The sequence below is a fragment of the Oryx dammah genome, unplaced genomic scaffold (genome assembly GCF_014754425.2).
Source record: "Oryx dammah isolate SB20612 unplaced genomic scaffold, SCBI_Odam_1.1 HiC_scaffold_12, whole genome shotgun sequence".
Taxonomy (NCBI): Eukaryota; Metazoa; Chordata; class Mammalia; order Artiodactyla; family Bovidae; genus Oryx; species Oryx dammah.
In genome coordinates, this window is record NW_024070196.1 from 68,281,003 (window position 1) to 68,353,091 (window position 72,089).

Consider the following 72,089-nt stretch of genomic DNA (forward strand, 5'->3'; position numbering starts at 1 on the left):
TATACTGTATTTAAAAGCCCATTCAGCTGTTCCTGGACCTTTGGGTTGTCTCTGCCTTTTGGCTATTATGAATAATACTGCTCTGAACATTGGTGTGTGTCTGTTTGAATCCCTCCTTTCAATACTTTGTGGGCTTCCCTGGTGGCTCAGATGGTAAAGAATCTGCCTGCCATACAGGAGACATGGGTTTGATCCCTGGGTGGGGAAGACCCCCTGGAGAAGGAAATGGCAACCCACTCCAGTGTTCTTGCCTGGGAAATCCAGTGGACAGGAGCCTGGTGGGCTGCAGTTCATGGGATCACAAAGAGTTGGATACAACTGAGCAACTGACACTTTTTGATACTTCTGAGTTTAGAAGTGGAAGTGCTGGTAGTATGCTAAACCTATTGACCCTTTTGAGGAGCTGCCATCCTGCTTTCTACAGCAGCTGCACCACTTTACATTCCTACCAGCAGTGTACAAGGGTTCCAATTTTGCCCCGTCTTCACCTACATTTGTTATTTTCCATCTTTTTGAATAGCCATCCTAATGGGTATGAAACTCTAATTTTTGAGTTGATTTTTAAAATCAATTATACATGAAGTTAATTCAAGAAATACTTTTTAAGCCCCTGTTATAAAGAGAGCACTGTTAACACTCCGAGGGAATAACAAAGATGAGTAAAATACATTGTTTAACCTTTAGGGGATTTGTAATTTATTCTCCAAATGTATTTGGGAACGAGTAAGTCAACTTATATTTTCCTTGGGTGGTTGGAAAAACTAATCCAGAGATCTTACTCTAATTTATAGAAAATTGGTAGTGGAGATGTTTATTAAACTGATTTTCCAAAGAATACAATCAAATGCTAATTATACAGTTCTTTGGAAGATTTGCAGTAAAAGGATTGTGTTAGGCAAGGTCTCTAATTAATTTTTTTTTCTACAGGTTAGATTTGTTAAAAGAATCCTGATACATTACTGTCATGGCCACTGTTCAGCTCTCTCGCTCTATCAGAATTCACAAGACATCTAAGGTATTTATTAAGAATTAAAAGAAAATCAATGACTATTTAGTGAGTTAATTCAGAATCATGACTTTAATCTTTGGTGTTTTTTAAAACAGCAGCTTTATCAGTTAATTGGCACATAATATCCTGGCAGAGTATGTCTACATTTTAACTGGCTAATGGACTGAGGATGTTCAGGAAATTAGAATAGATTCCTACGAAGTAACTTCCTGGTTGCTTGTTTCATGTTTATACATCTAGACTTTCTAGAGTAAAAGAGTTTTGTGAAGTTATAAGTCCGGAGAACTACCAGTTGAGGGAGGAGTTCTAGATTTCAGGCTCGAAGCATCTTCAGAGGAAGGTTCATCTCATGAGACATTCAAAAAACGAAGATCATGGCATCCGGTCCCATCGTGGCAAGTAGATGAGGAAGCAATGGAAACCATGACAGGTTTTATTTTCTCAGGCAGCAAAATCACTGCAGATGGTGGCTGTAGCCACAAAATTATAGGACGCTTGCTCCTTGGAAGAAAAGCTATGACAAACCTAGACAGAATATTAAAAAGCAGAGACATTACTTTGCCAACAAAGGTCTGTATAGTCAAAGCTACCATTTTTCCAGTAGTCATGTATAGATGTGAGAGTTGGACCATAAAGAAGGCTCAGCGCCAAAGAATTGGTGCTTTTGAGCTGTGGTGTTGGAGAAGACTCCTGAGAGTCTCTTGGATTTCAAGGAGGTCAAACCAGTCAATCCTAAAGGAAATCGATCCTGAATATTCATTAGAAGGACTGATGCTGAAGCTGAAGCTCCAATGCTTTGGCCACCTGATGTGAAGAACCGACTCATTGGAAAGGACCCTGATGCTGGGAAAGATTGAAGGCAGGAGGAGAAAGGGAAGACATAGGACAAGATGGTTGGATGGTATCACTGACTCAGCGGACATGAGTTTAAGCAAGCTACAGGAGATAGTGGAGGACAGGGAAGCCTGGCATGCTGCAGTCCATGGGGTTGCAAAGAGTTAGACACTGAGTGACTGAACAACAGCAAGAGTAAAAGAAATCAGAAACCAAAAACAAAGATTTAAAGAGAAAGTTTCTTTGTTAGACATTCACTTCCTGACACAATTAGGAAGCTTCTGATACACACTGATGCAATTGTAAGAACTGAAGGAGAGGGCACTGAGAGAAGCTAGGACCCTGGGGGAGCACGCCAGGGCCAGACAGCCTTGCTGGGCTCACCTGGGTAGTTTATCTTGTCCCATGACAGCCGTTAATGAACCATTCATTTATTCACTGAGAGCTTAGTATTACGTAATATATGTGTAACACTGTTCTTTTCTGAGAGAATTGGAAAAAAAAAAATCTTCATGTTCCAGAAGTTTATAATTGGTTGGGGAAATGACTTACAGGAGGTAAGTCAATATACAATGCAGTATATGCATTAAATATTTGTGACAAGAGTAAAACAATACAAATGATAGAAATTTAGAGATTTTTGGATAGACTAGAATGGTTTGTATATTCCTCAGGAAGGAGACAAGATTTAAGGTGGGCCTTAAATAATGAAAAGCATTAGGATGGAGGAGAGAGAAGAGAATTCCATGAGGAAAAACTAGCATATGCCTTGGCTCAAATAAGTAATGAGCATGGCATGTTTCAGCGAGTAACAAAGAACCTATCCTTACTGGAGTGGAGCTTCATCATGTTGGACAGAAGTAGGAAAATTCATTGAATAGGAACTTTGGGGACAAATTAGTGTGGATTTTAAAAGCCAGGCTAAGTAAGGAACCTATGCTTTATTCTGCAGTCAATGGAAAGTCAGCAGTTTTACCAGGACAGTTGAGTAAATTACTGTTTTAAGAATATTAAGCTGTAGCAGAGGTAGGAAGGATTGAAGTTGAAGGAGAATTAGGGCAGAGAGAAAGCCGTCATCTTTCTGGCTTGAATTCAGTGTATTCAACAAGCAGACTCCTGATCTCATCGGATTTCCTAAGTGTGCTTCCTTCCTGGGATGAAAATGCTTAGCTGGGTAGATGAATTGCAATCAGTTTGGCAGTTATTTTTTGCACTGTCAATTAACAAATTGACCTTTTGATATAAACATATCTTTGTCTTTGTAGTTTGGACTGCATGAACTACTTCTCCCAGCAAATTTCAAGTGACTGTATGATTTTGTTATTTTTTTTTACTGAAAACAACAATAATTGCTATAGGAGCTAACATTTATTCAGCACTTACATGTGCTGGGCACTGTGCCAAGGGCTTGGTATTATTATTTCAATTAAGCCTTGAAACAAGGAGAAAACTGAACCTCAGAGAAATACTATAACTTGCCATAGTGCTTCCCTAGTGGCTCAGATGGTAAAGAATCTGCCTGCAATGTGGGAGATCCGGGTTCAGTCCCTGGTTTGGGAAGATCCACTGGAGAAGGAAATGGCAACCCACTCCAGTATTCTTGCCTGGAGAATCCCATGGACAGAGGAACCTGCTGGGCTACAGTTTATGTGGTTGCAAAGAGTTGGACATAACTGAGCAACTAACACACACATGTAACTTGACAGCTGAGCTCTAGAGTCCATGGGGTCACAAAGAGTCGGACACGACTGAGCGACTCACACACAGAGCTTGACAGCTGAGCTGTCCAACATTACTTATGTCATTAGCATACTTTCTGATTAAAATAACTTATAATAGTTTCCTATTATTAAGCCACAGTATTTTCATGTATTAGACATTTATGAAAATGTGCATGATACCTCTTAAAATATTAGACCAGTTGAGCTGAGAAAAAAATACCTGGAGTATAGAAAAATAACAATTCTAGAGGCCTTTTCCACTCATTGATCTTCATTACTACAAATGGCCCTTTTGATTCCATATTTAAAATAAATGTCTTTATATTTTTAGATTATTTAATTTTACAGATGGTTATTACTTAAGTATTGTCTCTAAGTTTTGGCATGTTTTCAGTAAGTTATTATATATACATATCATGGCAGCTATTACCCAATTAACCCCAAAGAACCTTAATTTCTCAGAATCTATGGGTACAAAAAGCAATTTTCTGTAAAATTTTACATACTTACATGCAGACACGTGCACATTCCATATCAAATTCCCTTTAAACTGTGATCTTTCCTACTTCTGCTATAGCTTAATATTCCTAAAACAATTATTCTACTGACCCGATCAAACCTGCTGCCTTTCCACTGGTTACAGAATACAAATAAAAAGCCTTAGGCTGGCTTTAAGATCTCTATTAATTTTTCCCCCCAAATTCCTCTCATACATGCAAGGGTAATAATTATATCTTTTTAAAAACTGAATATAATGTGGTTTGACCAAAAGGATGAACTGATAATTCATTTTCACTATATAGTGTACCCAAGAAGCAGCTTAAATTGCAAAATCATGTCCAGAATGTCCAGAAGACATTCTAGAACCAGATCTAGATACAGAAAAGCTTTGGGGGCGTTCTCTTTCATCTAAAGGCGTATTCGTGGGTAGTACCTGCCTCCAAGTAACAGAATTACTAAAACTGAACAGTTGAAACTGCACACCATAAAGACCTCTGAATTTGAACAGGCCTGTTGGAGCTTTACCATCCTGACTTCTAGTAACGTGGATTCATCTCACCTGCTTTTGTATCTTGTGTAGGAGCAGTCATGCAGTAGTACTCATTTGTGCCAGGTTTCCTGGGCTCAGGCTTCATGTGTGAGAGTCACCTACATTGCAGAACTTTTGCTTAAGCAAAGCACAAAAGGTGAAAATACGTGGTAGCAGAATAGTCGATGAAGAGCAGTTGCGTTTGGCTGAAGAGTAGGGTGCATGGGAGAGGATGAAGGAGGGGTGCTGGGAGATGAGGCAAGAAAACTGGGCAGAGAGAAGGTTTGGACAGTTCTCAAATGCCACGCTTGAACTCTATCCTGTGTGAACGCTGGGAGTGTCATGATAAGATTTGTCTTCTTTAAAGTTAATGATGACGGCAACATGAAGGACAGATTGAAAAGAACGATTGGCAGGGAGGTCAGAGGCTACTGCAGTAGTAAAGGGGAGAAGTGAGCACGTCCTGAGCCAAGTCAGCAAGAAGAGAAAGGAGAAAACGAGTTGCTTCTAGATAGAATTAAGAGTACTGAGTGATTGGATATGGAGTATGGAGTGGGGGCGAGAAGCCAAAGGTGACTCTGCGTCTGGCTTGGATGATTCGACTGAAGTGGACACTGATTCATTTGTTTGAGATTGAAGCTTGGGATCAGGTTTAAGTCAGGGTGAGAGAGAGAAACTGAGAGGTCTACAAAGTGGTCTGGGCATAGGTGTTGGGAAAAGAGACATGGAAGTCAAGCTCAGAACAGAAATAAGGACATTTTCTCTGTACTGGCTGCAGGTAAAGCAATGAGACTAGACAAAATGACCCAAGAAGAGAGAGCTATAGAAAGAGAAAAGACTGGAGACAGAATTCTGGGGTGGGAGCAATACCCAGAAAATGCAGAAAAACTGAAGGGAAAAAAAAGAGAATGAAATAGCTATGGAGGATAGATGGGGGAAAAAACCAAGAAAATAGTGTTACGGAAGCTGAGAGCGAGTGTGGGCCAAAGTGTCAGACACTGCAGTAGAATCGCATAGTACGGGGACTGAGATGAGGCCAATGATAGGATGTGCTTGGCGACTGGAGAGGAGAGAACAGAATGGAGGGCGAAGGGCGGGTTGCAGCGCCTTCTGAGGAATGTGTGAAAGGGAAGATCACATCATCAGACTCCCAGTTTTCCCTCAAATCCACAGCTCATTGTAAAAGAAATTATATTAGTCTTGACTTACTTGAATACCTGTCTCTACCTTTCTTCTCTACCTTGTCAGTGAAGATCTAATTTAAAGCAATATTCAAAGCCTTGTTTCCTTTTGATTATCTCGAAAGGTATCAGACTTGAGGTCTTGAAAAGTCTTTCCATTTTGCTTGTGGTAATGATATGATGGGCTGAATATATTAAAGAATACTAATCTTTTTCATTTTTCCCTCCCTCCTAGAAAACAGTTTTCCCATCTCAAATCACTAATGAGCATGAGTCACTGATAATGGTGAAGAAACTTTTTGCTACTTCTATCTCATGTATAACGTATCTACGGGGCCTATTTCCAGAGAGCTCTTATGGAGAACGCCATTTGGATGGTAAAGTCTTAACTAAATGGTTACTTTGGCTGGTGCAACCCTTTCCCTCTGTTTGGCAGGAGTAAAACTTTAATTTCTCATGGAGTGTGCTAATTCCAGATCGTGGGCCTGTTTGTCAGGATCAATTTGCTAATTCATTTTCCATTTTAATTTCACTTTGTGTAGTGGTTTTACTTGTAGGAACCATTAGTTCCTGGCTAGATACCAAATGACAGGCTGAAGAAAAAAGAAATCTGTATGGACAATCCCAGTAATTCTAAACTACACCCACAAAAGCAGCGGCCAGTTGAAACCTATGTGGATGCTGTACGTTCACACCATTTTGTGTGTCAACTTTGAGACAGACTTCCACATTGAGGAACTTTAATTGAGAAGTTTTTTAAAATTCTTTCTGTTCACATGTAGAAATAAGCTGGAAAAAAATGCATACCCATCCCAAGCCCATCTATTGATTGACATGGAGATGTCAACAATGACAATTCCAATCAGTTCTGTTCTTTTCTCAATTTTCTCTCTTTTCTAGTTTTCCTCCTTTTATTTCTTATGTCCTTAAATTTATGATCTCATTTCCTTGTATTACAAGCTGTTTCTGTCTCCTTTCCTTCTCTCGTATTAAGAAGAATGTACCTAGCTAGGACTCTTCAGTTTTTCAAAAATCTTATTTTTTAAAAAAGCTAGATTGTGATAACCATTCAGAAAATCTTGCTGATTTGTCACCAGAGTGGGAAAGTATCATTTGGAAAATAAATAGAGAGGGCTTAGAGGGCTACAAGTTTCCTTGTAAGATGTTATTTTTCAAAATCTGATTTTACTTTGTTTCCCACATCTGTATTTAATGATAACTTAGGCCTCATGCCAGTTTATTTTTTCTTAAACACCATTTGCTTCTCTACATGAGCATCAGTGAAATCCATGTGTGCTGTGAACACAAAAGCACATTTGCAGTTGCAACAGCCTCATTTGTGTTGTGCTCTTCTGGCCAGGATAGAAATCTGTAATAGTGAAAATGTTTCTATGCAGCATATAATTGCCATTTCTCCTCTTGTTTGGAATATAGAATTGGAGAAAGACACGTTTGGGGTAATTAATTACGCACTTACTGTGTGCCAATCACTAACCTATGCATGGAGGGCAATACCATTGTTTACAGCTTTATTTTTTGTGATAGTTTTAATGGAAGTTATATATTTTCCTCTCAGTGTTTGTACTTAAAGTAGCACATGACATCAAAATGCTCAGTAATAATTTTCATACCCCTCAACAGCAATAGAGGCAACATCAATTTTAGAATAGGAAAACACTATGAAAAGGTGAAGTGATTTATACGAAGTCATACATGAATCAGTAATCAATTTTAGACTAATCTAAACCAAACTGTTAATGCTTTTCTAATTCTTCCTTCCTATAGTAAGGTGGTTGAATTTCAGATGGAAATTAATATCTGAGAATAACCCATGAAAACATTTTTTATCCTTTTTTTCCCCCACTGAGAGAAATACCAGATAAGTGATTTGAGATTGAAGTGTATATTTTAAATTGCTTGATATAGCTGGTCTCAGTACTACCTTATGATAACTTAAAATTCAGCAGAAGCAGAGAAGTGACACATTGATTTCACAACCACCTCAGTTGTGTACACTGTAGAAGAGGAGACTGCTAATCTATAATAAAAACGGGAACTAAGCCAGTTATCAACACACGATTTGTTTTAAAATTAGACATTTAGAGATTCAAAATGTTTTTATAAGCTATAAAACTAAGTAAGTGGTATAAATAAAATCATGAAAGGAAATACCCTTATTTAGCACGGACAATTTTAGTAGAGCAGACTATGTTTCTATTTTTGTAGACCTCAGTTTAAAAATCCTCCGAGAAGATAAAAAATGTCCTGGGTCACTGCATATTATCAAGTGGTAAGTAACTGAAATTCCACCAAAGTTGAACAGCATTATTTTTATTATGGCTGAAATTACCCATAAGACTTTATTTGGTAAGATCATTTCCTTAAAACTGTTGCCTTCTTCTTTTCTTTCTTTCCATGTATTTTTTTTTACAACTTCCTAGAAATGTGTAACAATTATCAATGTTATTTTAAGGTACTGATTTAGTTTTTTTTTTTTTTTTAAGAATACAGACTTTATACAAGGAAGAAAAATATCAATCAAAATTTGATTACTTATCAAATACATGTCAGTGCGCTAAACATTACAGGATGCAAAAAGAAAAACCTACCTCAAAATTGCTTACCTATTATTTATTATAAGTACTGTTAATACATTCAGACATACTAGTAGTTTCTAGAAAATGATTAAATGGGTGAAAGGTGAGGTGGTTATCAACTTAAAGTATTTCAAAGCAAAAAAAGTAAATTAGTTTTGTACTTGGGATTCTTTTTGACTTTGCATCTGATCCAAAATGACATCAAGCATTTATTTCTTGACAGGATTCAAGGTTGTTTTGATGCTTTGGAAAAGAGATACGTAAGAGCGTCTTTAAATTTATACCAGGATCAAAGACTCACCCTTTATCCCTTTAAAAGAAGATTTTAGCCTTTATTTTGTTGTTGTGTTTTAACAGTACACCAGTTCCTACATATGCCTTCATGAACCAGTTTCTTTTACTTTGTGTCTCTGTTGTCCTGTTGATGTCTCGTTTAGATCAGTTAGAATTGACACCCTCCGTTTTCTCTTTTACATACTCATATCTTTTTGACCACAGAATTTCCTCTGAAGTCACTGGAAGAGATCCACAGGATGTGGGACAGGGGAGACAAGAATCTGGCATTTAGCACACTGAGCTTCTTCAAAATAGTGGTGATGCAATGTGCAGATATGAAAGGAAAAAATGGAATTGAATACTTGATTTTTATTCTGTGTTAGTTATTTCATTATCTATGTTTGGCACATGTATATAACCTGTTCCCTCAAAATAGCTACTATTATAGCTTGAATTTTTAAAAATGCAGCCTGAATTTTAAGTGCATTAGATTTTCCTCACTGCCCAAGACAGCTGCGAAGGGTATAAAAATTAGAAGCTCCAGTCTAGTGGAAGAGATAATTTAATAAATGAACTTTGCACCGCTGCTTCCTCCTTTTCCCCATCTGTGTCTTTTTACCCCTTCTCAATTCCTATTCCTTTAAGAAAACTTAAGGTGAGTAAGCCTTACATTGTATTATTTAGTTGCACTGATACATTTCCTTTTTCATTGAACAGTTATTACTTGTGAGTTATTCAACACTGACCAGGAGGTTGAGGAATGCAAGGATAAAACAGATTTGAGATTGTGCACACAAAGAACTTATGACCTAGGCAGAAGATGAATGACATTCATATGCACAGCTGATGATCAGCTAGTGAACACTGGTGTGGCTGTACCTTTTGGTAAAATACTGAAGTACTCTATATCCAGTGCTAAATAAATGCTTCTCTGAGGCCCCAAACGATTCCCACCGTGTCCTCCCCCTCACCCCACCAGTCTCTGGGGAGTCTTGGATCTCCCCAGAGATCCAAGCAACTAAAGGGCTGACAGCTGGCTCAGGGGGAGCTTCCAGGAACCCAGCCTAAGGCTAAGCTGGTACCTTTTCTGATTGGTCTCTACCTGTGCCAGGTTGGGCTATTAAATTTTGAGTTTTTTCATATCAGTTTGATATTTTTATTTAAAAAATCATCTTTATCACAACTATAAATAATCATGATATTCATTAGAAAGTGATATAATGCCAAAGGCAAGATACTGATCATGTGCAAAGGAAGTATGGAAAAGGTGGGATTACAGCCAGTGAGAGGCATGAGGGAAATCTTTGGGAGAAAATGACTCCTGAGATTTGAAGGCCCTTAGTATTTAGATGGGTTGAGAGGGGTAGAAGGCCATCATCAGTACACCAAACAGCACTCATTCATTCTCCTGTCCATTCGTTGAGCAACATTTGTTGAGTGTCCATCATTGAGGGGCAGTGCAATGTAGGTAAGAGCTCAAGGCTTGGAAAAAGCCAGCCTAAACTGAATCTTAGTTCTGCCACTTAATTCCTGTGTCTTGGCATGTAACCTACCTCTTAGGGTTTCTTTACAGTAATATTAGAACCTACCTCAGGGTTGTTTGAGAATTAAATGAGTTAATAATCTAAGGCAGCAGTTTTCAAATGTTAGCTTGCGTCAGAGTCACCTGGAGGGCCTGGTAAAACACACATTGCCAGGTTCCACCCCCAAATTTCTGGTGTGAGAATTTTCATTTCAGATGAGTTCCAAGTGATGCTGAGACTGCTGGCCTAGGGATCACACTTTCTAAGGCATCACTCTCACCATTGTTCACCAACTTCAAGCCATACAAGGATTCTAGAACATGCTGAGTGCCTTTTACCTTTGTACATATTGTTACTTTTCCTGCAAAAGTTTCTTCCCTACCCCACACCCTTTATCTGGCTAATTCCAATTTATCCTTCATGTTCCAGCCTAAATATTTACTTCCTCCAAAAGGCTTTCCTTGACAAGCCCCGGCCCCCCTGCCACCCTTCTCCCAGCCTAGATTGTCCATCTGTTTAATGTTCACAACCTAACTGCTTCATAGCAATTAACACACTTGTGATGATGGACCTATGTGTGTGGTTTTTTTTTGTGTGTGTGTCCTCTCCTGCTGGTGTGCATGTTCCCTGAGATCAGGGGCCATTCTACTTTTGAATGAATGAATGAGCTGTTAATTAAATAATGTAAGTTAGAGTTTCACTGGGTAGTCTTAAAATCAACTGTATGCAGTAACCAAAATGGCCACACAGCGTCACTAAAGTTTTAGTCCTTTGGGTGAAATAGGTGAATAATTTGATACAAAGTTATGGTCCTGAAAATTTTCTCATATGTATCACAGTGTTTAAAAGTTTGTGATAGACTTGATTCTGTCTCTGTATCTATGTATTCTGTTATTCTTTCAAACAGAGAGAATCTGATTTGTAATGTATACGTAGGGAGGGCAGGGGTTTTGTAGAACTCATATCAGACTTCAGATTTTTAACTCTAGTAGATTCCTTTACAAGGGCAAAATGTTTTAGAGATGCTTATGGCATATTTAACTCTTATAATGAATTATTTTGTGTATCTTTTGCCTCCCAAACTAGAATGTATAAGTATAGTTATTTTTTTTTTTCATCCTTCCTCTCCCCAGCAGAACCTTGGGTATGTATTAGACACTCACTTGGATGAATGGATAATTAGTATCCATTTCTCTGACCTTCTGAATATTTTTTCTACCCAAATTTTTGGAACATCTCTGATGTCATAGTTTAACTAGACTTTATTGAAAAAAACAATAACCCAGGTGCAAGTGTGTAGTAACGACAGTTTTCTCTTCTCTTACAGCTACACATGGCAGTACTAACAGTAAGTACACATTTAGACTAAGCCTCTGTCTCGGCTTCACTGTCTTTTGCAAGTGAAAGGCTAAACAGCGTACTCTCCCATCCTCCTGAATTTCATTGTCTGTCCTATGACATTTTGGAATTAAAAAAGAAACTCTTATTGAAACTTTTACTAAAATGTCACAGTCTATATATTTCTTTGGCATATTATAATAACTGAGGAAATATATAGGATATACTATCTGTTCTATCTACTAGCTATCAGGATTTCATTTTCTGAGTTACTTTACAGACTCAAAGTTCCTTGTTTTTGAAGTTTTACAGACTTTTCTGAAGTTTTTTATACTGCTAGGTTTTTTATACTGACATATACCATACCATATAGCATGGTATATGTCTTTTTTTTTTTTTTTTTGGTATATGTCATTAAGAACAGAAAGAAAATGAGACAGTACTACTGAGAGTCTTAGATATATAAATTATTTAAAAAATTTAAAACCATAACCAATTATTTAGAATTTATTTGTAGCTCAGTTACAGTAATTAAAAATACCTGGCTATCAATTTCCTTATAGTCAATGTTCATGGAATACTCTAAAGCCTCTCTATGTTCACAAAATTAGAGCTTATTCCACCTCTAGCTTGAAATGTATATCTCAAGGTATATATAATCTATGCATATATGTATTTCAGTACTCAATATAGCACAAACTGAACTCTTCACATAGCAAATGTATTCTGTGAGGAGTAATCTAGTTTCAGAAATTAAATGCTGTTTATTTTTCCTTAAATAGCTTTACACAAATCCCAAGGAACCTGAGGTAAGAACACATAGAGAGATGGGCAGTGTATGTATATTTAAATATGTTTACCTGACTTGAGGCCATAGATTATGTCACTAGACTACCAGATGAGCAAAGTAACTCATAGTGAGCTGTTTCTGTGTGTTTTATTATAAATGTCACCAATTCTTTATTATGCGGTTTAAAAAAACTACCTAGCAGTACTGGGAGAAAAACATTGAGTGGAACTGAAGCCTATTCCCTTACACCTTAACGGTGAGAATCTGATTTATGAAGGCTGCATTTCGTTTTCATTTTGACTGATGCTGAATCCTTTCTATTTGTGGTCTTTGGGGCATAAAAATGCTAAACCTTTTTTTTAAAAAAGACTAACTAAATTCTCCCCTCTGACCTTCTCATAGATTTCTAAGCCTTACCTTTTTCCTTCTCTCTGTAAATTTCTTCCCTCTGCTTATTGAATCCTACTTATCCTCAATGCCAACTTGTGTCTGAAACTTCCATGAGAGCCTCTTTGATTATTTTGTTCACACTAAGTTCTTCCTTCTCTGAATTCCCTTTTCCAGCAGGACCTCACAATTCAACACTCTTGATTCCTACAGATTACTTTATCTTCCTAGCCAGACTGTGAATTCTTGAGGACAAGGGTCTTGTCTTCTTTTCATCCCCCAGAGTGACTGTCATCGTACTGAGTACACGGTGGTTACCTGTGCTGCTTTAAACAGCAGCCGAGGTCACAGCCCAGGAGTGGAGGGAGATGCCCTTCCTCCTTTCTTCTCACTCTGACCTCTATTTTCCTCTCAGCTTTCTTTCCTCTTCCCCTTTCCTTGCTTTCAGTTTTCTTTCCCTAAGCCTATGAATTCAGCCTAAATGGTGACCTTCACAACTAAGCTGAGCATTTTGTTAGCCTTTACTATTCACTCTTTGGCAAGATTATAAATAGCTGTTTGAGCAAGGCCGAGAAAGCTGGTGCATGCAGGTGGGTAACAGTTCCTCAGTGCCTAAGCTACCTCTATATGTCTCTATCTCTAGTTTAGTTTTCAGGGTTTTTTTTTCCAGTACATTTGAAAAGTTTCCCAAAGTAAGGTCTCCAGTAAATTGTTAATAAATCGGTCATTTCCTTCATGCAGTAAATTACTAAGTTTTCTTCTGCATGCCAAACTCCTGGTCTGAAATTTTTTGAGGCTTTTTGAGGTAGTACGATGCTTAGGAAATTGGGCTTATCTACAGAAAAATACTACAGAGTGGGAAGAAAACTGTTAAATGAAATTTGATGTAGGCAATATATATAATAAAGTTAGAAAGCAAAATCAGCTTATTATATGATAAGTTCTAAGCCATCATTTATGACCGAAAAAAAATATTCTAAACTCTTACATATTGTTTCCTATAGCAATGATACCTAACCTCTGTGGTCATGGAACACTTTTGATTACTAGATAATTTGGTGGCATGTTTAAGAGGATTAAAAGACTCAAAAAGACTCCACACATCTCAGCAATAATTATGGTATAACTATGGCACAGCGATGCTCATAGCCTGAGAGTATCCATGGGTTACACTGTTTCATGATTGCTCTTTAGCATCAAGACACTGAGAGAACTATTTATGTCTTTGATCTCACTCTTTTATATACTCTCAAAACAACATTCTCACATAAACAGTCTTATCTAATATGGTACCATGTTTCTTAACTCATACTGGTAGAAGCATAGCCTCCCTTAAGCAGAATTGCACAAATAATAACAACATTAATATTTACCTGAAGCAAAAAAGCATGTCGCACATGGACTAGAATTTGCAGTGCCCCTGTGAAGAGTTGCCATGGTACACAGCTGAGAACCTCTGGCTTAGACAAGTGTGCTCGTTCTGTCCAGAGACCAGCGGAGTTTGGGGCATTGCACAAAGCTGTGGTGCTTCTGTACCTGAGGTTTTGTCCTGGTTGCTCCATCTCAAGACAGATGAACTGAAAAAGTAACTAAAGCAGTGAAGACGGACAGTGTAGCTTTTCTGCAGATGCATGCTACAGAATGGGTGGAGGGTATTAATAAGATGTGTAACCTAACACATGCTAGACCCATAAAGAATTACTATATTTTAATAAAAGACGCTTGTTCCTTGGAAGAAAAGCTGTGACAAACCTAGAGAGTATAAAAAGCAGAGACATCACTTTGCCAACAAAGGTCCGTCTGGTCAAAGCTATGGTTTTTCCAGTAGTCATGTATGGATATGAGAGTTGGACCATAAAGAAGATTGAGTTCCGAAGAACTGATGCTTTAGATTGTGGTGTTGGAGAAGGCTCTTGGGAGTCCCTTGGACTGCACGGAGATCCAACCAGTCCATCTTAAAGGAAATCAACCCTGAATATCCATTAGAATGACTGATGCTTAATCTGAAGCTCCAATACTCTGGCCACCTGATGTGAAGAGCCGGCTCGTTGGAACAGACCCTGATGCTGGGAAAGATTGAGGGCAGGAGGAGAAGGGGGTTACAGAAGATGAGATGGCTGGATGGCATTACTGACTCAATGGACATGAATATGAGCGAACTCCAGGAGATGGTGAAGGATGCTGCAGTCCATGGAGTTGCAGAGTCTGACACGACTGACACCACAACACAGATCTTGCCATTTCGCCATCTGGTTTTCTTTGGGACTATTAGAGGTGGTCAACACCACTTTTAATAGATCATCCCCTGGTGGCTCAGATGGTAAAGTGTCTGCCTGCAGTGCGGGAGATCTGGGTTCGATTCCTGGGTCGGGAAGATCCCCTGGAGAAGGAAATGGCAATCCACTCCAGCACTCTTGCCTGGAAAATCCCGTGGATGGAGGAGCCTGATAGATGGAGGAGCCTGATAGGCTATAATCCATGGGGTCCCAAAGAGTTGGACATGACTGAGAGACTTCACTTTCAGGAACTGAAATACAGAGGGTCCCTGTTTCTAGCCACAATATACTTTTGGAGACTTTTTTAATTCTGTAAGATGAAATCCAACTGAGTGTGAACTCTATCCTGGCTATTTATTCATTCAGCAAGTATTAATTAGGTTCCACTTATGTGTCTGACACACAGGAATTAATGGGATAGACAAGGTCCCTGCTGTCTGGAAGCTTACATTAAGCTTATGAAGGAGGATAAACAATAAACAAGTAAACAAAAGTTAGCAACAGTTTCAGATACATCATAAAGCTATGAAAATAAAAGAAGGTGGTATGCTGGAGAGTACCAAGTGGGAATGGAGGAAAAAAGATTGGAGAGCAGTCCCTGGAAGGTCTCCCTGAGGGGCCACGTTTGAGCTGAGACTCAGTGGCCAGAAGAGCCGCCCTGTGCAAGCTTGTGAAAGGCAACAGCATGGGACTGGCATAACAATACAGGAGTTAACACTGCAGATGTCAGAGTCAGATCCCAGCTCTGCTGCTCACTAGCTTCATCTGTAATGGTGTCGTGGCTGCTCCCAGTCTGGCTATGTAAGAATGAACAGATGTAGATCCACTCCAGTGTTCTTGCCTGGAGAATCCCAGGGACGGGGGAGCCTGGTGGGCTGCCGTCTATGGGGTCACACAGAGTTGGACACGACTGACGTGACTTAGCAGCATCAGAGCATTTAGGGAAGTGCCCAAGTATCATGATTACTATCATCAACTGGAGACAACATACCCCAGAGGGCAGGCCTGAAGGCAGGAAGGCATCTTGTATGTTCATGGACAGAGAGGCTGCCCTGGGCCTGGAGCTGGGTGAGTGGGGTGGAAGGAAGAGGCAAGAGAGAAGGTCAAAGAGGTTGGCAGGGCACAGATGAGTCAGGCCAGTGGACCAAAGTAAATCGGATTTTATCCTGAGGGCAGTGGTAAACCATTAACAAAGGAGCAACACGGTCTGATTTGCATTTTCCAAACTCTTTTTGGCCATAGAACAGAGAATGAATTTGGAGGAGGAGGAATAGTTTGGAAGCAAGCAGATCAGATGGAAAGAGCTGGTCTTGGCTTGGATGGGGTGAAGAGAATGGAGGTGAAGAGAACCAGATGGCCTGGGGATGCGCTTTGGAGACAGGCCTGAAGTCTTGCCAGTGGGTTGGAACATGGAGGGAGAATGAAAGGCTGTATATGTTGCTGTTGTTCTGGTCCATGTGGATACATTCAGAATGATTAATAGGAACCATTGGTAAGCAGCTTAAAGGCTCATCTTTATTAGGCAACACATTAATCTGAAAAGCAGGAGAATGTTTTATGAGGTGTTAAGAAGAGACTAGTGCCTGCTGTAAATAAACCTTCTTTGATCAATCAGACACAGATTGAAGTTATTAAGGATGAACATCTTCTGTAAAACAATTGGACTTCCCTGGTGGCTCACGGTAGTCTGCCTGCGATGCAGGAGACCTGGGTTCAATTCCTGGGTCAGGAAGATCCTCTGGAGAAGGGAATGGCTGCCCACTCTAGTATTCTTGCCTGGAGAATTCCATGGAGCTAGAATTCCATGCAGCCTGGTGGACAGCAGTCCCTGGGGTCGCAAAGAATCAGACACAACTAACACAGTGTAAAACAATTACAAACATGACTGTTTTATCAGTTGCCCTACAGACCAAATAAGAAAGTGGCAATTTTTTTAATCAACCACTATAGGATCTACTCTTGATACAATTAAAAGATAGCTCGGAGCATCAAAAAGCTAGAGCTGGTTGGGAAGCATGGGTGGGCAGGAAGAACAGGCATTGTTTACCTAACAGGGCAACAACACCCTCCTCCACGAAGAAGGATGTTGTGTATCTAGCCTGTCTGGAGGAAACCTGTTGCCGTAGGCGCCTCCGGTTTCACACATCTCTCCTCCTGGACTCACGAAGCAGCCTTCTGATCTTGGTTTGATTTCTCACATAGATTGTTTTGCTAGAAAAATTTTTTTCTCTTAAAATTAACTCCATTACAAATTAGTCTTTTAATAATGAAAGCAGCATGAGCCAGTATCCCCAGAACCCGCTGACTGTGATTAATGAGACACCAAATCTCAGATAGAAACAGGTAACAAGAACACTGTGATTTTCCCTCATCAATCTAACATTCCCATTCCCACACTGTCAAGGAACAAAGCACTGAAACAATGAAGGAAGAGTCTATTTTGTGCTCTGACTTAAACTCACAGCCTTTGCCCGTCTGTCTTCAGCACCTTCTCCAGCTCTTTGGATAGATTGCTGTTGACTCTCTAGCAACGAAGGGGTTGGGGTGGCGGCCCCATGCAGGGGAAGGCCATGCGTAGTTCATGACAGGCCCTCCTTGCACAGAGCTCCTCTGTATCCTTGGTTCTGCGTCCTCTGGATTCAACAATCACGTGTCACATACAGCTGTAGTATTTACTATCGAAAAAAAATCCATGTTTAAGTGGGGCTGCATGCTTCAAACCTGTGTTGTTCAAGAGTCAACTGTATGTGTATCTGGGTCAAATGTTAGCTTCAACTGCTAGGCGATCATTTCATTTTAAATGGACTACATCTCTCATGAGGAAATCTGTCCCTCTCTATTTCTAGCTTATTTATTTATGTTTGTCTCTGTTTATAGCTAGCAGATAGCAGTGGTTTCTAGTTTTTAGTGCAAGATCACGAAAGTTTAAAAAAAAAAAAAAAGATCTGATACCACAGACTGGTTCTTTTTCAAATTTTTCTAGTTTACCTGCTGCCATTGTAGTCTTCCCTGAATTACTACCATCTTAATTACTCTCATGATTCCCACTTCTCTGAACTCTTAAAATAGCCAAGGTGATCTTTAAAAAAATGCAAATCACTCCCATGCTTAATACCACTCACCATTCACTTCCTGTTTACTTGGAATAAAGTCCAAGCCTCTTAGTTACAAGGCACCACAACTTCCTCTACAACCTCATCTCCTACACTCTCCCCTTTGCTCACTCATCATCAGCCACTTGGCCTCCTCTGTAATCCTGAAGGAGGCTTCCTTTCCTCCTCTAGAGCCTTAGCCTTGCTGTTTCTTCTGCCTGGGGTGCCCCACCTTCCCCCACATCTGCGCAGGACTGACCCTTGTCAAGGAGGCTCAGCTCAAACATCACCTCATTAGCGAGGGCTTCCTTGGCCCTTCCCAACCCAGTCAGCACCTCGCCCTTCCGTCCTGTGTCACAGGCTGTGCTTCATATTGTCCACAGCTCTTATTACTACCTGAAATTGTTGTTTGTTTACTTATTTACTGATTTCTCCCGCCAGTCTGTATACTCAGGAAAAACAGGGACCTTTTCTGTCGCGTTCCCCACAGTGACTCCAGTGCCTGACCCAAAGTAGACATTCAATAAATATCTGTTCCATGAATGAGTGGTTTCTTAGCTGGTTCCACTGTTACTGACCAAAGCCAGGTCAGATACTTGCCTCTGGACTTTAGTTTCTCCAGCTTTAAAGCAGTAACAATAGACTATGCCATCTAACTCATTTTTAGCTTGGAGGAGAAAAACTGTTAGCTTTTTATCTGGAGCTATCACTCCTGAATAATGTCATGCTATAAAACAAACAGGTATGTGGGAGGTATAGAAGGTAAACAATGACGTTGTATACTGTAACACCTGTAACGTAACACCTGTTACTAGATAAGAAAATCCAGAGAGTTTCTGAAAGTAATTTCTTTCTTTCTTCCCTTTGATATTTCTAGAAAGTGACTGAGATATACCAGTTCAAATTCAAATACACAAAAGAAGGAGCCACTATGGATTTTGACAGGTAGAATCTGTTTAATGAACATAAGAAATACATAGGATTGAGGTAAACATATACCTCTTGAAGCCAGAGATAGGCCTTATACTTCCTTGTAACCTCCCCAATAATCTTACAAAAAACTTGCTATTATAAAAAGGGAATATAATAATTGTTTAAATTTCTGAAATCTGTGGATGAAGGTGGTGGGAGAAGAGGCTTCCTTTACTTCTTTCCCTCTTCTTGTAGGTGATATTAGTAGGTCTAAAGGCAGTTAAGTTTAGTGGTCAGGTTAATTCTTAAGGCAGAAAGATCTAGCTTGGATCCCCAGCTCTGACATTTCTGGTCATATAATTTTGGACAGAATATTCAGCCTCCCCAGATGTTAGCATTCTCATCCGCACTGTGGAATTAATAATATCTACTTCATATGGTTGCTGTGATTGTTAAATTATAATGCATAGGTAAAGCTTTTCCCGTCCCCGGCAGGTAAGAAGTACACAGTACCTGGTACCGAGTGGTCATGGTGGTGATGGTGGTGCTCTTTATGGTGGCTGGTGGGTAGCACAGCAGTAGAAATTATATTGATGGGGCTGTGCATGTGGTGTTGATTGAAGAACTCTGTGAGGCTCTATCTAACCACTAACCCAAAGCTTCTGAATTGCTATGCCAAGGAAGCGATCCTTTTTACCCTCAGAACAGGCAGATGGGGATAGGCGAAGCTCCTGCTCTATTTACCTATAGACACAAATATTCTCATCTGCTTACCCCCGTATGTCATACGAATATAACCATCTATATTGTATCCTTGTATGGAAAAGACTGGAAAGCACTGCATTTTCTTATCAAGTCTAAATTTTTAAGTTTTAGATATACTAGTGGATTGAATAGCAAGGACAAGGACAGTTGCTTCAGCTCATATGGAGATGTTTTATTCCCCTCCCAGCTTTTGGATTCAGATAGAGCTGAGTATCCCTAATGAGATGGAATAGAAGTGGGGCGGGTGGAGGATGGAGGAAAGTCCTGGGTGGTAGAGAGCTCCACCTCAGAGGTATGAGTCTCTCTGAAAGGAATGACACTGAAGAGAAATGTGGCCTCATTCTCAGTTTTCCATACGATGAGTTCTCTCATCATTTACTACAAGTTTTACAATTTCTCTCCAAGATTCATACCCTTATAATCCTCTCCCTTGTAAAATTTCCAGACAGCACTAGGATGTGAAGAGGAAGTAGGTTCTAGGAATAAGAACTAAGGTACTAAACATCATTAGCTAACATCTGTATAATACTGTACAGAGTGTTCAGAGTTTTTCATATACATTCTCTTACATAAAACAGCTGCCTTTTGCTCTCTAAAATTCAAATCTAAGTGCCACTGACAACCAGATTAATCTCTTTTGTCGTGAAGGTGCATATATCTAGAGGTGAGCAGTATAACAGAAATGGCCAAATCTTTCTGCTGCTCAGGGGAAGAGAAGGTAATGCATACTAGACCAAAGCTGGGCCTTTGTTCGGGTGACTGTTTATACAAAATTACCTTATCACCTCTTACATAGTAAAGATGATTTTCCTTTTAAAAAACAGTACAAGGAAGTCTTGAATATGATTTTACATGAAACTATTTCATGACTATGATGTACACTGGAGGATCCCATGAACTTCATGGCTATCACCCTTCCCTCTGGTTACTTATTTCAAACTGGCTAGATCCTGGCAGACAAAACTTTAAGTTGTTCAAAACTGAAAAAGGAGCAAATGTGTTTACTTAATAATGTTTGTTTTATGAATTCACACTACCTCTAGTAGTTCAATTACTAAGGATTATTTTTCAGTATTGCGTACTTACTACGTGAAAGGCATTGTACAAATATATTGCAGTCATAGTCCTTCCTGGAAACTACTCAAATGTGAGACTAATCGGGGGGAAATTTTTGGAGAGAAATAAAAAATGTTTAGAGTTGGAAGGTAATTTAGCCCAATTTGTTCATTCACTCAATACAACAAATGTTTATTGAGTACTTACTGGGGTTGGGCACCCAACTTAGTACTGTGGAGATGAAGAATACAGCCACTTAGTCTAGAGGGCCCATCCGGTTATACATGGGGTGCGGGGTGGGCACGGCCAGAGAAGACCTCCTGAAGAGATGACACGTGAGTGTCAGGGAGACAAGCGGGAAAGCTCAGTGCAAGCAGAGTGAACAGCATACGCAAATGCATAGGCGTAGGAGGGAATCAGGGACTAGTTACAGATGGCGGTGGAGGTGCGGGTGTGGCTGGTGAAAGGCCATTGTACACACACTGTTCTCGACTTTCACTGAAAAGTAATGGATACAATATAAGAAACTTAAGAGAGTGACGTGAGCGGATTTTCCTTTCAGGAATATGTATTAGGAGTGCTGTGGAGAATGTTTTGCAGTGTGAACAAGAAGGAGAACAGGAAGAATAGCCAGTCATGGTGATAATCCATGCAGGAGTGAGAAGGGGATGCCTCTGAGAGATACCCAGATGGTACAAAGGCCAGAGATGATGACTGATTTAATTTGGACAGATATAGAAATGTGTAAGCTTATCTCACAGTGGAGTTAACTGACCTGGTGTGTCTAAGTGACTTGACCGGAGTCATTCAGCTAGTTAGCAACAGAGCCAATATTAAATGTCAAGTCCATTGTTCTCAGTATTAAATTATGTGGTCATTTATAAATGAAATTTTAAAAAAATGAGGTCACATTTAAAATGCCTTAAGGGAACTTGCTACTTAAGAACCCCTTTGAACATACATTGCAAAAAGTACAATAACTCCTTTAATTTACATTCTAAAATAGTCTCAAGAGTGTCCTGCATTTAGTTTATATTTATCTGCTCATACAGTAAAAATTTTTGTTCTTTTTGAAATAGATTTTCAATATTATATGTGATTGAAAAGTGTGCTGTTTTCTTATGTGGTTATAGCAGTAACACAAGCTTCAAAAGTGGGACAAACAGTGAAGATATTAAGAAAGCCAGTGTTCTGCTGATCCGTAAACTGTACATGCTGATGCAGAACCTTGGACCCCTTCCTAACGATGTTATACTGACTATGACTCTCCACTACTACAACGCAGGTAGGTGGAGACCTCTAGTCAAATCCCCTCTTTAGTGCTGAAGTGGTATTCTGGATAAACAGAAGGATTTTGGCAAGCCTTTGAAAGAGACGGCCGTTGTTACACATGAGAGGCTAACCTGACTTGTTCTCCTGAAACTCACAGTTTTCTTGGTTTTCTGCCCTCTCCATTTTGCAGTGACCCCAAACGATTACCAGCCCCCTGGCTTTAAAGAAGGAGTAAGCTCGCACTTTCTGCTGTTCGAAGGAGAGCCTGTAAACCTTCAAGTGGGAATGGTCTCCACTGGCTTTCACAGCATGAAAGTAAAAGTCACAGCCGAAGCCACCAGAGTGTCTGATCTGGAGAGCAGCCTCTTCCAGGAGAGCGACACGACCGAGATCGCCCACCAGGGCCTCGACTGCGATGAGGAGGAGGAGGAACGCAACACTGAAGTAAGGCAAAGCCGCAGCGCCCCTCGACTGCTTCGGCTAAACCCAGCAGATGCGTTTCAGCTCCCGCACAGCTCATATCACAGCATAACCGTCCAGTGGAGTGTGCTGGGTATAAAACCGAAAACAAAACTAGCCCCTGACCTCGAGTCTTTATTCTAAAAAAGCACTATCTTCAAGAAGGAAATATACTTTGTTAAATGAAACTGTCCATGGCTAGGAGGGGGAAATAGACCTTCTGTTGGGTTGGCCAAAGATTTTGTTTGGGTTTTTCCATAGCACCTTGTGCAAAACCCAAACCAACTTTCTGGCCAACCCAATAATATACTTCTTTTTACCAAAGGTACCCATGAAGTTAGGAAATTTGGGACTTTCTTTAACTTAAAAGAGCATATTAAACATTTAAAAATATTCTAAGTGTTTATTCATACTCACTGGAAGTATAATTAAGTTCTTGATGATCAGGGTACAAGTGTTATGGATAACCCTAAGTTAGAGTGCATTCATTTCACTGCTGTAGAATATTCTACTCTTGATAGACATTCTTTCTCTCTGTAATTGTTATAAACATTAATGTATATACCTCCTTGTACACATATGCAAGAGTGTCTCTGAGGACTATTCCAAAGAGTCCGAGGGCTGGCACATTTTCAACTTTCTTAGGTGGTAAAAAACTGTTTTCCAAAATACCAGTTTGTGCTCCGGTACCAGTGGAGGGGATGCTTGCCATCCTTGACAACACTTGGTGTTACCCACGTTCATGGTTTCTGCCTAACTGCTGGATGTAAATGGTAATGCCTCATGATTTGATTTTGATTTGCATTTCCCTGATTATTAATGAGTTCAAGCATCTTTTCATGTGTATTGGCTGTTGTGTTTTTTTATGTATATAAAGTAACTATTCAAGACTTTTATGCATTTTTCTATTGGGTTATTTATCTTTTCCTCATTGATTTAAAAAATATATCCTAAATAATAACTTGTTTCCATTATGTTACAGTATTTTTTTTTTTAGGTTTGTGCCTTGTCTCTTCACTTTCTTTAAGCTCCTTTTTGCTAAAGAGATGTTCTTAATTTTAATATAGTCAAACTTTTCCTCTTAACAGGTGCTTTTGGATATTAAGAAATCCTTCCTTATCTGAGGTCATTTATGATACTTTCCTTTATTTTGTTATAAAAGTTTAAGGTTTTTCTTTTTACAGTTAAATTTTTATTCCACTTGGAGTTAATTTTTATTTGTGGGGTAAGGTAGATCAGACTCCTTTTACATTTTAAAACCCAAGCATAATACACATACAGAAAACAACGTACATCATAATATATATCTTGCACACGTGCTCAGTCGTATCTGACTCTTTGCAGCCCCATGGACTCTAGCCCACCAGGCTCCTCTGTCCATGGGATTCTGCAGGCAAGAATACTGGAGTGGGTTGCCGTGCCCTCCTCCAGGGGATCTTCCCGACCCAGGGGTCAAACCTGCATTTCTTTATGTCTCCTGCATTGGCAGACCCATTCTTTACCACTAGTACCACCAGGGAAGCCCATATATCATGATACAGCTCAATAAATATTCACAAACTGAACCCAAGCCCTGGGATGGGAGGTAAGAGAGAGTGCCACCTTCAGTACAGCTCCCTAGCTATCTTGCTTGCCTCACCCTATTCCAGATCTACTGAACACACACGTGAAATCAGCACCCAGGTCAAGAAACACCACAGTACCAGCACTCAGAAAACTCAGTCCTGCTTTGCAGTCACTGTTCTATTCAACAGGAATCTCTCTCTCCTGGCTTCTATTAGAATAGATTAGTTTCTCTTGTTTTTTATTTTATAGATGTGGAATCATGGAGTGTGAAACATTTTTTCACTTCTTCAAGTATCCTGAACATGGTTTTTAGTAGGAGTAGAATTGCTGGGTCACAGGATATGAGTAGCTTTATTAGATGCTACAAAACAACTGCCAAAGTGCTTGTGTCAACTTACACTTCCATCAGCAGGTTTTGGTTGCTCCACATCCTCACCAGCCATTGGCATTTTCCATCTTTTTAATTTTAGCCATTCTGGTGGGTGTGTAGTGGTATGTCACTGTGGCTTTAATTTGCAGTTTCCTGATGACTAAGGAAGATGAGCACCTTTTCATATGTTTCTTGGCCATGTTGGATGTCCTCCTTTGTGAAATTTCTTAAGTCTTTTGTCATTTTTCTATTGGGTTCTGTTAGGTTTGTCTTTCATTCTTATGAATTTGTAGGAGTTCTGAACATATATTCTACATAAGTCCTTTGTCAGATACATGTATTGTGAATATCTCTTCAACTTTATGAGTTGCCTTTTTACTCTCTTAATGGTATGTTGTGATGAACAGAATATTAATTTTAGCATAGTTCAACTTATCAGTCTTTTCAGCTATCTCTGGCAGTTTTTATTTAAAAAATTTTTTCCACTCTAAAGTTTACAGAGATATACTCTATATTTTTCCTCTAACAAGGAGAAATAGCTACAGAAACAGAGGTGAATTTTAAAATTACAAGATACCTCCATGAATAACATCACACAAAAAATATAAATAACTGACCTTTCTCTCCCCTGTCTTCAAGTATTCTGGTATGATATTATTCATGGAGGTCTAATAGTTTTAAAAATTACTTCTGCTTCTGTAGTTATTTCCCTGTTTTTATATCTGGTATTTATTTGTGCCTAATTTGTTTTTCTTGGGTTATACTGGCCCAAATCAGTGCGTTTTTATTTCTTTCTTCACGGTCATCTTTTGGTTGTGCTGGTCTCTTCTGTGGCTCTGTTTTTCTATCTTGCTCATGTTTGGCTTTCATCTTTGTCTTCTTCTATTTCTCTGGTTTGGTTTTGTCTCCCTATTCCAATCAATATGTAGACATATTTATTATACGAACACCTCAAATTCAGCATTAAATGGAATTTTAACTTCTAACCAAACATGCTCTTCCTCCTCCCAGGTTCCTTATCTTTGTATTGCATTAAAGCTTTACCAAACAGCCTGATCAGGACTGTGTTCAGCTCCTATTTTCTTCTCACTTCTCACATCCTTTTGGTTACCATTTCTGTTTTGTATCTGAAATACTGCAGACCGTAATTTGGTCATGGATCAGAAATGATGAAAAGAGACAAACTTGAAATTTAAAAATTCTTAAATGATAAGAACTCGTAAAACCAAACTCCACTTCAGAAACAGGACACAGAACCCAAGTAAAGAGACCAAGGAATCCCAGGACAAAACAGGTTGATGTAGCACTGTCTGGAGACCCTGCTCTAAATGTGTCCTTACCGTTTCATCTACTTTGGCCACATCTTCAGGACAGGTCTTCCTTCCTTGTAGGGTGTTTTGAGCTTTAGGCCTTAGGTAGTGAAGTGGGGCCTGTTTTCTCTGTTGCGGTCAGCTGGGTAGGTAGCAATAGTCATGTACCCTAGAGAGAGACTCTTGGACAAGCTTCTTCTTTAAAGAACTCATCTATATGGTGACAATAACCTGTGGATATAGAATTTAAAAAAAATTTTTATGCTAAGTTTAAATCCTGAGGGAAAAGTACTTCTTTCTAATACAGGTAGTTAACCCAGGCTTCTTAAATGACTCTAGTAATTACTAACACATCCAGACAGCTATAAAAAGATGGCCAACTAATGTTGTACCATGTCAATTGTAGAGACTGATGTTCTTAGTTTATTAAGCCATTAAAGCTTTTGGGAAGAGGGTGTTTGCTATGACCAGTGCATTCTCTTGGCAAAACTCTATTAGTCTTTGCCCTGCTTCATTCTGTATTCCATGGCCAAATTTGCCTGTTACTCCAGGTGTTTCTTGACTTCCTACTTTTGCATTCCAGTCCCCTATAATGAAAAGGATATCTTTTGGGGGGGTGTCAGTTCTAAAAGGTCTTGTAGGTCTTCATAGAACCATTCAACTTCAGCTTCTTCAGCGTTACTGGTCGGGGCATAGACTTGGATTACTGTTATATTGAATGGTTTGTCTTAGAAACGAACAGAGATCATTCTGTCATTTTTGAAACTGCATCCAAGTACTGCATTTCGGACTCTTTTGTTGACCATGATGGCTACTCCATTTCTTCTAAGGGATTCCTGCCCATAGTAGTAGATATAATGGTCATCTGAGTTAAATTCACCCATTCCAGTCCATTTTAGTTCGCTGATTCCTAGAATGTCAACGTTCACTCTTCCCATCTCCTGTTTGACCACTTCCAATTTACCTTGATTCATGGACCTGTCATTCCAGGTTCCTATGCAATATTGCTCTTTACAGCATCAGACCTTTCTTCTATCACCAGTCACAACCACAACTGGGTATTGTTTTTGCTTTGGCTCCATCCCTTCATTCTTTCTGGAGTTATTTCTTCACTGATCTCCAGTAGCATTTTGGGTACCTACTGACCTGGGGAGTTCCTCTTTCAGTATCCTATCATTTTGCCTTTTCACCCTGTTCATGGGGTTCTCAAGGCAAGAATACTGAAGTGGTTTGCCATTCCCTTCTCCAAAAAGATCTTCACGACCAAGATAATCACGATGGTGTCATCACTCACCTAGAGCCAGACATCCTGGAATGTGAAGTCAAGTGGGCCTTCAGTTCAGTTCAGTTCAGTCACTCAGTCGTGTCCGACTCTTTGCAACCCCATGAATTGCAGCACGCTAGGCCTCCCTGTCCATCACCAACTCCCGGAGTTCACTCAGACTCAACGTCGATCGGGTGAGTGATGCCATCCAGCCATCTCATCCTCTGTCATTCCCTTCTCCTCCTGCCCCCAATCCCTCCCAGCATCAGAGTCTTTTCCAATGACTCAACGCTTCACATGAGGTGGCCAAAGTACTGGAGTTTCAGCTTTAGTATCATTCCTGTATATTGTCTCCCTGCTTATTTAACTTCTATGCAGAGTACATTATGAGAAACTCTGGGCTGGAAGAAACACAAGCTGGAATCAAGATTGCCGGGAGAAATATCAATAACCTCAGATATGCAGATGACACCACCCTTATGGCAGAAAGTGAAGAGGAACTAAAAAGCCTCTTGATGAAAGTGAAAGTGGAGAGTGAAAAAGTTGGCTTAAAGCTCAACATTAAAAAAAACGAAGATCATGGCATCCGGTCCCATCACTTCATGGGAAATAGATGGGGAAACAGTGGAAACAGTGTCAGACTTTATTTCTGGGGGCTCCAAAATCACTGCTGATGGTGCTTGCAGCCATGAAATTAAAAGACAGTTACTCCTTAGAAGGAAAGTTATGACCAACCTAGATAGCATGTTGAAAAGCAGAGACATTACTTTGCTGACAAAGGTCCGTCTAGTCAAGGCTATGGTTTTTCCTGTGGTCATGTATGGATGTGAGAGTTGGACTGTGAAGAAGGCTGAGCGCCGAAGAATTGATGCTTTTGAACTGTGGTGTTGGAGAAGACTCTTGAGAGTCCCTTGGACTGCAAGGAGATCCAACCAGTCCATTCTGAAGGAGATCAGCCCTGGGATTTCTTTGGAAGGAATGATGCTAAAGCTGAAGCTCCAGTACTTTGGCCACCTCATGCAAAGAGTTGACTCATTGGAAAAGACTCTGATGCTGGGAGGGATTGGGGGCAGGAGGAGAAGGGGATGACAGAGGATAGATGGCTGCATGGCATCACTGACTCGATGGACGTGAGTCTGAGTGAACTCCAGGAGTTGGTGATGGACAGGGAGGTCTGGCATGCTGCGATTCATGGGGTCACAAAGAGTCGGACACGACTGAGCAACTGAACTGAACTGAAAGCTTTTGGGGGGCTTCCCTGGTGACTCAGATGGTAAAGAATCTGCCTGAGACCTGGTTCAATTCCTAGGAAGGGAATGGCAACCCACTCCAGTAGTCTTGCCTGGAGAATCCCATGGACAAAGGAGCCTGGCGGGCTACAGTCCATGGGGTTTAAAAGAGTCAGACATGGCTGAGTGACTAACACTGGTGGCTCAGTGGTAAAGAATCCACCTGCCAATGCAGGAAACATGGGCTCCATCCCTGGTCAGGGAAGATTCCACATGCCGTGGAGCAGCTAAGCCCGTGTGCCACGACTACTGACCCTGTGCCCTAGAGCCCAGGAGATGCAACTACTGAGCCCACATACCGCAACTACTGAGCCCACTCTAGAACCTGTGCTCTGCAACGAGAGAAGTCACCGCAATGAGAAGTCTGTGCACCGCAACTAGAGAGAAGCCCCCACTCGCCTCAGCGTGAGAAAAGCCCCAGCAGCAGTGAAGACCCAGCACAGCCAAAACTAAATAATTTAAAAAAGAAAGCTCTTTGGGAATTTGTATGTTTATCAGGTTTTAAGTGGGGACCCACAGGCGGGCATTTCCTAAGTTTGTGAGCTCTGTATGAGTCTTTGTTCCCTTAGAAGGGTTGCTTTTCTTATTGATGAATTCCACAAAAGGATACACATAACAATATATGGCTTACCTGAATGCATTTTTTTCCCTGTGTGAAGGCCATTTCTTACCTTTTGTGCTAACACATTGGATTTAAGTATAAATGATTTGTTTTTGAGAAATTAGAATGTAAAGTATATTAGTGCCCAAGTAAATGGGCACTTAAGTGTGGACTAGAAAGATATTTTCTGAAATTCCTTAGAATTCCTATGTATTCTAGTCAGTGGATTAAAACAAGAGCCTTTTCACTCAAAACCCTATTTTCTCCCACTAAACTCTGAAGTTTTGAATGTTTGAGGTATAGGCTGGTGATTTTCATATCATTACATCTCATGAAGCATATATGCCTTGTCTGACACAAAGTAGTGTTGGCAAGAATATCTTAGATTCTTGGAAATGGAGTTGATTATTGAAAACGTTGGAGGAGGCTCATTATCTACAGAAAATATTCAGACTTCAAAACCACACATCATTCTCTTTATCACAGGGCTATAGTCCTTTTCACAAAGTTTCTTTTTGTCTAATAGGACATTTTTTTTTTTCAACTAAATTTTCTGATCTGCATTACAGAATATAATTGTTATCCTCTGTTAACCATGAAAAGGAATGAAAGTTGGTTGACTTTCCCATCAGTCATATAAGTCATCTTTTTTTCGTATATGAATCACTCTTTAACATATCAGAGAATTATTTCCTTCCTGTTGTGAGTAGGAATAGCCACTCTGATGAGCTGTGTATGTATCACTTTTACATAAAGAAAAAAAGAGTATATCGATAGATGTTGTTGTTTAGTCTCTAAGTCATGTCTGACTCTTTTGAGACCCCATGGACTGTTGCCCGCCAGGCTGTTTTGTCCATGGGGTTTCCTAGACAAGAATAGTAGAGTGGGTTGCCATTTTTTCTCCAGGGAATCTTCCCAACCAGGGATCGAACCAGCTCCTGCATTGGCAGGTGGATTCTTTACCACTGAGCCACCTAGGAAGTCCATATTGATATATAGGTGTGTGTGTGTGTGTGTAATAGCAGAAGAAAAGCATAGTGAGTAGTCTTAGGTAGTAACACTTTGGATTCTACTATTACTAAAGCCTAGCCTAAAAGAAGTCAGTTTTGTTGCTGTTGTTGTTTTTAAAAGAGTAAGACTGAGAGTGTTGTTTGGTTTAAAAAAAGTGCCTGTAATAACCTGAAATAATACAATGTTATCATTATACTAAAACCAGTGTAATATTAGGTTAGGAGCAATCCTCTACTGTTTGGGAAAGTTTGTGAAGAGTTGGCATTAATTTTTCTTTGAATTAAAGTAAGCCATCTGGGTCTAGGCTTTTCTTTGTGGGTAATTTTAAACTTATTAACTCAATCTCTTCAGTTGTATAGATCTATTTAGATTTTCTGTTACTTCTTGAGCCAGTTTTGGTAGTTTGTGTCTTTCTAGGAATTTATTATTTCATTTATGTTATCTCTATGGACATATACAGCAAATGACAAGGGATTTATATAGTACCTCTTTATAATGCTTTCTTACATTTTTGTAAAGTCAGTAGTAATTTTTGCTGTTCTAATTCAATGGCTTCCCTGGTGGATCAGATGGTAAAGAATCTGCCTGCAATGCAGGAGACCTAGGTTCAATCCCTGGGTCAGGAAGATTCCCTGGAGAAAGAAATGGCTACTCACTCCAATATTCTTGCCTGGAGAATCCCATAATTTGAGTCTTCTTCTTGGCTATAGGTTTGTCGATATTGTTGATCTTTCAAAGAAGCAGTTTATGGACTCATCAATTTTCTCTATATTTGTTTTTGTATTCTCCATTTCACAAATTTCCAATATAGTCTTTATCTCCTTTCTTCTGCTTGTTTTCAGGTTTATTTTGCACTTTTCTAGTGTCTTAAGTTGGAAATTTAGGTTCTTTGAGGCATTTATACCTATAAATTTCCCTCTAAGCACTGCTTTAGCAATATTTTTCTTCTGTTGTATCTTCAGCGACTAAGCATAGCACATAGTTGCTTTACAATGTTGTAGAACAAAGTGAATTCGCTCTATGTATGTATATATATACATATATATACCCTGTCTTTTTTCCTTCCTCCCACCCTACCCACATTCCACCCGTCTTGGTCACCACAGAGCGCAGACCTGAGCTCCTGTCTTACACATACAGGAGCACGTACATCAATCCCCATCTCCCAGCTCAGCCCACCTCTTCCCCTGCAGCCCCAGGCCACGCATCTGTTCTCTACCTCTGCATCTCTGTTCCTGCTGTGCACCTAGGTTTATCTGTACCATTTTTCTAGATTCCACATATTCATTAATATTTGATATTTGTTTTTCTCTTCCTGATTTCTACAGCAAGATCTTTTTTGACCCAAATCCTAGAGTAATGAAAATAAAAACAAAAGTACACAAATAGGATCTAATTAAACTTAAAAGCTTTTGCACAGCAAAGAAAACCATAAACAAGACAAAAAGACAATCTTCAGAATGGGAGAAAATATTTGCAAACGAAGCAAATGACAAGGGATTTATCTGCAAAATATACAAACAGCTCATGAAGCTCAGTATCAAAAAAACAAACAACCCAATAAAAAAAATGGGTGTATCTTCTTTTTTATTCATCTCAAATAATCTTCTGACTTCTCTTTTGATTTCTTCTTTGACCTATTGGTTACTTAGGAGTATGTTGTTTAATTTTCACATATTTGTGAGTTACCCAATTTTATTCTGTTCTTTTTTTCTAATTTTATACCACCGTGGTCAGAGCTAAAACTATAAAAATTCTAGGAGGAAACAAAATGTCCAACAAAATGTTTTTAAGCAGTTCCCTGAAAACACTAAGAATAAAAGGAAAAATACTGATATATTGAGCTTTATCAAAATTTAAAACTTCTCTTCCAGAAAGATATTGTTGAGAAAATGAAAAGGCTAAAAACTGAGTGAAAATAGTCTTCCTACATAAAAATCTGTCAAAGAACTTGTATTCAGAATGTATGACATTTATATGTACAGATTATATTTATACAGATTATTTTCAACTCAAGAAGACCAATCCCATTTAAAAACATGCCCAAGAATATGAACAGACACTTTACCAAAAAATATGTACCAATAGCCAAATAAGACATAAAAAGATACTTTATGTCATTAGTCATCCAGGAAATGCAAATTTAAAACCAAAATGTGATACTAGTCTGCATTCACTAGAAGGACTAAAATTAAAATTGAGAGTACCAAGTGTTGTCAAGGATGTGGATCTTTTGGAATTTTCATATCTTGCTCGTGGGTATGTTAAATGGTATGGCCACTTTGGAGAACATTTTGTCAGTTTCCTATAAAGTTAAATATTTGCTTACTATGTGGTACAGCAATCTCACTCCTAGTTATCCAAGAGAAACGAAGACATATAATCACAAGAATATTGGAACACACATGTTCACAGCGGCTTTATTCATAATAACTCCTAACTGGAAACAACTCAGATACCCAACAACAGGTCAAGGGATCAGTAAATTGTGGTATCTCAGTACAAAGGATTCGTAGTAGCAATAATAAGAATAAAGAATAAACAAATCTGCAAAACCGTGAACGAATTTTTAAAAGTCAGATAAGAGTACATACTATATGATTTCATTTGTGTGAAATTCTAGATGCAAAACTAATCTAAAATGAGAGGAAACAAACTGATGCTTCCCTAGGTGTGGGGGTTGGATGGGGATTTAGCGCAAAGAAGCATAAAGAAACTTTAAGGTGATGAAATGCTCTCTGCTTTGATTGTAGTGTGGTCACAAGGATATATACATTTAGCAAGGCTCCTAGAAATGTATCAGATGCTTAAAATAGATGGAGCAGTATATGTGTGCCGTGTGTACCAAGTTGTTTCAGTCGTGTCTAACTCCGTGCGACCCTAGGCACTGTATCTCTCCAGGCTCCTCTGCTCATGGGATTCTCCAGGCAAAAATACTGGAGTGGGCTGCCATTTCCTTCTCCAGGGGATCAACAGTATACATAATAGTATATAGACTTTGCCTCATTACCGTTAAATTTTAAAAAGCAGTGATCCATGGTGTTAATTATTACCATTAAAGCCCTGTTGGTAACTGTTCCACGTTGGAAAGAACCTAAGTGTCCCTCACGGAAAGACTGGCTCAGTAAGCTTTGGCAGACCAAGCAAATGAGGCTCTACGTAGCCATTAAGAACATGGTAGAGAAGGAAAGGGCTTCCCAGGCAGTGCCACCTGCCAACGCAGGAGACGTGAGAGATGCAGGTTCCATCCCTCAGTCAGGAACGTCTCCTGGAGGAGGGCATGGCAACCCACTCTAGGAGTCTTGCCTAGAGAATCCCATGGACTGAGGAGCCTGGCGGGCTGTGGTCCGCAGGGTCACAGAAAGTCAGACAGCAACTGAAGTGACTTAGCACAAATGCACAGAAATAAAATTATTGATCTGGAGAAAGTATTTGTACCTTTTTTGGTAAGTGAAAGTAAGATAAAACAAGCCACCTAATACTTTCCCAATATGTAATGTAATTTGGGTTATATCATTAATTTGCAGTAGATTCTTTCATCTATATAATTCTACAACAAGCTGAGTTATGCAGTAAGTCATGATTGCTTTTCTTGCATAAATTTTTGCTTTTCCTGCAGTTAATAATTGTTCATTTGCTTAGCTTTTTCTCTACTTATTCCTAATTCAATTCCAAACTCTCTGCAAATCATCTAGACCTGCACTGTCCAAAATGGTAGCCACTCACCACATGTGGCTACTGACATTTTAATTTAATGAGTTTAGCTACTCAGTCACCCCCTTGCCGTGCTCTGCCTAGTGACTACTGTGTTGGGCAGTACACATGCAGAACATTCCATCTTCACAGAAAGATCTGCTGACAGTGCTGCTCTAAGACCTCTCTCGGATATTCAGATGCAGTAGCTCCGTCCTCACTGAGAAATTTCTCCTGGAGCTTTTCACCGTTGACCAAATCTGCATGACTGCCATGCCTGGTGCCTGCCTCTCAGACTGAAATCTCCCTTCCATAGCTTCTGGGGAATTCTGTGCCTCTCCTGTCTTAGACCTTTCACTTCCTGATTTGTTTTTCTCCCTTGTTTCTGTGGAGCCTGTCCTTTAATAACTTCCTTAGAGAGGGGTGATCGGTGATAAGTTTTTGAGATCCTTCAAGCCCTAAAAATATTATTTTACTGTTACATTTGTTTGTCCAGAAATAAAGGTCTAGGAGGACAATTATTTTTCATGAGAATTCTGAGGCATTGTTCCTCAAAATATTATAGTTTCTGGTGTTTCTGTTAAGAATTTCCAAGTTATTCTGATTTTGAGCTTTTGTCTATTATCTGTTTGTTTTTGTTTTTTTTTCCCTGTCTGGAAGCTGTTTCCTTAGATTTCTGAAATTTTATTAATTATTTTAATTAATTATTTATGTTTGTCACTCTGGCCAGTTTGAGTCTGGTAACCTGGGTGCTCCTTCGGTTCTGGGAAATTCTCTTGAATTATTTCCTTGATGAAAATTATGTCTGCTCAAAACTCTCTACTCTTTCTTTCTGGATCTCCTAGTATGATATTCTTGTGATATTCTCCTAGTATATATTGGAGAAGGAAATGGCAACCCACTCCAGTGTTCTTGCCTGGAGAATCCCAGGGACGGGGGAGCCTGGTGGGCTGCCGTCTGTGGGTCACACAGAGTCGGACACGACTGAAGTGACTTAGCAGCAGCAGTATGATATTCAGATAGCAGACCTGCTGTATATAGTTATTCTGTTTTAAAAAGTCTTTCCTGTGCCATTTCCGCATCCCTGTGCCTTCATTCCGTGCTCTCGGGGATAACTCCCAGCATGCTAACATGACCCCGTTCCTCTGTTGAGTCTTTGTGCTACTGTGTTTCTGTTTCCAAGAGCCTTTTGTTGCTGTTCTCCGGGTGTTCCTTCTTCCGGTTATGGCGTCCTGCTCTTGCTCACGCTCACAGAATGGTCTCTTCTCTCAGGATATTGATACTCCAGATGCATTTCTTCCCTCGGCACGCCTTTGTTTCTTCTGTTTGTTTGCTGTTTCCTCCTCCACCTTTGTGCGCCTTCCCGACCTCTCTCCCCTCAGAGGCCAAAGACAGCTGGCGGTCCTTGGTTGGCTGCTCGTGCTTAGAAGTGCAAGGACTAGAAAGCTCTGAGCTCGTGGGCCTTCGCTATAGAGTGCCACAACCAGGCCTCAAGGAATGCTCAACATCTGTATTTTTAGATGCTTCCTCCTGGTCACTTTCCTCAGTCTGTGTTGGTCTCCGCTGTTTTGGGAGCCAAGCAGAGATAGAGGGCTGAGGCTCTGTACATTCACTGTGCATATTTTCACTTAATCCCCCTGTTTCTGGCGCCACGACCCTGCCTCATCTGTGATCTAGATCTCACTACCTTCTGCAACCTTCTTCAGGGAATTTCCAGTTTTATGCCTGGGTGGGCAACTGTTTGGTTTTGCAAAGTTGAAGAAGGGGTCTGAGGAATCCAACTGCTTCATAAATGTCTTTTACTAGGTCTTTAGTTAGCTGCAGGCTTCCCTCGTAGCTCAGTTGGTAAAGAATCCGCCTGCAATGCAGGAGACCCTGGTTTGATTCCTGGGTCGGGAAGATCCGCTAGAGAAGGGATAGGCCACCCACTCCAGTATTCTTGGGCTTCCCTTGTGGTTCAGCTGGTAAAGAATCCACCTGCAATGTGGGAGACCTGGGTTCGATCCCTGGATTGGGAAGATTCCCTGGAGAAGGGAAAGACTACCCACTCCAGTATTCTGGCTTGGAGAATTCCATGGACCTGTATAGTCCATGAGGTCGCAAAGTCAGACACGACTGAGCAACTTGCACTTTCTTTAGTTAGCTCCAGGTGGCGCTAGTGGTAAAGAACCCGCCTGCCAATGCAAGAGACAAAAGGGAAGCGGGTTTGATCCCTGTGTCGGGAAGATCCCCTGGAGGAGGGCATGGCAACTCATTACAGTATTTTTGCCTGGAGAACCCCCACAGACAGAGGAGCCTGGCAGGCTCCAGTCCATGGGATCTCAAAAAGTCGGACACCACTGAGCAGCTAACAGTTTCACTACCCACCATTCTCATTCCTTATTCCAAAAGCACCTGATGCTGAAACTCTTTAGACCCCTGTACATGTGGGTAGTTCTCGGTTTGCCCCACTGATAGTTTAAGTCACCAGCGACACTGCTGCTGCTGCTGCTGCTAAGTTGCTTCAGTCGTGTCCGACTCTGTGCGACCCCGTAGATGGCAGCCTACCCCCAGGCAAGAACACTGGAGTGGGTTGCCATTTCCTTCTCCAGCGCATGAAAGTGAAAAGTGAAAGGGAAGTCGCTCAGTCATGTCCGACTCTTAGCGACCCCATGGTCTGCAGCCCACCAGGCTCCTCCGTCCATGGGATTTTCCAGGCAAGAGTACTGGAGTGGGGTGCCATTGCCTTCTCCACCAGCGACACTAGTTACCTCTTATCTGTCTGCTTTCCAGATTCCAAACTCTCATTGCTGTTGTTTTCTCTCTTACTCTTCCAGTCCCTTGGGGTTTCTACTCTTAAATCTCTTACTGTCACTCTAGTGAGGTTTGGAACCCACTCCAGTGTTCTTGCCTGGAAAATCCCAGGGACAGGGAAGCCTGGTGGGCTGCCATCTATGGGGTCGCACAGAGTCGGACACGACTGAAGTGACTTAGCAGCAGCAGCAGCAGTGAGGTTTGGGGAGGAAACTAAATAAATATTGATGGAGCGTCAATGTACCATTTCACCCAGAAATCAGTAAATGTACTCCTCAAAAAATAAATATTTCAAGAATTAACTTTTAGGACCAGCAATGCATTTTTTTTCCTTTAAGCATTTTGGTTTGAAGAATAATGGTTTGGTCTAACTTGCTTTAGACAGGACTTCTCAGAATTGGTGAAATATTGCTTAACAATTTTAACATTAAAAACACTTCATAATACTATAAAGCTACTTTAAAATCACTTTTAAAGTATTTAAGTCTGAATGGTCTTAAGAAGAGAATATTAGCTCATAGTCTCCAACTTGGAAATAAATATCTCAGATGTGTAGAAGGTCACTGAATATAATAATGATATTATCTGAAAATATTTGCATGTTTTAAATTTGTCATGCATACTCTGTCTTTTTGGAGCTTCTTGCCAGGACATACATAGTCTCAATTTAGGGGAAAAAATATTAAAAGATAGTTTGAAAGTCCACCAAGATACTTTCCTATTAACTTAGGAGAACACACAGAGATAAATTCTTCCACTTGGTTTTGGGAGTTTTGTGTCACAATCTTGACTCTGTTCAAAAGCGGGACTTTGACATTCTTGTAGAAGAAGATGAGGAGGAAAATTTGGATGAAGCTGGTCAGACATTAGGTAGAAGAAAGCTTCACGCGAGCCTGCTCATCCTTCTGGTTACCTGTGCTCTTCCCATACGCAGTCTTTCACAAGATGCTGTCCATTTACTGCACCCCTTCTCACCTGCTATTTGAATCAGAAAGTGTGCTTTTTTTTTCCCTCTTCTTCACCTTCCTTCACTTTTTCTAAGAATGACTTTTCCAATAAGATCTCAGTCTTCCCTCTTTTAGTTTTCATTCTTCTTGACCTGTTTTATGATGTTGCTGAATATTCTCTTTTAACTGTTCCTTCTTACTCCTGTGACATTACACAGTTCTCAATCTCTTCCACCCTCTTGAGCTGTCATCCATTTCTCTCTGTTACTTTTGTTTCTTCTCCTGCCTCTGACTGTGGGCAAACCCCAACCTGTCCAAGGTGCTGACTCCATACTCTTCGAAGTCTACATACTTTACTCAGGAGGATTCATCCATTCTCAGGGTTTTGATCACCACATGTGTACTGCTGGCTCCCAAATGTCTCATCTTGTGCCCTGACCATGAGAACTGAACAGAGCTTCAGTTCTGTATCTTTAATCTTCTACTGGGCATTCCCACCTTGATGTCCCACTATCATGTCAAATCCAGGATGCTCGTCTTTTCATTCCTCACTGCCCTCTCCTTCCCACACCCAAAACAGATTTCTTTATCCAATTTCCCTGCCTCTCAGCATCATCTTCATCCTCGTAGGTACAGAATCTTGAGACCATTTATTTAGTCGGGTATCAAAATTTCCCCAAGCGTTCCTTTTCCAGTCTGTTCCTACTGCCAGAACTTGAGTCCAGGCCTTCATCCCCTTGCTCCTGAACTGCTGCCACAGCCTCCAAGCTCTCCCACCGCCTCCTGCTCCGTCCCACATCTTCTTTAAATGCAACTCTCATCACATCACTTCCTTAATCAAAATATCTCATGATTCCTATTTCCTACTACGTCAAGTCTAAACACCTCTACTGCTTTCAGGCTGCTCACGACCTGGCCCCACGTTACCTGTCCTATTTCCCACTATTACCGAACCCGTTCCCCCTTCCTGGAGTCAGTTTTCTCAGTGTCACGAGAACAAGCCAAGTTCGCTTCTGTCTCCTTAACAAGTAATCTTCTCTAGCTTGGAATGCCTTTCTTCTTTCCGTTGACCTAAATCATATCCACCTTGCAAGAGAGTTGCCTGCGCTTGCTGTGCCCACTTCCCTTTCTCTTCTCTTTGCATGCCACGGTAATCAGGCCTTCATCCCCACTCCTCCTCCACTGTCCAAGACACAATTATTTTCCTATCACGAATCTGTGAACTCACAGCTCTACCACCAGTTCCCATCTAATCCCATAGAAATTCTGGCTTTATCTCTTTCCATATTTGTAACTTCTTTCTCCATCAGTGAGAAACCTGGCCCCCATTATACTTAACATATTACTTATGGTATTCATCCCCTTGAATGTAACCAACCTCCCATCCTCACCATCTTCCCCACACACGTATAGGTACCCATGTCACCCTGCTCGGGCTCTGATGCCCCAAGAGTCTCCCATACCCTGCTCCATTCAGCCTCTGACTCCTCACGCCAGGCCTATCCTCCATGGGGACACCCTCCTCACCATGCCCAGGCCCTAACACCCCCCATGCACGAGCCTCTCTGGCTCTGCTACACGCGTCACAGGCGTGAGGACCGAACTGCTCATCGAGGAAGCACCACTAGGGTCAATACTTTATTTAGAAAAAGCTTCCAATTTGTTTCTATTTCCTTTCTCCTAAAAAAGCACCTATTGTCAGTATCAGTCAGCCAGAAATAGCACAGAAAGCAGTGGACAAAGAAAGCAAATCATTTCTAAAAGAATATGCAACCTACATCAATGTAGAAACAAAACACCCAGCTTTAGAAAAAAGAAATATTTCTTCACATTCTCCATCTCTTGCTCAAATAGTTTGATATTATGGCCACAGCCTCAGAATTGCTATCAAGTGCCAGGGCTTTTGGTAAATTCATGAACTTTACATTTTTTGAAGATGGTGGTTTCTGATGCCCGAGGTGCAAAATTAACTTTATCTTTTAAAACTGAGAAATGAAGATATTTCGTCATTCAGTTAGACCTCTGCAAGATCACCCTTGATAACCAGTTCACAGAGACGAAGCGCTGACGAGGAGACAGAAAGCAGTCATCAAAGAGCCTGCAGACAGTCCCTGGAGACCACAGCTTTCCCAGGACAGAAATACCCAAGTCTGCCTCCAAACCCTTTAGAGACGTAAACTAACCACTCCAAGAGGCAGCTTTCTCATTCCTACTCTTAATCCCAATTTTCTTTGTCTGAGAAAGGCAAATTTAGCCCTTCTTCTAAATCAAGATACAATATGACTGGACTTTTGTTTAATTCTAAGCCAAAACATTCCCAAACTCCCACTGCATTCTTGGGAAGCCCTGCATGCTGCTGAAGCGCTCCCTCGGCCATGTCTCATCCCTTCAGGGAGTCGGCTCGCTCCATCTGTGCCCACTCAGAGGCCATGGGAAGGGGGCGCGGCCTCCATGGGTGCCCCCACCAGGTGGGTCCAGATTAGCTCCATGGCCCACTCACGAGGAAGTGAACAAGGCTTCTCTGTGGGTGTCTGAGCACACGTTACCAAACTGCTGGTGACCTCATGAGCCGGAGAAAGCAGGTCTCACATTGTGGACTAAGCCTAAATATTAATACTACTTTATATTTATGTAGTGTCTTTTTTCCAAGGAGCTCCAACCTCTTTACAGACATTATGTCATTAATCCTCAAAGCATTGCTGTTTGGTCCATGGCAAATATGATCCCCCTCCCTTTTTTTTTTTTACTGTGATGGAAACTTGCAAGTCAGTGATGGAACCCAGCCCCCTAGTTCTCAGTCTTTGCACTATACCGTGAAAATAACCAGATGAATAATTTCTCAGGCATACTCATGGCTTCTTGGGTGGGATTTGAGCGGATGGCTCTGTTTGTATGCTTTTCAGTTTTCAGTGCCGCTGCTGCACTTACAGGAACATTACAGGCTTGCAGCTGAAATCTGAAGTGGAGGACTATTATTAAATACATGATTTCACTTATCACTCGGAGATCCTGTATACTTCTCATACCCCAGGAGAAGGTAGCTTTTTAAAAATCGGTACACCAGTTTAGGGCACATTTCACCTATAGCAACCACATATTCACCAAAATCAGGCAAAATCAGGCAACTAGACACAATCAATTTGTACTGAGTGATTAACATGTACCAGATACGGTGCCAAACGTTTTCAAATCCATGATCTTATTTTATGTATATAATATTCCATGAGAACCTGTTAGATTAAGTCTTATGTGTATGGAAACACTCTGAGTGGGGCAAGAAAATAAAAAGGCACTAATAGAAATATGGCCTCAGCTGCTATATCCCTTCCATCATCCCCCCAAGACACATACCCTAAAGAGCTCTACTAACTCGAATTCCCTTAGTGGAAATCCCCAGCGTAAATATTTCCACAAAAAGGGAAAATGTGGGTAAACTCTAAAAACCACTAGGAATTAGCTCAATACCTACCCACCAAAAACAAAAACAAAAAAACCCAGACCCAACAACTTTAAAAAGATCAGTACCTGCATATTCACCAATTAATGCAAAACACAGAGAACAGAACACAACTGTATCTAACGATGACACATATTTCTTGATTTCACTTGGCTAGACGCTTCTGAACCAGGAATATTCGAACCAGGAATTATGAACCATGCTGGCATAACTTTAAACATGCACAGAAACTTTTTCCACATTGTTGTTTTATTCTCTCACGTGACCACCGTCATATTGTTTTTCAAATGTGTAGACGTCTTTACGTCTTTACCCCGCTGGATTTGACAATGGCCGTGAAAAGAGAGGTGCTGAGGGGAAATCAGGAAAACTCTTCCTGTGAAACTTTCAACTTTGAATCATAAAACTAAAAGCCTCAGAATGACAATGTATGTGCCAGACGCTCTGCAACAATAATACCATTCCACACTGTTCTCTGGCTGACTTGATTTGAAATAGCCTTACATTTCTGAATAAATAATATTTGAGACGGAGCAGCCCTACCCCATCATGGAAAATGTTTATGCACACTATGCCATATTTTAGGTATATAATCTAGCCACATTCTGTAGCATAGCTACACTGCAATTTATGCTCAACAAACTTGCAGTTTTAAGAAAGCATATTCATATTTCTATATATCTTATTTCTTATCATAGAAAATATTAGCCCAAAAGAAAATCTTGTATCCCAAGTAAAAATGCAGTGATGGGGAAACTTAGGAAGTGGTCGCGCAAAAAGTGACGTTTGTCCTCATAGGGTTGCCACGCACGCAAGGTTATGTCGACAACGTTGCACAATTCCAGGGGCTACCGAAGTCACGGGCAGCGATGCAAATGGCGCCCCCTGGAGGCAAGCAACGCCTGGCAGCCTCGATTTTAATTAATTAGTAAAGCTTTTAAAAATGAGTGTTTTGTTTTGGTTCTGAGTCCAGTCGTAAGCTGCGGCGGGGGCGGGGGGGAGACTTATTATTAATCCCTACATTTTTGTGCGTGTGCAAGTTCTGAGTGCTTCCTCCCCATATTGGTTTTTAAAGGCTTCCCTACTGACTGAGCTTCAGCACATGGGTCTGGCATTCTCCCAGCTCTGGGTTTTCATGAGTCAGGGAAAAACGTGTGCTGTTTTGAAAAGACGCTCATCAGACATGCTCAAGCAGCCCTGGGCTGATTGATAAAGCCCCTCCCCCCATTCTCTCTCTCCCTCTGTGTACCTACAGCATCCTGCTTGCATCTTGATTTAGCTCTCACTTCATCCTACCTCTGGGAGATACTGGTGAGAGCTCATTGTCCCACATCTGTGTTCCTCACTACCGTGCAACGCTCTGCTGTCCTGGCCTCCCGCATCATCACCTGAACGCCTGGGACCTGAATCTGGTACTCAGCCTGCTACCTGAACCTCTGCTTGCCCCACCCTCATTCTTACCCTCATGCAGTCTGGTTCTCTCACTTCCTTTAGTCCATGTTTAGGAGGAAAACATGGGGTCTCCAGATGGGGAAGATAACTGATAACTGGAGGCAGCGGGAAGAAAGCCCACCTTCACGTGCTCTGAGACCAGGCATGACCCTGCAACGAGGTCGGGGACTTGGTCACAACCCTTCACTTCCTCATCAGTCCAGGCCTGATCCAGCTCTAGTGAAACAACTTGAAGAGGATGATACTGTGAACTTTTTTCTAGCAGTTTTAAGTTTTTTAGCAGTACATGCGTGCTAAGTTGCTTTAGTCGTGTCCAACTCTTAGCGACCCCATGGACTGTAGCCCATCAGGCTCCCTGTCCATGGGATTTTCCAGGCAACAGTATTGGAGTGGGTTGCCATGCCCTCCTCCAGGGGATCTTCCCAACCCAGGGATTGAACTGGCATCTCCTGTGGTTCCTGCACTGGCAGGCAGGTTCTTTACCACTAGCGCCACCTGTACAGTTAATTTCAGAATGGAAACAGAACAGTTTCTGAGAAGTTGTCCAAGAAACTGGTGGAGGTTGCCTTCTAGATAGGGCACTGAGTGGCAGGGAGAAGCTCACTGTGCGCCTTTATTTTGCATTTTGAATTTCATACCATGTGACTATACCAGTTATTGCAAGAGATAAATAAAACCAGGAAAAGGAATCAGGCAGTTAAATAACTAGATGTGAACTGAACTGATGCCATGCAAAGTTCCGTTAATTATAGGAAAGGATTCAAATATATTAGCAAATAAAAGTAGATCAGAAAGAGAGGTATGATTATTTTCATTTTCTGTTTAAAACTTGGAAAATGTTCACTGTTTGCTGAAAAAGCAAAATACAACTTAAGGTTAGGTGTCTGTCCCTCATATAAAACCTATCCACACTCTAAACACTCAACTACTTCTTTTTAGTTGTTTTTTTCCTTTGTTTCTTCAAGTGAACTTAGGGCCAGTTTAAAGTGAAAATCTGACTTCTCAGGGAAGGGATCTTTGCCATTCTGCCTCCACCTTGTATGCAAGAACTGTTTCGGGGGTGCCAGAACTCCTAAGTGTCATCAGCTTTGCCCTCTCTTTCCTGCCAGCGGGAGCAGGCAGTCATGACCCAAGGTCTGGACATCACACCAACAGGAGCTCTCCCACCTCAGATGGTCCTCATACCACAGTGGCCCTTTTCTGCCTGTTTCGCGGGGCCCGTCTCTATAGAGTCATTTCTGTACTTACGGTTATACTCTGTTTCTTTTAACACCTGCTGAAGCACTTTTCAGAGACTCAGACTCAAGCAAATGACCTACATAGCGAGTCTATGAGAAGCGGGTATCATTTCCAATTCTGTATCTATTATCTGTTCATCTCATTTTTGAAGAATCAGCAAACCTATGTCAAGTTTAGCACATCTAATAACATCATCATGTCATCGCCTGTACGTTTCCTCCTACATGCCGCAAACTGAAAACAACTGTTTCATTTTTATAATTACTTCAAGTATGTGCTTGAATGTGTTTATATGTGTTTTATATTTCTACTTTAGTTACCACAGAATTAATAATTACTCAGGCATTTGGAAGTAGGAAAGTAGCTGACATTTTTCTGTTGAAAAGTATCTAATAATAGTTTAGAATATTTTATAATTGTAAAAGGTAAACCACAAAAACTTTAAGGCTTTTAATGTTCTTTTATGACTTTCCCAGTTTACGAATTAAAATAAAGTAGTAAAACTTTCATCACATTGAAATAAAGGAAAACAAAGAGATAAAGATTGTTGATTATAAACATAGCAATTAATAAAAGATACAGTTTTAACAGAATAAACAAATACGGAACTTCAAATTTCTAATGCAACTAATTCTATTGGGTTGGCCAAGAAGTTTGTTTGGGCTTTTCTGTAAGATGTTTCAAAAAACTCAAATGAACTTTTTTGGTCAACCCAATACAATTTATACATGAATACATTCTCACAGATAATTTAAAAACCACCAATAAGGAGAGTGCATATCACTGGCTTTGAATTGAAAACACACAAGATGTGCTGTGCAGCATGGCGGCCAGGAGCCGCAGGTGGCTGTAAGCCACTAGGAATGTGGCTAACTTGAGGCGAAGTGTGCTGTACGTGGAAAATACATACCAGACTGTAAAGACATAGTATAAAAGATGCAAAATATCTCAATTTTATATTGATTACATATTGAAATAATATTTTTATATATGGATCAAATAATTATTAAAATTTAATTTCATCTGTTTCCTTTTACTTTTTTCAGTGTACCTACTAGAAAATTTTAAATTTTATATGTGGCTTGTAATGGTGTCTTGCATCTATTTCTACTGGATAGCACTATATACACATAGAGGAATGTATGCATATGTGGTACATACACACATCTACACACATATATGCATATACTGATGGATATTTTAAAAGCATAAATGGGATAATGGCATCTTTTCCTGAAACTTGCTTTCTTCACTTAACATATGTCTTAGAGATTTCTCCTTGTTAGTATGTTTAGAAAACCCATATAACACTAGTTATCCTTTTGTGACTGGCTTATCTCACTTATCGTAATGTCTTCAAGGTTCATCTGTGTTGTAGCATGTGTCAGAATTTCCATCCTTTTTAAGACTAAACAATATTCCATTGTTTGTATACACTGCATTTTGTTTACCCATTCATCCATCTCTAGACATTGAGATTGCTCCCGCTTTTTGGCTATTGTGAATTATACTGCCATTAACATGAGTGTAGAAATATCTGTTCAAGTTCACACTTTGAGTTCTTTCGGACATATACCTAGAAGTGAAACTGTTGGGTCATATGGTAATTACATTTTTGATTACATGAGGAACTGCCATACTGTTTTCCATAGCAGCTGCGCTGTTTTACATTCCCAGTGGCAATGCATAAGGGTTCCACTTTCTCCGCATTGTCCCCAATACTTGTTATTTTCTTATTTTTTTACTAATAGCCATCCTAATGAGTATGAAGTGATATTTCACTGTAGTTTTGATTTGCATTTCCCTAATGATTAGTGAGGAGAAGGCAATGGCGCCCCACTCCAGTACTCTTGCCTGGAAAATCCCATGGACAGAGGAGCCTGGTAAGCTGCAGTCCATGGGTCGCTAAGAGTCAGACACGACTGAGTGACTTCACTTTCACTTTTCACTTTCATGCATTGGAGAAGGAAATGGCAACCCACTCCAGTGTTCTTGCCTGGAGAATCCCAGGGACGGCAGAGCCTGGTGGGCTGCCATCTATGGGGTCGCACAGAGTCAGACACGACTTAGCAGCAGCAGCAGCAATGATTAGTGATGTTGAGAATCTTTTTCATTTGCTTTTGTGCCACTTGTATATTTTCTTTTTCACCCACTTTTTAATCAGATTGTTTTGTTGCAATTGTAGTTTTTTATATATTCTGGATGTTAATATAAGATATGACTTGCAAATATTTCCTCTTATTCCATGGGTTGTCTAGTCCATCTCTTGGTAGTGTCCTCTGGTGCACAAAAGTTTTTAATGTGATGAAGTTAAGTTTATCTGTTTTTTCTTTTGTTGCCTGTGTTTTTAGTGTCATGTCTAAGAAAGTCTTGCCCAATCCAATGTCACAAGACTTCCCCCTTCCTTTTCTTCTATGGGTTTTATGGTTTTAGCTCTTATGTTTAGGTCTTCAGTTCATTTTGAGTTAATATTTGTATGTGGTACAAGGGTCCAACTTCATTATATTGCACATGGATATCCAGGTCTACCAACATCATTTCTTGAAAAGACTTTCCTTTCCCCACTGGGCATCCCCTCTGTCAAAAATCAATCTCCATTGGGCATGCCCTCTGGACATCCTTGTCAAAAGTCATTTGACTATATATGTGAGGGTTTATTTCTGGACTCTATTCTATGTCTTGGTCTGAATGTCTGTCTTTGGGCCAATACAACAGTTTGATCACTTTGTAGTTGTTTTGAAATCAAAAGTGTGAGGCCTATACCTTTGTTCTTCTTTTTACAGGTTGTTTTGGCAATTCAGGGTCCTTTGAGATTTCATATGAATTCTAGAATGAAGTTTTCTATTTCTGAGAAAAAAAATCACTAGGATTTTGACAGGGATTATATTGAATCTGTAGATTATTTTGGGTAGTATTGACAGCTTAACAACATTAGGTCTTCCAATTTAGGAACACAGGATAACTTTCCATGGTTTTACCATTTTATATCTTGCTTAAAAAGGTCTTTGGAGGAACTTCCCTGGTGGTCCAGTGGCTGAGACTCTGTGCCCCCTAAGGGGCCTAGGTTCAGTCCCCCATCAGGGAACTAGATCCCACATGCTGCAACTAAGACCCGGCACAGCCAGATAAATAAACTTTTTTTTTTTTTTAAGTTTCTGCAATGCTAAAGCTATAAATGTGTTTTTCCATATTTTCTTCTAAGAAGGCTTTCTATTGATACATTTTCTTCTAAGAAACTGATTTTAGGTTTTACGTTTAGCTCCCTAAGCTAGCTGGATTTTGTTTTTCCTGGTGTGAGAGAGTCTTCCCATTGTGTTGGTGTTGAATTGCTACCCTTTCCCTGCTAATCTGAATGTTACTTCTATCATAAATTAAAAATCCTAGATAGTTTTTTTTAGACTTGCTATTGTATTTTACTGTATTGATTCATATGTCTATTCTTATTGCTATTGTGTTTTAATTACTCTGTGTTTGCAGTCCGGAAAACCAACTCTTTCCTCCCCTCATAGTTCTTTTTTAGTATTTTAAAGATTTTTCTGTATATTTTCACTTTTAGACAACCATTAGAATCATTTTCAGTTCCAAAAGACATATTAATGGGATATTGATTGGGATTGCATTGATTTGATAAAGTAATCTTGGAAAATTGTGAGTTTTTTATGATAATGGTTCTTTGCGTTTTTGAGGAAAATTTATTTATAATTTCACTACTGTCACCAAGCTCCCTAGGAAACTTGTCTGCTTGGATTAGTCACAGATTGCCTCTGTGAAGCAGTTCTGTGCAGGAGAACGTCACTGACGATGACAGTGTTCTGTATCTGTGATGTCTGATACATGGTTATTCTGCACTTGAAATGAGCACTCACAGGTGGCTTCTGAACACTTGAAATATGACTAAGGCAACTGAGGAACCGAATTCTAAATTTTAATTAATTTTGACAATTTAAGTGGTCACGCATGTTGACGGTGCAGCTTTAGGATGTGCGAATAACTATGTAATTGAATACTTTTGTAAGTAGTTCAGATAGATAGCAAAAGAATTACTGGTGTGTGTAAAAGACACCATGTAAAGCATCGCAGGGAGTCTAAAAATCATATTAATACAAACTAATTCCTAAAGAACTTAATACCCTGTTCTAGGTAAAGGACAAATTGTTTACAAATATTAATGCTGTCAGGAAAACATAATTACAAAAAATGTGCTGTGGGTATTTGCTCAAGAAAGAAAATTCATATCAGATTAAAGAAACAAGAAAGACTTTGTGGATGAAATACTTTTTAGAGATTGACCTTGAAAGAATTATTCAAAACCTAGGAGAGTAAGTATTAATAACAGAAGATTTCTGTCTTCTGAAACGTGGAAGAAATAGAGAAGAGGGGGGAGAATGAGGTGTTTTGGGGGAATAACTGTTAGATTCCTAGGGCTGCTGTGACAAATGACCACAAATCTTGTGGCTTAAAACATCAGAAATGTATTCTCTCACTAGAGGCCAGAAATCCCAGACTCAGTCACTGGGCCGAAAGCAATCCATACTCCTCGAAATGTAGGGGCCCTGGCGTTCCTTGGCTTATGGCCACACCACTCCAGTCTCTGCCTCAGGGGTCACACGGTCTCTTCCTCATCTGTCAGTGTTCCAGTCTCCCTCTTCTTCCCTCTTATAAGGATACACGTGCTCGTGGGTAGCGTCACCTGGATCATCCAGGATAACCTCTTCATCTCAAGACCCTCAGGCACCCCTGCAGGGTGTGCAATGCCTTTTTTGCCATATAAGGTATTGTTCACAGGCTCCAGGGACTAGGACTGGACATCTTTTGGTGGCCCCTCTCAGCCTCCCACAAGGATCCAGTCTGGCTGGGGCAGGAATGATGACAGCCACCAGGCGCTGAGGGACCTGCACGTGGGAGATGGACCAGGCGCTCCATCTATGCTGTTCCACGTCCTCATGACAAGAGCGCTGTGTAGGCATTAGGAAATGAGAGAGGAATCTAGGGTGACTGTGTTTTCCACCTTTGATGACTGGGAGATGGTAATTAACAGAAATTGAAAAGTCAAGAGGAAAAATTGGTTCCAAAAGAAGATTAATGAACTCAGCTTTGGTTTTTCATTTGAGGTCCCAGCAGGCTGTGCCCAACAACGGTCAGCCTCAGACAGAAACCGAGGAGCCCTACCCAGAGTTCTGATGGCTGGGTTCTCCTATCTTTGTTTCCCCTTTGGGTTGAAAGCAGATTATGAAAAGTACTGAATTTGAAGTCAGGAGACCTGTGTTCAAGACTTCCACTTACTAAATGTGTGAAGTGGACAAGTCATTTCATTTCTCTGAGCTTCAGTTTTTACATATGTAAGAGAGGAATAAAAAGCCCTTCTCTGTCCTCACATAGTTGTCGCAAGGAATAAATGAGATAACATTTGTGATGTTCTTAGCAAGTCTATTGTATGCATTCAAATGGTTGTAAAAAGAAGAGCAAAATGTTTAATATGTCAAAGTCACATTTTTTCATTTGAAGGTGCTGTATCTTAGTTACCTGGACCCTAAGCAGTAACTATTAGTTTTGAAGGTCCATCAGTGGCTCCTTCCCCCTCTCCATGCTTACACCATGTAAGTGTCTTCAGTGCCACTCAAGACAGTTGACTCCCTTGCTAAACAGATGACCTGAACTCTACTTCATAGAAATGACTAAGCCCAGCAGGAACGAATCATTCAACCTCCTGTCCCCATTTAAAGAGGTACCTGTACCTACAGCCACTTCACCCACCTTCCTGCCGGAGCTCAGGTAACAGCCCGTCTTTGATGTGAAGTGAATACACCCTCCCTGTGCTCCTGACATGGTGCCCTCCCTCCTCCTGGGCTCCAGATCACCTAGCCGGGCCCTGGGGACATCTGCATTTGGAGAGCTCACCTCCAGTGCAGAATCTTGGAACCAGAGTCAGTCACTTCTCCACCCACCCTCCCCACCTTGCTTCTACCACCCACCCCCTCAGCTTCTTATATTTCCCATCTTGATTATTTATTATTCTATATTATTATCGCTATATTATTATTATTATTACGGCATCATTGATCATTTTTGTCATTTTGTTTTCCTCCTTTCTTTCCTTTGCCATCTCTGTGCCCATCGCAATGAATGGCAATGATGTGTCAGGGTCCAGGTCCAGACCCTCACTCTCTCTCTCCTCTGCCCTCTGCCTCCATCGCCCGCCCTGGTCTAGCCTCACTGCGGCCCTTGTTCTCCCCTGGATCAGTCCTCCTGAAGTAAGCTTCTTGCTCCTCGTCTCACTGCCCCCAGCTCACCCCTATACTGCCGCCATCGGGACCTTTCCACAACACACCTGCTCTGAGAACTCTTTGGAGGCACTCCATGACAGCACAGAAAGCCCAAACTTGGGAGAACGACACTGTCTGACCCAGCCCACCACCCTGTGCCCTTCCTGTTGGTCCCGCTGAACGATTCCCAGTCCTCCAGGGGTATTCTGCTTTCTATCCCATCCCTGTGCTTCTTTTGTCTAGAATGTTCTCTCTAATGCCATCTGCCTGGTGAATGTCTGCTCATCTCGCCATTCTTAGTTCGGGTTTCACATCCTCTCTGAAGCCATGCCAGGCCTCCCCAGGAAGAGCTGACAAGATCTTTCTGGAACCTTCCCCGTGCCCTACACAGGACTCTCTCTTTCCATCTGTAGCCAGCTTGTTTCCCCACCATGATCTCTTGGAGGACATGAAGTATATCTTGATCAGCTTTGTGTCTTTTGTGCTCAGCACGATATCTGACACAGAGAAGATGCCCCAAACATTGGCTGAGTAAATGAATTAATTATGGAACTTTTAAAGCCACATGATGCATTAGAAAATGTACAGGAAGGAAGAACTGATAGAATAAAGTCCAGAGATTAATGGAAATATGTGATTTCTAAGGAGACTACATATTTACCTCCCAAAGAGAGATAAACGTGGTCCAGAACCCTAAGACAGTGGGCAAACTCTTCATCAATCCCAGGAAAATGTGAGACACTTCCCAACACATCAGAGAGCTCACAGCTCCACTGGAGCTGGAGGTCGGCATTCCCTTTAGCATTTGGTTTCTTAACCGCTCGTTCATCACAATGTTAACAACAAGCTCCATTATGCGAATAGCATTTATTGGATAATCACTGTTGATCTACCTTTCACTGTGCAAAAAAAGATACATTTTAAGGGAGAGGATTTGAAACTAACATCATGGCTATAACTTAGTTATAAGAGCACAAACCCTCTCTGAACCATAAATGTCCTTGATCTGGGAACTTCTAAGTCCAGAGATTCCATACTTCACACTTGATTATATATACATCTATGCTGGCAAGGACTGACTTTCTAAACAGAAAACATTTTGCCAGATCTGACCTGGCAGATAGTTTTGAAGTAATAAACAAATTCTCTGCAGTGTCACCCCAGGCACAAAAAGTTCTCACGGTATTTCCTGGTTGTCTGGGGCTGCCCACCCGCTCTGTTCCCCAGACAGATCAACCTCCTAATGCAAAGCATGGCGCCCTGACTGCTCTTTCTGTGCTGATACTTATCTGTCTTCTTCCCAAAGCCTGTGAGGAGACCATTTGATAAGTTGACTTACACTAATATCATACTGAGTAATAATTAGCGGGGAATTTACATTTCTAACAGGAGAGTGTTGATGTGTAGCGCCTCACCCTCAGGGCCAGTCTAATGAAGGGACATTTCTCACTGTTGCATGTCCTTTCCCTGTCTCTTCATACCTCAGTGCTTGAAACGTGCTGAATGAACCTTACACCTAGAATGACCTCTCTTACCCACTTTCCCCATCTCCAGTGCAGTGAACCCATACTTTAAGACCCATCTCAATGTTTCTCTTATGCTTAGGGGCCTTCTCTAAATTCCCCAGGTTGAGCTGGTCACTCCCTCTTGACTTTTTATAAAACTTTGCATACTTGCTGTCTCAATGTCTTTAATTTTTTATGCATTCTTCAGCTGACTTCAAGGTGATATCTACCCCCCAAACAATGCAGCTAGTAACTTCCCTGTCTAAATCAAATAGACATATCTCAGTCCTTATCATCCTTGACTTCTCAGCAACCCCTGACACTTCAGGAAAAGAAAGCCTTCATCGCTTTTATTTTCTCCATTCCCTCTTCTTAAACCTCTCTTCCCTTGGCTTTCTTTGTAGGACAATCTAGACTTCTCTGTCTCTTTCTCCCCCTTCTTTGTTGGCTCTCTTTCACCTAATCTCTAAGAGTTGAAGTTCCTTATGGCTGTATCCTGGCCTCCTTTCCCTTCTCACGCTCTGATCTCTCAATAAGCAAACTCTTCCACACCCACAGCATTAATCAGCCTCCATATGCTGATGACTCTCACATTTACATGTCCAACCCAGACTTCCATCCCAAGCTCCAGTCCGTACATAGCTGCCAATCCCCTATGTCTACTTGGGGTTTCTCAAGTACTCCAAACACAGCAGGTTCAAAACCCTCATTCTCTGCCTGAGAGAACAGTCCCTCCATCCCTGAAGTTAGCTGAACCGGAAACGGGGAGTCATTGTTGACCTCCCCACCTCTCCTTTACCACTGTGCCCAGTTGATCATCCTACTGACTCTACCTTCTCAATACTTCTCACTGTTGACGTCTCTCCGGCATTGGTACCCAGGGTTATCACGTGACTACTCCAGTAGCATGACTCACCGCCCTGCCTCCACTTGATGCCTCCACACACCTTTCTACACGGCAGGCAGTGTTGTTTGAGGATTCATTCATTCATTCATACAAAAAAAATGTATTCAGGCCCTACTGTATGCTAGTTGCAATCAAGACAGGCAAGTGCCTAATCTCCTGGGACTCTTATCAACAGCATATGATCGGGGTGCCTAACTTAACAGGAATAGGGTAGGGAAAGCTTTTTGAGGAAATAATGTTTCATCTGAAGAAAGAGTAGGAATTAATCAGGCCAAAAGAGGACTGGTGGAGGGAGAAAGAGCTTGCTGAACAGACGAAACATCGTGTGCAGAGGTCCAGAGTCAGGACAAAGCTTTTGGCATGACGATTTCCTGTGGCATCTCACCACTTTTAGGCAAAGTCCAGAGTGCCTGCCTTGTCTTTTCATATAGCATCAGTGGTTCTGGGAAAAAGAGGGGCCACAGAGGGGCTCTAAGACCCTGACGGCAGCTCTGCACTCATTCCTTGGGAAAATGCTCCTGCCCCAACTCTCTCTCACGCGCGCGCGCATGCACACACACACACACACACACACGCGTCCACTGTGATGGGCCATTTGCCAGTCGTTGGGGCTGAGAAAACTGAGCGGGCAGAGAGTGAGAAAGTAGAGGAGATGCGGTGGGTACTGCTAGGCACAGCCAGGCCCTGGCAGGTGGCGACTCCAGCTGCGGGGTGTTCAGGGGGTAGCAGCCCCCACAAATAGCAAATGGCCCATCACAGCGGATGCGTGTGTGAGTCGGGGGCAGGAGCATTTTCCTAAGGAATGAGTGCAGAGCTGCCATCAGGGTCTTAGAGCCCCTCTGTGGCCCCTCCCTTTCCCAGAACCACCGATGGTGTACAAAAAGCCAAGGTAGGCACTTTGGACTTTGCCTAAAAGTGGTGAGATGCCATAGGAAACCGTTAAGCCAAAAAGTAACATGGCCGGATTGTAAAGTCTACAGGGCAAGGATTTTTATCTTTTTTGTTCACTAATGTGCCCCAAGCACCCAGAACAATACCACGCACAGAGTTGGCACTCAACTAGTAATTGCTGAGTGAACGAATGAATGAATGTCTACTGTGTTGTACTGCCTTATTTTGCAATCATGTGCTTAATGTCTCTCCCTTACAAGATTCAATCCTTGAAAACAACTGTGTCTTATGCACTCTTGCATTACCAGGGACACGGTATTAGTGCCAGCACAGAGCACACTCATTCATTCGGCCAATAGTTCCCGGCACCCGCTGACAGAGCAGGAGCAGAGTGTGGAGCAGACCCCAGAGGCCAGGTCCAGAGTGGGGCGAGGGGGGCCACATGAGAGCTGCGATTGGCCCAGGAAGTCTAGAGCAAGGGGGAGCTGCAGAGATGGGCTGGGCCACAGAGAGTGTGGGCTTCGTCTTGAGAACAGTGGGAAGTCACTGACATGGGTGATGAATCAGGAGAGCCATGTAGTCAGATTTAACCAGAGCCTACTTAGGCTCCGGACTGGGAGAGTGGGTTGGAGAGGCAGGAAGAGTGGGAGTTTGAGATCCAGGGGTTAGGAGAGATGATACTGGCCTATGGCAAACCAGAGGCAGGGCGAGAGAGAAAAATGGATGGCTCTGAAAGATATTAAAAAGGTAGGCTCAACTGGAATTAGTGATTAGTTAGACTTCAGGGTGAGGATAATGGAGTAGCCGTGGATGAATCCCAGGTTTTTAACTTGGACACCTCCAGTGGAATGCTTGCCTGGGTGGCTTTGGCACCAACGATGCAAGCTCAGCGAGTTGGAGCACACCTGAAAAATGTTCTCAAATGTTGCTTTGTATGGGTAAAACTTGTGGGTTTATATAGTTCAGAACACGGACTATTTCTCGATGTTAGGAAGCATCCCAACTGATCACATGCCTGCTTTCGAACCCACTAGTTTCCTATGAACCATTGGACTTCCCAGACCGCACTAGTTGCCTTGTATACGTTATGAAGATGTTTCAGTGAACTCGCTGCAATAAAAGTAAAGCTCTGAAGCTTGTAACAGAACTCTGGTTGACTCGAGGAAAGAAGGAAAAGAGAACAAAACTATCAAACCATCAGGCCAACTTGTACACCCATCTTCTCTTCTTCCCAGTATAACCTGACTTGATAGAAGTGGGGATAATTTCATTTGAATGGAAAGCATACCCAAGCAGCATTTTTAGAAAAGCTAGATTTTACCAAGTGCTTTTTCTTACAGCTACAGTGAAACAAATTCAGCTCCCAGATAAAGAAGTCAGTTTTTTTGTGCTTTGGGTTTTTATGTTGCTATTTCCTTACCTTTAGAGCAGACCTTTCAAACTTTTGTATATCTAAGCAAACCAGTTACTTGATGAGCAGCTCTACTTATTTTTCTCAGAGTTTTACTGTTCCATATAGCCAATGTCTTGGTTTAAGCCAAAGGGAATTTGTGGTTTCTGAGATCAGAAATTCAACTACTTTCTAAAATGCAAAACTGGTGATGAAATTAGGTGTTTGTAGAACCAATCGTTGGTTCTAAATGGTACTTAGCTGCTTTACTGATACTTCCATTATTTTGTAGTAAAAGCATGTCAACAATAATGACCTGTACCTATAACAAAAGAAAAGAATACTGTTGGAACTTCTGCTAGGTATTCTGACAAGTCTTGCTTAAAAATATGTATCTTATTCCATTTTCCTCCAAAGAAAGAACAGAGAACATGGAAAAACCTTTCCTCCCATCTAGTGGCTGGAAAATATAAAAATGTCCTCCATGCCAGTCTTGGAATTCCAGGCATTAGGGACTGTCTGACATCGAGTTGTTCGCTCGGTTAAGCAAAAATAAATTCTAAAATCTTTAGCAAAGCTGAGCACAATGGAGAAATATCTATCCATGATGATTCAGTAACTGAATTCTCTTTAGTCAGTAACATAATTCTCATCAAGCAGAAAGAAGGTCATGGTCCCACCTTGTTAATCTGAACCTATAGTTTAAAAAAGGTAAGACTGCATGATTCTGCTCACTGGAAAGGTGACTTGAATTATATTTGCCTCTAAAGCTATCAGTGCCCTAGATCTCACCTGACCCTTAATGGCTCCTTGTTGGCCCCACCTCTTGACAGCTTTTTCTCAAGAGCTGGATGTGCTGAATTCACTAAAGAGAGCCAAGAAACTGTCCCCGAACCTGGCTGCCTCCAGGGGCCTCAGCTCCTGAAAGCTGGAATGCCAGGCTCCGCTCCTGGCAGCAGGGCCCCCGAGCAGGGCTCGCCCAGCCCGCAGGAAGGCAGGTTTGGATCCGTTATGCTGCTCAGGGGATTAACGCTTGGTCTGTGTTGTGTGCTTGAGCAGATATCAGAGTCTCTGCTGAACTGTGCCTCTCTCTGGTGATTCTCACAGATTCAAAAGATGAATTTCATGTGCAGTCAGCAAAGTTTTGAGAGATCCAGAAAGAAGAGGAAGGTCAGCGAACCAGTGAAAGTCTTCATCCCTGACAGAAAGTGAAACTTGGCTGCCTTTGCTACTTTTATTCTAAAATAAGTTCATTTTGCAACAAGTGTGTATGAAGTGTTTTAGTAGGAAAGTAAGTTTCTATCACCAAAACCCTTTACTAAATGTGTTGCTCAACTTTCTGTGTTAATTCACTAAGTGCTGAATGACCGGGTAGGACATGGGTTCACTTGGCCACAAGGAAACGAGGTCACCAGGACTGCTTTGAGGCGGAGTTAGAGATGAGACACCCTTTATAGCTGGAAAAGAACCATAGCAGCTCTTTGGAAGAGAAACAAGCTGTCCTTCTCAAAGGAAAGAGGATTTTCTTTGCATAATTCAACTCCCCAGGTACTCAGACAGCCACAGAAGGTTTTAACTTGTTGTAACCTGTGTGCTGGAATCCCTCTGCAGTTCATTAGAATTCCCACAGAATCGCATAGCGTGTGTGAGGCGGTACTGATCCAGGTGTGATTTCTGGGTTAACTTCAATCACGAGGGTAATCAGCTAAGTGTTGGACCAAAGTGTAATCTCCCTGTAGAGTTCCCCAAAGCCGGCCCTGCGCCCTCTTCTGCTGGCCAGCCCGAGACGGGAACGGGCTGCAATGCAGGCACCTGGTTCCCTCCAAGAGCCCCTGTGACACTCCTCCCACCCCAAACTTCAGCTCACCAGTCTGAAGCCTGCAGATGGTACCCCCAGCCCTCCCGTCATTCTGGAAGAACTCTGACAGACTTAGTGGTTAGCATCAGATGAATAATAAATGTCAGTGTTATTCGAATTATTTATATACCATGAAATTTAATAACAAATTTAAATGGACAGGACCAACAAGTTAAATGTTGTAAGTGTGTGTGCTTTCTAGTTAAATAAAATCAAAACACCAGGTATTTTTCGGCTCATCTAGTTTTCTTCATTCAGATCAGTGTAGTAAGGATATCAGGACCTGGAGTGCTTGTTAGAATGCAGACTATAGGCCTGCCTCATTTCTAGTCTTCAGAACCCCAGGGGGCCCCTCTGGAGAGCTCCCTGGGTTCCAATGCACATGAAAGACTCAGAACCCAGGACAGACCTCTGATCCGGGCTGAGAGGAGACTCTCAGGGGCCAGCGGCAGCCTGTGGTTGTCACACTCCCTTTGGGAGGCTCTCCAGCTTCCGATTGCCCCCAGGCAGCCCCCCACCTGGGGTCCTGAGTTGCGTTGTGGCCCTGAGGCCTGCCAGGGAGGAGCGAGTTCCCTTCCCCCAGCACGTGGAGTGTCCTCCCATGAGCTCGCCCTGCCACGAAGAGGAGGAGGAGGGGAAACCACGGACTTATTATATCCTTGATAGAGCTGGAGCCTGAGTCACCATAACTTCTCTTAAGAGAGTCCTATGGAGAGATTAGCTGTCTAGTAGAGGGATTAGGTTCGTTCTGTGTCTCCAGAGCGCAGAGTGTAGACCAGACTGGCAAAGGCTATAGGAGGCCACTCGCGCTCAGTGCCAGGAGGAGCGGAACTCCACAGGCTGGCAAAATCTGACGGGGCAGACCCTGTGAGGCCGCGAGCCTGCTCCGGAGCCTCAGGTGTCTGAACACCAAGCAGCTTCGTCAGTACCCCAAGAGGCTCTGACTCTCAGAGCAGACGCGTTACAGGCAGCAATTAGTCAATCTGGATTTCAGAGAGAACCATTTTGTTCAAAAGAGGAATTTAGCTCTCAATCTATAATTTTCATAAACCTAGCCTAGGGTGGGGGATCCTTTAAGTCAAAGTCTAGAGCCCGAATCTGTCTGCATAGTCTCTCAGTGCTTTTCTTGTCTCTATTAACACCCCTCTCCTCCTGCAGTGGATGCCAACAGGCGGGATGTGTGTGTCTGGTGGAAACAGGGAGAGAGACAGAGAGAGAGTGTGTGTGTGTGTCTCAGCAGCAGAGAGGTGCTGGACCTGTGCCCTGGCTGGGCACATCAAGGAGACGTGTTGTCAAGAGGATCCGAGAACCATGAAAACGTGAACTCGCTGATTTGACAGAGCAGAGCTCAGATGTTCAGCCAGCTATCAAAATGGGAGGGTGTTCAATTCTATTTACTGGATAATTTATTGGGATGGGGAGAGGAAAAAAATGTTTTAAAAAAACCCTTTTTGTAGCTTATTCATTTCTGTCCTTAATAATAACGGAATGAACAACCACAAGTTCATCATGAAGCTAGAAGTTCGGTGAAAAGAAGGACAACTCAGACCCCAGCTGGGGAGCCTAAACCACAGTGCTCTAGCCAGTCCCTCACCCCAACAGCGCTGGCGCTTGCAAAGATCTGCCGCAGTTTGCCTGGAAACTGGGATGTCGTTAAACTGAAATCTATGCAGGGGAAATTTGACTTGGGCTGCCTGCGGTTTTTCTGTCTTTACAGAAAATTGGTCTAGCTGGGAAGAGGGTTGGTATAGCTCACGACTGCCACCAGCCTTTGAAGCCAGGCACCAAAGCCACACCTTCATTTCCCTTCTCAAAGGTCCCTCTGGTATCAGGGTGCTTTCATTCTCCCACTCACCTCTACCAGGAAGAGACTGGAAAAATTCACCAGTGTCAAAGTGACATTCACACAAGTTCAAAGTTGTGTGTGTTTTGTTCTTTTTATTTTTAATGGGAGGATAATTGCTTCACAGCGCTGTGTTGGTTTCTGCCGTACATCACCGTGAATCAGCCACAGGTATACATATGTTCCCGCCCTCGTGAACCTCCCTCCCACCCCATCCCACCCCTCTAGCTTGCAACAGAGCACCAGGTTGAGCTCCCTCTGCTAAACAGCAACTGCCCACTAGCTAGCTATTTTCCACATGGTAATGTATATATTTCAATGCTACTCTCTCAGTTCATCCCACCTTCTTCCGTCCCTGCTGTGTCCATAAGTCTGTTCTCTATGTCTGCATCTCTACTCCTGCCCTGCAGATAGGTTTATCAGTACCATTTTTCTAGATTCCACATGTATGTGTTAATATATAATATACAAATTTAAAAAAATATATAACACTATTAGAGCCAGTTCTCAGGGGGTCTTAACATTGTCAGTTCACGGTTTCAAACCCAGCAGTACTGGATCTTTAGAGAGTCCCAGGAAGCTTCCAGATTTAAAGTAAAAATAATTCTCAGTGGTGATGATCCTCGGTGAGAAGGAAGCCCCAGATGGTAAAATGAGACCCGCACTGTACTCGTAAGAGTCAAAGCAACGAGCAGCCCTCCCTTGGCCTGAGTCCGAGATTTTGTACAAACGAGGAGATGCCTCTGTTTGTTCCAAATGTATCCCCTTCAGAAATTATTAGTACATATGTATTTTTTAAAGGTAATATTTTCAATGTGGTTGTGTGTTTGTGTAATGAGGCCCTGGCTGAGACTTGCTATGTAGTTAGCAGTTTCCGTTAGGATGAGGGCCTTAATTAGTGGGCTCTTTGGTTAGGCAATGGTAAAGCCAAAATCCTACCCAGAAATGGAAAGACCTGAGGTGCTAATCGACTCACATCACTTCCCCTGGGTGACTACATCTCTACAAACAGGGAGTGTCAAAGTCATTGAGACTGACTCTTGGAGGTGGCGGACTCACGGTTACCAGTAGCCTACTGTAGGGGAGGCAGAGGGTCTACTGACCCCTACAACCCAGCCGGAAGTTGGACGTGAGATCTGCTCAATAGGACCCCCTTGGGGACAAGTCTCCCTAAACACTTTCATCCTGTCCTAAGTGTGCCATGAGGCTCAGCTGTAAAAGGTTTCCCCGAGACAGAAGTGGTGAGGCAGCAGATTCAGAGAGCCGGGAACACCTGAGGCAGGCTGGTGGGGCATGCACTGTTCCTCAGGGACTCAGGCACTTGGGGACAGAAAGCTGGTGTCAGAGTGGGGCTCCTCACTGGGGATTGCAGGCCTCCTGAAGGCTGGAGAAGTCTGGGGCATCTGGAGTCCGTCTGAATAATTACTGATCAGCTCCAGGGTGAGCAGACACAGTTAGGTTTTCATCTTTCTTTGAGCAAGGTTGTTAAGGAAAAGGCTAGGGTGTGGCTGCCAAACCTGGCTGGCATTTTTTAGATAGGCTATTTCCCTGCTTCAGCTCAGGTTATTCAGGATAATAGTGGCACCTACCTAGTGACACACTTGTGAGGATTAAGCCAGGCAACTCAAGCTAAGTGTCCAGCATGTACACAGCTGGTGCTCAACAGGTGCTCATCACTTGCCCTATTTTTAGCTCTTGGCCTGTCCCGTTGCTTCATGTCAGGAGTAGAGGGTCCCAGAGCGGCTTTTTGCCTACCCCTGAGATCCTGCATCAACACCCGAGCCACCCTCCCCTCTCCTTTCCCAAATCGAGACTCTCTTTCCCGCAAGACAGTCTGATGGGAGGCAAGCTTCAGGTGAAGCTCAATGGGCTGCCCTCCCCACATCTGCCTTTTAAAACGGAAGCCTGTTTGTAAGAAAAGTGAATCTTACATTGGGAATGCGACACGAGAAGAGACTGAATAAACGGGGGAAAAGAATGTCTAAGGAGAACTTCACAGCTGTCTGCAAACTGGGAGGCCCAGTCAGGAGATGAGGGAACCACAGGCCCGGTCTGGGTTGTTCCAAAGACAGAACACGGACCCGGTAGGAAGAGGCTGCAGGGAGGCAGGTGTGGGCGCCACAGCGGGAAGACTTTTCTCCTTTGTGCCCCAGAGCGGCACCCGGCTCGAGGATGTGATCTTTCCATTATTAAAACTGTCAGCCCATGACGGTTTCTGGCTGTAATGAGTTCCCCTTACTAGAAGTGTGCAAGTTGAGTTGATGAGGATGTTGCTCTTTGGCTAAGAATCAAATCAAATGAGGGGCTTCCCTGGTGGTCCAGTGGCTGAGACTCTGTGCTCCCAAGGCAGGGGCCCCTGGTCAGGAAACTAGATCCCACACACTGCAACTTAAAGGTCCTGCACAGTGAAGACCCCACATGCCAAAAAAAGAAGAATCAAGTGAATACTGAATATCGAGGGCTCTCCAAGCTGTAAAATTCTATTCTATGACATTGTTATTAAAGGTAGAATTTCAACAGAGATGGAGCAAAGGAACATTTTCTAAATGCTTTTCCCAAAAGACAGTAGATTGAACTGGTTAAAGCTGAGGGTTCTGCTGCCATACGTCCCAGCAATCCCATGGCTGGGCATGCACACCAAGGAAACCAGAATTGAAAGAGACACGTGTGCCCCAGTATTCATCGCAGCACTGTTTATAATAGCCAGGACATGAAAGCAACCTACATGTCCATCGGCAGACAAATGGGTAAGAAAGTTGTGGTACATATACACGATGGAATATTACTCAGCTATTAAAAACAACGCATTTGAATCAGTTCTAATGATGTGGATGAAACTGGAGCCTATTATACAGAGTGAAATAAGTCAGAAAGAAAAACACCAATACAGCATATTAGCACATATATATGGAATTTAGAAAGATGGTAATGATGACCCTATATGTGAGACAGCAAAAGAGACACAGATGTAAAGAACGGACTTTTGGACTCTGTGGGAGAAAGTGAGAGTGGGATGATTTGAGAGAATAGCCCTGAAACATGTATATTATCATAGATGAAATAGATCACCAGTCCAAGTTCGATGCATGAGACAGGGCACTCAAAGCTGGTGTGCTGGGACAACCCAGAGGGAGGGGCGTTCGGGACAGGGGACACATGTAGACCGTGGCTGGTTCACGTCAGTGTACACCAAAACCCACCACAATAATGTAAAGGAATTAAGCTTCCTAATTAAATTAATTAACTTTAAAGAAAAAAAAAAAGCTGAGGGCTCTGGAGTTTAGACACTGCCTGGGTTCAAACCCTGGTCGTCCTATTTCCGAGCTGTGTGAACCTGGGCAAGTTGCTGTGCCTTAATTTCCCCACATGTAAAAGTGGGGGCCACGATAGTGTCTCCCTTCGGAGTTATCGTGAAAACTGAGTGAATTGATTCAAATAAAGCCCTTAGGAGAATGCCTGGCACAAAGAGAGTTAATGCTTCAGACACATTAGGGACAAGGTACTATCCCATAGCCTTGCCACGCTGCCGCTTTCTGCGTCTTTTCAGTATGTGGAAGGAAGTCCCTTATACCGTAATTGACCCTGACCTTGTTTTTTCCCTGAATCATGTGCCAGCCCCGGCCACTGTAATTAACCCGGGCCCTTTCTATCTCCTGTAAGCAGGCTTTCAGGCTGAACAAGCACACAGGGCCTGTGACGCACCGTTTGTGAAGGGTCGCATGGGAGAGACACAGCCCTGGGCACCTTCCCCTGCTGCCTGCCTGGCAAGTGGTGGCTGCCCGGTAAACATTTGCTGAACGGACGGATGAACTCGGCAGGGTTCTTGTTATTGCCTACGTTTTATTTATTTATTTTTTTGATTAGGTAATTCATTCACGGGATTGAACATTCAAAAGGAACAAAAGGCAATACAGCGAGACACATCCCTCCCGCCCTGTCCCGAGGTCCCCTCCCCACTGGTGACTAAGATAAGCACTTTCTCATATGTCCTTCTAGAGCTATTTTAAGGCATAAACAGGTAAACCAACTGGCATGTGCACGTCTTTTTCTTTCCCTCCTTTTTAAACGAACGGCCACATACGCCAGTGCAGGTGTGTGTATTGACACGGTCACAGAAGCAAGAGTGAATATGCGCACACGAAGGGGCGTTAGAGAAGAAGTCGCTCAGAGACACAAAATCAATCTGGCAAGCTCTGCATTAACGCAGACGTCAAGTGGTTACATGGCCTGGGCTGATACATGAAAGGGGGTGATCAGAGAAAGAATGGTCTGAGTTTGTTGTTTTTTTTTTTTTCTTTTTAAGTTTACACCAGGCTAACCGCCACCACAATCAAGATACAGAGCCTTTCTGTCACCCCCAGAAGTTCCTTCATGTCCCTTTGTAGCTGGGCCCCACCCTGGACCCACACACCCACTCCTCTGCTCTGTCAGAGTTTTTCAGCTTCTCTGTTTGAGGCCTGCGTGCTGCGGTGCAACCTCCACTCAGCCGAGCTAATCGCGGTATTAGTCAACTTCGGTGGGGCTCGCTCTGGGCTGGGCGTTCTGCTGAGCACCCACCCACTCATGCTCATTCATTTAATCCCCCCACAACCAAAGGAGGCAGGTCCTGCTGTCATCTCGATTTCAGACGAGATGTCTAAGACACAGAGAAGCAAAACCACTTGCCTAAGGTCATATAGGCTTTGTTGTTCAGTCATTCAGTGGCATCCCACTCTTTTGCACCCACATGGACAACAGCACGCCAGTCTTCCCTGTCCTTGATGATCTCCTCGAGTTTGCTCAAACTCATGTCCATTGAGTTGGTGATGCCATCCAACCATCTCATTCTCTGTCGCCCCCTTCACCTCCTGCCTTCAATCTTTCCCAGCATCAGGGTCTTTTCTGAACCCAAAGCAATGTGAAAATAATCAAGAAAATACTCAGACTCCAGCAGAAAGACTTCACTACTTTTTTTTTTTTTTAATATTTATGTATTTGGTTGCTCCAGGTCTTAGTTGCCCTATGTGGGATCTAGCTCCCTGACCAGGAGATTGAACCTCGGGCCCGCTGTGTTGGGAGCATGGAGTGTTAGCCACCAGACCACCAGGGAAGTCCCAAGAAAGATTTCATTACTATTTAACAAGATCAAGGCATGTGAGGGTTGGGGGGAACCCTGAATTTTACGTTACTCTAGAATGGATTTGTCCAGCAGCCTCAAGTGTATTTTAAGTGGCCCTTCTTCACAGGCATCAGTCAGCGCAGGCAGCGTGCACACTCACCACGCCGCTCTCTTCTAAGAAATTACAACATTGAGAACTCTCTCTTAATGTTAAAGAGCTAGTGTGGTCAGGATATTACTGAGAAGACAACTATCTCTGAGTATCTACAGGTCCAAGAACACGCATGTCATTCTGAAACCACAAGGAACGTGGTTAAGTCCCCCGGTCACATCTCTCAACAAAGATTGATCTGTTTCACTGCTGCCTCCAAGGGCTTTTCTCCTGGACTTAGATGTTAATTCATAATGATGTCTGCTAATGGGCCTTCCCTAGAGAGAAGCCTATTAAAGGAATTAATTACACTGCAGGTTCAGAAACTTCCTGGCACATAATGAAATGGCTCCCCAGCTGAAACAGTCTGAGAAAGAAACCACCGTCCTAAATCCTGAGGCCAGTTCCTATAAAGGGAGAGGCAAGTTTGCTCAGATAACTGCAGATCCTGGGAGAAACAGGATAGTGAAAATGTTAACAATGAAACCAATGTTCACTCACTGATGTGAGTGTGTGCTAAGTCACTTAAGTTGTGTTCAATTCTTTATGACCCCATGGACTGTAGCCTGCCAGGCTCCTCTGTCCATGGGATTCTCCAGGCAAGATTACTGGAGTGGGTAGCCATTCCCTCCTCTAGGAGATCTTCCCAAACCAGGGATCAAACTGGAGTCCCCCGTCTCCTGCACTGGCAGGCTAGTTCTTTACCACTAGTGTTACCTGGGAAGCCTTCACTCACTGATGGGGTGTCACTAAATATAGGCCATATTTTTCTAAAAATTTCTAGTTCTTTATTTACCTCCTCTTACTTGAGACCTGTGTTTGCCACTTACGAATATTGCCAATTAACCTTACAATGCAATTTTAATGTGCTTTCTTTTTAATAAGAAAATAGTTCTCAGGACTCCTCTGGTGGTTCAGCGGCTAAGGTTCCCCACTCCCAATGCAGGGGACTCAGGTTCAACCCCTGGTCAGGGAACTAGATCCCACATGCTGTGACTAAGACTCGGCACAGCCGAATAACTAAAAATAAATATTTTTTAAAAACCCAGTTTTCTCCACGTAACATAGAATAAGCGATAGTGGACCTAGGATTGGAGGATGGATACGTGTATATGTGTGGCTGAGTCCCTTTGCCGTCTACCTGAAACTGTTACAACATTGATATTCAGCTATGCTCCAATACAAAATAAAAGGTTTAATAAAAAGAGAGAGAGAGAGAGAAAGGTGAAGGACTTAGGATGGATTACGTTTCATTCAAACTCAAGAGAAGGTGGTAGAATTACCCGCTCTGGAAGTCTAGATAGGTTTCAGTGCAGCCTAAAGCCTGGGTAGTAGATTAGATGACTTTCTGGTCTCTCATTCCTCTGTACGGCCTGTGCCACCCAGTTCAGATCTCCGGGAACAACAACAGCAGAAGAGAGAATGGCAGATGAACTACAGCGCTAGCTACTGATGAGCCGCCAATTTGTTGGTTTCTAGGTAAACTGAGGGGGGCAGGGTAGCGTGATGTGCAGGACTGACTAGAGATCCTGTCAAAGTCGGTTTTCGTCGTAATCTTGGATCTCCCTTTATTTCTGGACAAGGCCTTTATCTCCTCTCTTCTTCTGTTCCATTAGCAGCGAAAAGCAGACGGCACCTACCTAGGGCTTTGGACCACCGAGAGGCAGAAGCTCGGGGTGGTGACGGTCCACTCCAAACGCAGCCTGGCACCTGGACGGAATTCCTCAGCCTGGCCTCGGGGCAGTTTGCGGGGAGGGAGGGCGAGCTCTCTTGGGAGCCCAGCTGGAAAGATTGAGGGCAAAAGGAGAAGAGGGTGGCAGAGGATGAGATGGTTGGATGGCATCATCGACTCAATGGACACAAGTTTGAGCAAACTCCAGGAGACAGTGAAGGACAGGGAAGCCTGGTGTGCTGCTGTCCAGGGGGTCGCAAAGAGTCAGACATGACTTAGCGATTGACCAAAAACTAGAGAAAGCCTGATCCTCACGAGTCAGAAGGGACCACACCAGTCCTCTGGCCCTTCCTCCAGAGACCGAGGTTACTGTTGAGCAAAAGTGAGATTTATCTGAACCTAGTCTATGGTCAGCCGTAACATGGGCTTTACTTGGAATGAACTCAGCTGTAAGGATGGAGCCCAGGGGAAAGGGTTTTTTTTTAGGTATTATTGTGAATGAAACTCATTTACAATTACAGTACAGAGAATGGTCATTCACATGCTTTAAACTCTTTAGCAGATCATGGTGACACACTGTGTTAAGTGACTCTGAAAAGTTACAAGATGATTAAACACTCTCTGGCAATTGCTTGGATTTTTAAGTGTTTCTTAGAATGGGCAAGCTACATAAAACCTAACCAAGTTCCAGCTAAAAGTCTAACAGTTCTGATGGAAACTGTTAAACCAATTCTGCAAAAAGAGACAAACAGCTTCAAACTGCCAGGTATCAGTATTATTGTAATATTCCCTTTATCAAAAACCTATAACTGAAATTTATAGGTAAGAATTTACAGTAAGCAGCAGGTACTTGGAAACTTGTCAGTTAAGATTTCCCATTAGAGAAGAGATTCTGCTGTAAGCTTTTTAGCCCTCTAATGTCAGAGGAAAAAAAAAAAACTTTCACAATTAGTTTCTAAGGAAATTATATAAAAGTCATAATAACTAAAAGGAAAAGCTTTAGATTGTCATTTCCAATAGGACACAACCTCCTAAAGAAAATGCAACCTGGTGGGTTGTTTTTAGAAGACTATACATAAATAAAAATCAAAATCTATATTCTTTATATATTTCTGAAGAAAATAGTTAACAAAATCACCTTAAAGTGACTTCATTTCCTGCTGCTCTCCCAACCTCCTCAAAACTGAGAATATAACAAATATTTGCATAGGTTTATTATTCACATTTAATCATGAATAATTCACTTTGTACAGACAGCTGGGTAAACAAGAGTTTTGGAGTTTCCTTTTTCTAGAATATTTTCCCCTTGGCTGAAAGGAAACAGCTTCAGTGTGGTTTGACACGGTTTCCAGTGCTATCCTGCCCTGTCCCCTGAGCAGGAGGGATCCCCTGTTTCAGGCATTTTCTTTTTTTTCCTTTCTTTCTTTCTTTCTTTCTGTCAGTTCTTAGGCCACAGTTCACAACCACACATATATATTATGATGATGATGATGATGAAATGAAAAATGAGCTCCACCACTCAAGTCTGTGGTCGGCAAAACAAGTGAATGGTCCCAGATGTGCTTCTGGGTGGATCCTCTTCTGAGTGCTGGGAAAAGATCTCCCCAGCTCATTCTGCCTCGTCATTAGCTCCTTCACCTTCTCCTATCAGTTCATGAACAATTTCACAATTATTTGACTATCTGCCACAAAGCCGGCTCCCATTTCCCTCTGCTCCTCCCAGGCCTATGTGAGGAAGTGAAGCACGTACCACTGTGCACAGGTTTACCCAGGGCATTTCAATCTGGGCAAGGGGGCATCATTACCAAAGGTCAAGGATCCTTCCAGCTCTGTGGACGTCACCAGCCAAACTGTGATAGTATAACTTGTGGTTTAGGAGACAATTAGGCTTGCCGTCACTCGGCTATGACCGAATGGGGGGCTGTGGTGGGGAGGGGGGACGTCACAGTATACCCTTGGGAAATCCCTGCTCTTTGTCACGACCTGGCAAGTAGCTTTGAGAATCTTAGCCACGTGTCCACCCTAACTGTGTTAGTTGAGGGCAGACACAGGCCTAGGGATATACGTACCCTCTCAGCAGTCAGCGTTGTAAAGCATGAATGCCATGGCCGAGAGCATTCCAGAGAAAATTAGCCACAATTCGACTAAATTAGAAAAACGGTACTGATGAAAATACTGAGGAACGTATTTGCAGGTCAGCGATAGAGACGCAGACGTAGAGAATAGACTTGGGGGCGGGGGCAGAGACGGTGGATGAATTGGGAGGGTATATACACAGAACCATGTGTGAAATCGACGGCCAGCGGGAAGCTGCTGCGCAACAGGGAGCTCAGCCCGGTGCTCTACGATGACCTAGGAGGGTAGGGTCGGGGTGGGAGGGGCGCTCCAGAGGGAGGGGGTACGTGCATACATTATGGCTGATTCACACTGCTGAATGGCAGAAGCTAACGCAACATTGTAAAGCAATTATACTCCAATTAATATTTAAAAGAAAGTAAAAATTTTCTTCATGGAACAAAAGTGCTAGACATGTTCTAAGCACTTTACACACATAAACTCTTTAATTGCTATAACCACCTTATATAATAGGTACAATCCTCACCTCCACTTTACAGATGAGGAAAACGAGGCACAGAGAAATCAAGTAATTCACTGAACGTCACCACAGGAAGTGGGAGGGCCAGGACTCAAACCAGGCAGTCTGGCTCCAAAGTCTAAGTTTCACTCACCATGCTCTGCCATGGGGAGAAATCTCTGCTTACAGTAAAGAGTTTAGAAAGAGAAGAAAAACATGAAGAAGAGAACAACTACTCAGTCTCACCACCCATTTTAGAGTATTTCCAGTGTGTGTGTGTATGTGTGTGTGTACAAAGCATTGAACTTAATGGAATTTCTCATCAACTCCCCTCTTTCAATTTTCTGTATCTTATGAACATTGTCTCCCATGGAAACATATTAATTTGATTGAACACTCAATTTCCTGAGTCTACTCTGTAAATACCCACCCAGTCAACTTTGGAAGCACTTATGATTGGAGGTGGGTGGGGGGCGGGGGGCCACCCAGGTGGCACAGTGGCAAAGAATCTACCTGCCAGTTCAGGAGACACAAGAGAAGAGGGTTTGATCCCTGGGTCAGGAAGATCCCCTGGAAAAGGAAATGGCAACCCGCTCCAGTATTCTTGCCTGGAAACTTCTATGGACAGAGGAGCCTGGTGGGCTACAGTCCAGGGAGTCGCAAAGAGGTGGACACGACTGAGCAGCGGAGCGCACACCCACACATATGACTGGGGGGGGGGGTAGCTCGGGGGCATCTGGTTGCGAAGAGGCCTTATTTCCCCAAACGCAAAGAGCTTCTCTGAAAATGGACTCAGCGTGGTTTCTTTTAAGTGACCTGGAAAAAAAAAAAAACAACATGTTGTGTCTGGAAACATAGCGTGACTTTCCCCTTCAAAGCGTTTCATGTGTGTCCACTTCATATGGTTCAGTTTCCTCAGTGGGGGGGGCAGGGGGAGTGAGTCTGGGTGCACAGAGATATGTAGGCTAGTCAACAGGAAACCCGAAACCCCTGATACAGCGGTGGCCTCTGATCACAGCCCGGCCGGGCCGCTTTCTCTTTCTTTGACAGGTGTTGCAAAAATAATAATAAATGCTCAAAAGAACCATTTGCCCGGTAAACAGAGATGCTATTAAAAACTGGCATCATATACCAAGAGAGAGCAGTCTCGGAAGCCAAGACAGTATTGTTCACCGCTATGACACGGTGACAGCGTTTGGCCGAGTCACATGCCATCCCGTCAACAGCCAGAAGTCAACAGCACAGCAGTGGGGCCGACCTAACCCCAAAACCTCTCGGGAGCACCAGGAAGCTGGCTTGAAAAGACCGTTTCTCTTTTCCCCCCTCCTTATTAATTGAATTTCTAGCTCTAATTACAACAGCAGAAAGAGAAAACAATATTCTAAAGGGAAAGTCAAAGAATGACCCACTTCTGAAAAACACGAGTCATGGAGCCGTTCGAAACACAGCTGCACCCACCCTCACGCTTTCCTTGGGCTGTTTTGCCCACCTACAGATGAGGCCGCCGAGAGCGGGGTGGGGGGGTGCCCGGGCCAGGATTTTCAGAGGGCTCTCACTGGGAATTACCGTCGCACGCACATGCGTTTCCCTGGTAAGCACCTTCTGGAGTTTGCACACGACGGAGTTAAACGCTTCAGAGCTTCCTGTGCAATGTTCTAACTTGAGTTGTGCAACCAGAAAATCAGGTAAGCATCTCGACTGCTAGGTCAGACGTGGCTTCTTCTGGAAACTAGATCTCACGAACTTGAGCCCCTGAGCCCACCGCCCTTTCTTCCCTTTAAAAGACACTTTACACAGAGCCATTGGCCCTAGGCCCGCTTGGAGTGGTCTGAAATGTAAGCTGCAATACCAAGCAGCCAAAGCGAGAAAATGAAATTTTTCTTTGACCCCAAAACTCAGGTCAAATCTGTTTCCTCTTCCTTTCCGTTGCAAGTGTTTTGAAAACTAGTTCTACTTCTTTCGGGCTGAGTGTTCTCATCCCGGGAATGACAAGGCACTAGGACAGGAAAGTGACCAGCTCTTCTAACCATCAGCCTGGTAGGGATGGAGGGTTCCCACTTCTCCCAGATTCCATAGAGCCTCCTTCAGGGAGGGGCTGATCAGGGAGAAGTGAGAGGTGAGGACCAGGCTAATGACTTGTCCCTGGAGAGGACCTGAGCAAATAAGATAACCAAACCACAACTCAGGACCACACAGAACTCGCCTTCTCATAGGATATACAGAGTACCTCTAACATCCATTGTTTCCTTGAAGTTCTTTCCGTAACTATCTCGAGGTGGAGAACGACTGTCGCCTGCAGCCTGGAGAGGCTGTGTTGGCTGGCCTGGATCACAGCATTCACCTAGGACCTTGGTGTGGGGGCTGAGGGGCCTACACTGGCCTTGCTCCCCCCAACCTCTGTCTGCTTGGTCTGCACCTTGTCCAGCTCAGTGCAGCGCCTTCCCTACAGTTGAAGGCTGTCTTCCTAAAAATATAGATTTATTCATATTTAATAAATATAAACCCGACTGTGCTGGGTCTTAGCTGCAGCATGCAAGCTCTTGGCTGCAGCAGTGTGGGATCTAGTTCACTGACCAGGGATCGAACCTGGGCCCCCTGCACTGGGAGTGCAGAGTGTCAGTCACTGGACTACCAGGGAAGTCCCGAAGGCTGTCTTTCAGTAAGGCATACTGATTAATGAAATGATTCTGCTAAACAGTCAACATCTGATCTTGGTGGCTGTCTACCCCATCCTGAAGGCCCCTCTGCTAGGATCCTGCAGGCAACACCACACCAGGCCCCCGTCCTGGACAACCACCTGGGCCATCAGCTTAGGCCTTTTCTCCCATGATTAAACCCACTCGCTCTGAGCCTCATCTCCCCAAGTCCCATGTAGGGGCAATCTGTGCTAAGAGACTATAATATCCTAATACCCCACTGGGAGGTTGGGACTGACATACACACACTACCACGTGTAAAACAGGTAGCTAGCAATAAGCTTCCGTATAGCACAGGGAGCTCAGCTTGGTGCTCTGTGATGACCTAGAGGGATGGGATGGTCCAAGAGGGAGGGGACATATGTATACACATAGCTGATTCATTTTGTTTTACAGCAGAAACTAACACAATATTGCAAAGCAACTATATCCCAATTAAAAAAAAAAAATTCTGATTCCCCGAACCCTTGTTGGCTGTTTGTGCTTGGACAAGCAACTCAGTGGGCAACCCTCTCCTCCCGAATGTCACCAGCAAAATGGAGATACTAGTTCTTTACAACTGAAGATCGAGTGAAGTCACAAGTCAACGGAATCCCTTCTCTTCCCCTCCACCTGTCTTTCCCTCCTAAGGCGCTTCTCGGAGCACTGCCCTCTCTCGCTCAGATCACTGCAGCATCCTCTGACCCGTCTCTGCTTCCAGACAAGGCCCTACCACGCATCCTCCACCCTGGCTGAGGCAATCCCGCCAGAGAATAAGTATGAACAGATTTACCCTTCCGAAAACCCCCAGCGGCACTGCAGGACCCCAAAGTCAAGTCCGGGCTCCCAGCTCAGCCCATGTACCTGCAGCCTCGGCCCGTGTTCGCCTCACCAGCGTCCTGTGCTCAGAGCCCAGTGGGGAGCACGCACTCCCCTGCCTCCAGGGCCCTGAGCAGGCTGGTGGCCTATGACACTCTCCCTGCGGCCTCTCTCATTCCTACCCCCTTTTAGCATCATTTTCTTGAGGAAGTCTCCCTGAATGGACTCTGATACTTCCCCTGCCGTCCTGTCTGTCTCCCCATCCTGGCACCCAGAACACACTGTCACTGCCTGGCTGCTCGCCCCTTGCTTGCTCGTAGCTGTCTGGGGGGCCCCCAGCCCTTCTCCTGACCCAGAACAAGCAAGAGAGCAGTGAATATTCATCCTGGAAACTTTCCTGAAGCATGTGATTTTTTTTAAAAGTATTCTACTCTTTCTTGAAAATATTTGCATTTCAAAATGCCCACCCTTTCCTTTGCATCTCAGAACACCTTCAGCCTTTAATGCCTTATGCCACATAAAAGAGTAACTTGGGAATATTAATTCTAGCCAGTGAATATAGTACTTTTTATTCTAAAGGGAGAGAGGGGCCTCATATAATAACAATGTAGTAAGGTAAATTAGGGTTAATACTTCTATGGCGTGAGCTTCATAAAAGTGGTGCAGGGGTAAAGAGTCCGCCGCTGATACAGGAGATGCAGGGTGAGGAGGATCCCCTGGAGGAGGAAATGGCAGCCCTCTCCAGGATTCTTGCCTGGAAAATCCCATGGACAGAAAAGCCCAGCGGACTAAAGCCCATGGGGTCTCAAAGAGTCAGATACAACTGAGTGACTGAGAACGTACTTCTATGGTGTATTCATACAAATATCTCAGTTTATTCTTTAAAAAATTCTATGGATTGGATTCATCTGTTAGAGGATATTTCAGTTATA

General features: G+C 42.4%; 1 protein-coding gene and 1 long non-coding RNA gene across 2 annotated transcripts; both read left to right on the forward strand.

Moving 5' to 3' along the window:
* Window positions 1–4,978: 4,978 nt before the first annotated feature.
* Window positions 4,979–56,510, forward strand: HORMAD2 (HORMA domain containing 2). The gene is made up of 10 exons (XM_040251302.1): window positions 4,979–5,014; window positions 6,011–6,152; window positions 8,002–8,065; window positions 8,596–8,632; window positions 11,499–11,519; window positions 12,292–12,318; window positions 18,932–18,999; window positions 21,921–22,072; window positions 22,250–22,503; window positions 55,574–56,510. The coding sequence occupies exons 1-10, from the start codon at window positions 4,979–4,981 to the stop codon at window positions 55,676–55,678; spliced, it is 906 nt and encodes a 301-aa protein (XP_040107236.1). The 3' UTR covers window positions 55,679–56,510.
* On the forward strand, window positions 30,079–46,610 carry LOC120871232. Its single transcript, XR_005722988.1, has 3 exons — window positions 30,079–30,089; window positions 33,101–33,106; window positions 46,522–46,610. It is a non-coding gene; the product is annotated as an uncharacterized LOC120871232 (long non-coding RNA).
* Window positions 56,511–72,089: the final 15,579 nt, after the last annotated feature.

Coding starts and splice junctions, on each gene's coding strand:
- HORMAD2 (XM_040251302.1), top strand. CDS start 4,979: ATGAAGGACAGATTGAAAAGAACGATTGGCAGGGAG. Junction 19,000..21,920: donor GCCACTATGGATTTTGACAG/GTAGAATCTGTT, acceptor ATGTGGTTATAG/CAGTAACACAAGCTTCAAAA. Junction 22,073..22,249: donor TCTCCACTACTACAACGCAG/GTAGGTGGAGAC, acceptor TCCATTTTGCAG/TGACCCCAAACGATTACCAG.